The following is a 72,089-nucleotide window of genomic DNA, read 5'->3' on the forward strand; positions in this document are numbered from 1 at the left end:
TCTCTGATCTCACAGCCCCCGTTTCCATTGAAGAGCTGCCAGCTCCCCCGGCACCCAGGACCCACTGCGGCCATGAGGGCAGGAGCCCAAGGGACTCACCATCCCTGCCCTCCTGGCTGATCAGGGCTCTGCTGCCGCCATGTCCATGGTCCAGAATCTCCCGGTCACCCCAAGAGCCCCTCTCCTCTGTGCTCACCCACTCCCAAAGCAGTCCCACGTCACCCCCATGCTGCCCCCAGCCTCTGGCACGCATGCATCCACATGCCCACAGGCCCTCGCCCCGAGGATGGAGAGATGCCCACATGTCTGGGGACACGTTTCCAAGAGGTCATACGCTTTCTCCTGGAAGCTGAGCGGATAAGCCTGGAGCACGGATCCTGGGGTGAGGGTGGCTGCAGGAGCAGAGGCCGCACTCCCATTCTGCAGACGGAGCGGCGACACTCAAGGCTCGTGGGGAGACCTGGGCTGGAGGTGGGAGCTGTGCCCTGGGAGGGCCCTGGGGAAGGATCTGCCGGTGCCTCTCTGACAGCAGAGAGGGGAACAACCATAGCTCCAATGAGGAGAAGCTGTTGGCCCCTTTCCTCCTCCTCCCCCACCCCAGGTCCCAGCGCCCGAGCAGAACAGAAGAGCTGATGACAGACAGACCAGGGTCCCTTCCACCAGGCAGCGTTTCTCCAGCCCACAGTGGGACGTGGCTGCACTTCTAAATTGGACGAGGTAATGGACGAGGTAATCTGAAGGCCACCGGACACCTGTGTGGGAGCCCAGGGCCCTGGAACAGCCGGAGCACAAGATGTGGGCGGCTCTATATGGGCCACAGCTCGGGAGCTCACCCTCATCAAGGTCACCGGCGAGCCCTTTTGCTCGCACGTCTGGAAGCTTGGCTGCCGCAGTCCTGGGTACACAGAGCAGCCGGAGAAGGCAGAGCAGCTCCGAGTGGGGATGAGCTCAGAGCCAACGGGATGCAGCCTGCGCCCACCGAGGAGCTTCTGAGTCTGGGGGCGAAGAGGTGAACAAGAAGCGGGGGCGGAGGTGCCTCCAAAGCGTCCACTTTCCTGATGGAGCGCTGGTGCTGGGTACGTGAACACGTGAAAACCTCCCTGCTCTGGACCATGATCAAACACCTGTGGGCAGAGGGCACAGCCACGCGTTCACAGCTGCACTGCAGCCACTCGCCCAGCGGGCGGGCCTGTCCTGCACACACACAGAGACGACTAGAATCTGGGGAGAAACTCATGTCTGTGACCCAAGAGCCTGAAGTATGTGTTCTTCCTGGAAAGACACTTGGCAAATCACTGCTCAAGTCCAGCAACAGGGAAGGAAAGGGCATTATTCTGCACAGTTTGAGTCCACAATACATTTTCCTCTATGGTTTTAGAACAGACTGTGATGTCCCCAAATATACCCACATGTCCCTATTCACAGGTAATGCACCTGTACCCCGAACATTCAGATCAGCAATCCTGCCAAGAATATTGTGCAGAGGACTTGACAAGTGGGGTTAAAGGGGACGCCAGAAGGTCTGGGATGCGCTCACATCAGGGGCCCTCCTGTTCTGGGTCGCTCGGGTGGTACGTGCTGAGTCCAAAGGATGTTAGGAGAGATGCCAGCGAGAGTCTTGAGATCTCGTTCTGAGCAAAGGGAAGAAGGCAGTGGATGCCCATGTGTCAGGTGGCACTTTCCATCCACAGCTTTGAAAATATCAAGAGTGAAAGGCAGGGCCTCCCTGGTGGCGCAGTGGTTGAGAGTCCGCCTGCCGATGCAGGGGATACGGGTTCGTGCCCCGGTCTGGGAGGATCCCATATGCCGCGGAGCGGCTGGGCCCGTGAGCCATGGCCGCTGGGCCTGCGCGTCCGGAGCCTGTGCTCCGCAACGGGAGAGGCCACAACAGTGAGAGGCCCGCGTACCGAAAAAAAAAAAAAAAAAAAAAAAAAGAGTGAAAGGCAGAGAATGAACTTAGAAATAACAGAAGAGATGACTTCCCTTTACTTAAAATTGGCTTTTAACAGAAATCCATCTTGGTGATGGAGCGGGGCTATGGCCCTGCGTGGAGAACTGAGCCGGGTGTTCTGTGTCTCTGGGTTTAGTGTAGAAAAGCAAAGCCGTGAGGCAGTGAGCATGTTAGTTCATCCGCTCAGAGCCCGTGTTTTGAAGCTGCTTGAGGACACGAGGGGAGAGGAAGAGAGTAGGAGAGAGAAGTGGGGATGGGGTCGTCTGCAGGCGAGAGGCCCTGGAAGGCATTTCGGGGCTGGGCTGGGAGAGGTGGGCTTGCCCAGCACGGGGGCCTCTCCACCGTCTGTGTGCACAGGGGGCACGGTCTGGAGCAGACGCCTGGTTCTTAAAACACATCTACCAATGCCCGAGCCACAGGCACGGGCCAGACCCTGTGCTCAGACGGTGTCTCAGACCCAGAGCACACGGCTGACCTGCCTCATTTCACCTTTCCTCCTGCCCCACAGGACACAGCACCCTTACCCCAACTGGAACGGATAGGTTCCCTCTAAGGGAAACACTTGGGAAAGGGCCGAGGCAGAAATTTCAGATACTAAGGTTGGCTGCAGAGATGCACATACTTTACTTAAAGGCAATCTGAGACACTGCAGAAACAGAAGTATTGGTAGTAATCTTTGGTGGCATGACCTGGGCATCTGTGGAGTCCCTCTGATGCTAAAGAGAGCCTAAGCCCAGCCCTCAAGGCTGTATTTCCCAGCCCTGACCTAGGACTTAATCATGTTATAATCCTCAAAAGCAAACCCTCTTATTTCAGACACTGCACAGCTGAGAGTCCGTGGCACCAAGGTTGGGGGGCGGGGGCGGCCAGGATCAGGAGAATCAGTTAAAAACTGTATATTGTACCTGAGGCAGACGGTAAGTGTATGTCACATGCTCGTTTTTCTGCTCCCCTGAGCAGGGGTGAAGCCTCAACGTATTTGAGGTAAGATTATTTGTCTCCTTCAGAAGTATCTTTGGTTTAAAGTTAAGGCAATGGAATAAAACTTTTGTGTTTCTGTCTGAAATGTTTGTTTGCTTTTTGGTTTTGTTTTGGACACTGACACTTCCCAACAGAAAAGTTTAAGAAAGGAACAGATGGGAGGCACTTTTGAAAAGTGGTTACTCAATGAGGTCAAATGTTTGAGAAGGAATACGTTTTTAAAATATGAATTTAGGGCTTCCCTGGTGGCGCAGTGGTTGAGAGTCTGCCTGCCGATGCAGGGGACGCGGGTTCGTGCCCCGGTCCGGGAAGATCCCACGTGCCGCGGAGTGGCTGGGCCCGTGAGCCATGGCCGCTGAGCCTGTGCGTCCAGAGCCTGTGCTCCGCAACGGGAGAGGCCACAACAGTGAGAGGCCCGCGTACCACAAAAAAAAAAAAAAAAAAAAAAAAAGAATTTAAACTAAGCAAGCCCTTCATGAAAGACTCAACCTGCAATCAATAAACGCTCATGTTCTCTCCTTCAGAGTCACAGACCCTAAATGTCACTATAGCATTATCAGGAACTATGTTGAAAAATGTCTGTGATGAACATAAGATCCAACTGGGAACTAAAAACTCAAAATGTTTTGCACTGAATATTGATCTGAACCACAAGAGCAAAACCTCCACCTCTCTGGAATAATGTTAATTGAACTCCTTGGCAAATTCTTTTGTGCAAGCCAATATGCAGAGTTGTCCCCTGGGTTGATCTTTAGGAAGCCACTTTTAGTTTTATTATTTTCTACACATGTATATTGTTTCCTGGTGGTGTTATTCTTAGTTCTAACAGTTCTCTTATTTGTTTTTGTTTCCCTTAAGTATTTTATTTTATTTCATTTTGTGCAGTTTAATAGGTTATTTATCATAACACGGTTTAGGATGACTCAGACTTTTGATCAAAACAAAGTTTGTAACTTAAAACCTCATGCATTGTAAGTGGTGCCTTGTGGTTTGCTGAGAACCTGCTTTAAAACATTTTATCCTAAAGAACATGCATCCTGTAACTTTTATAATGTGATGTGAGTCTAAATCAAGTTGTGTTAGAGGTATCTTTCATAAACCTTTCCCACACATGCCCTCTGAACCCACCCGACGGGAATGTTGACACCACTCCGGCGGCTCCTACGTGAGGACATACCCGCATGGACAGGTGACCCTGACGTTACCTGACTCCTGCCAACAAGAAGTTGGGGGATGCAGGGGCAAGGATGGGCCGGGGCCCACAGTGTGTCCTGAGAACCATGGGGACACAAACTCCACCCAGGGAGACATCCAGAGACTCTAACTAAAGTGCTCCTAAGCCAGAGTCATCCCCATTTTAAAAACTGGGGCAAAACCATAAACATTTTGTTTTCAAAATCCTGGAAGGAACATGGATGGAAGGAAGGAGAATCTCAGAAAAGTTAAGTGATCTCAGATCATTCAACAGGCAAGCAGCAGAGCCTGGAGACGGAGGCCTGTCTTGGCACGGGAATGCCAGACGATATCCTGGGGTGGGGCAGCCACCTGTGTCTCCAGACTCCTCTCCCGTCCCTCCTCCCTCCCAGCCTTGGTCCTCAGGCTGCCTGATCTAAACTAAGCCATGTTGAGGGCACTGAATTGTAGCCCAGTGCCTAAAAGACTTACAGCTGTTCCTGTTTCAAACATGGTTATAAGCCCTCAGGGAAAATTTGAAATTGCACAGAGAATGTAGAAGAATCACATTTGTTTAAACTACCGACTACTACCTACGTTACTCCAGTTCTGCTGACATGGGCAGGATCCGGGTCAGCCTATGGTCAATGTTCAGAATATTTAATATTTGAACCCCTTTCACGTTTTGTTTTCTGACATGTTGGCACAATGCCTCCAGTGCAGGGATGCTGGGCCAAAGCTGTGGTTCCAGTGTCCCTCCCTATCAGCACCTTTCCCCCCAAACAGCCTCATGTGACTTCCCACCGAAGGACCAGGCCTTTCTGCTTCTCATTAGCCCCAGGCTGTGCTGATGCTGACAACCCAACACCCCGTGCTTCAATCTTTGCACCTCGGCCCCCTCAGTCCGAGGGTGTTGCTGATGATGTGAGTCTGTTCAGACTATAGGTCACAGCACTGCGATCGGCCCGTGTGGCCGAGAGGATCCCCCATGTGCACGGGCCCCACAAAGGCCAAAAGGAGGAGCTAGGGGTCACTCTGGTTTTACCTGGCGGAAGGAGGACATAAAGGTGCTGGCCTACAGGACGGTTACTCGTATCACAAGAGACTGGCCAAGGATGCCATTAAAGAGTGCACCTTATCAAGGTATTCAAAAGTTTGCCAAATCCTCCAAGCACGTCGTTGACAATTTTTAGGAACAGCTTTTCTGTAAAAGAATGTGCGGAGGTGTGCAGAGTGGGGGCGGGGCACATAGGTATGGGGGTCCCCTCCCACGGCCTCTGGAGGCCGGTCCCAGGCTACCTTCTCCAGCCACCAGACTCCACACTCGGAGCCCATGTGAGGGAGCAGTCTCCAGATGTGACCAGGGGATGAGCAAACGTTCTCTAATTGAGAGAGGAGATGTCAGCACTCTCACGAGCCTCAGAATAGCACCACCTAGTGTCTCCCATAGAAAACTTACATAAGAAAATATCTTTTTATTCTCTTATAATAGTAATAACTCCTGAGAAAATATGCGTTAGAGCTAATGAGAGAGGGAGGCAAGTCAGTGCAGCACTTTAAATTTCTGCCGATGCTAAATGTGGAAGAAATGAACTGCTTATGACTTATGAATTGAGTTTTAAAGTTTTTTTTTTTTTTTTTTGTTTTTTTTTTTTTTTTTTTTACCAAAAAAGAAATGTTCTTTTGCTTGTATCGGTTCAGCTGGAATCTCTTTCTTCCCTGCACGTCCGCTGGCACGAGTCAAATGCAATTGTTTCAGACGTCTCTTTTCTCAGGGTCTGAATTTCCCTCTCCTCCTTCAACCCTCCTCTTTGTGCCTCCAGAAATGTTAGCAGGTTTCTTTTCTACCCCTAGATGGACGGGGGGGAGGGGGGGCACCTTCGTTTCTATTTTAACATCACCTATTTCTAATGGAATCATTCAAAGAAGTTGTTTCTGCTGATGGTTATGTGAAAACGAAATGAAATGTCAGCAGCTGGAGATTCATGGGCCGCATTTAGCAGTGAAGTGAGCTGGGAATAAGTTTCCAAATCCTTCCTCAGACACGGGCCTCCCAAACTCGCAGGAGGGTGGTAAACAGGAGGGAAAGGCAGCAGGGTGGATGAGGGGCACGCTGCAGGGTCAGTGCGCTGTTTTTCCCACCTCTGCGAACCACTGACATTTTCCACTGTAAAAAACTTTAGACATAGATTTCCCCAGTTTTTCCTTTATTTAACAAGGCCCTCTTGATTATGACGATTCCATTTTCATGCAGTAGGTGGGGGCAGGGTGGGAGAGGGCACCAGATCAGTGACAAACCAACGTTCGCTCTAGGCAAAGGGGCCCTGGGGTGTTGGAGAGAGGGTGGGAGGGAGGTGGAGGGCTCACCCCCAGACGTCTCAGAGGCCCACACCTGTGGTCTGATCTCCAGAAAGACATTCCACACAACCACCAGGCACACAACAGGCGATAGTTCATCCGAAAATCTGCTCCAGCCACTTCCTGTCTTAGCCAGAACAGGCATCAGCCCCACAGCCGGGCTGGCTCTCCACTCTGGCTGCTGTGAGCATTTAGGGAGCCAGACCTCCTCAGGAGACCACATCCCAGCACCAGCGCTGACTGCCCAGCAATCTCTCCCCAGCAAGGAAAAGTTGGCTGGCTCTGGGGTTTGTTACAGGCCGCTCGCCCCACAGGCTGCAGTTCTGCTCAGGGCAGAAGCCGCTCCCTTTGGGCTCTGACCAAACACACTGGCCAGCAGGAGGGGACCCACAGATACACTGACCCAGGTGCTCGCCCCACGGCCTGAGCCTGATTATAACTGCAAATCGGAGCCACCTACCCCCAGCCCCTAAATCTGCCAAGCCCTCAGCCAGTGTCCGCTGCACCAGACCCGAACCCGGGAGGTGGTCCGGGAAGGCGCAGACAGGAGTCCGGCCAGGAGCCTGGCGGCGCCAGCGCATCTGACGCCGCAGAAGGGCTGCACGCACCTGAAGTCTGGGTGATAGGCGCCCACGCCCCTGCGTGCAAGGGGCACCCAAGGGGACGAAGGCGACGAGAAGACCCCTTTCTCTAGTCCTTCAGGAAAGCCAAGCGACCCCACTGGCAGCCTCCCCAAAGCAGGACTGTAGGCGCCCACTCCACTGGAGTCTCGCAGAAAACGCATCGCGATCAAAGCCCCTTCCCCCGGAAAAATGCCCCCATTCTGCCTGTAATCCAATTCCCTCTCCCCGCACCTGGAGAGCGCGCACGAAGAGGCAGAAATCATACCCAGGGAAACTGTGACCAGAACTTGAACCCCAAACGCATCCACTCATTCGCCGCTCCGCGCTGTGGCTGGCGGCTCCCAGGGCTGCGGGCTGTCGCGGCTGCCAGGGACCAGACAGCGCGCGGAACCGAGGGGCTCCCAGAGTCCCAGTCTCCGTCCCGGTCGTCGGTCAGGAGTCCTCATCCCCAGCGCGCTCGCACCCTCGCCTTCCTTTTTCCCTCCGCTCGGCAAATCGAAGCCCGCTTCCCTTCCCTGTCCCAGATGGACCTCGGACCCGAGCTCCGCGGCGGCCCCGCTCACCAGCCCCAGTCGGTCTCCTTTGGGTCGCTGGAGGGGGTCTCCCGGACCCTCAGAGCCAATGCCCGCCGCGCGCCTCCACCGCCCCGGGCAGCCCCGCTCCGCCGCGCTCCCTGGTTTTGGTCTCAGCAGCTCCCTCCGACTTTGCACAGCAGCGCCTCCGCGCCGCCGGGGCTCCTGGGGTGGCGAGGCGCCAAGCTGCAGCCCGGGCTGCCGGCGCCGGGCCCCTTCCTCCGCACCTTCCTCGTCCGCTCCGCTCTCCCTGGCGCCTGACGACCCCGCGCCTCCCCGGTCCCGCCGCCCTGACCACCCGAACTCACCCCGGAGCCGCCGGTCTGCGCGCTCCGAGGCGGAGCCAGGACTCCCTCCCGCGCGGGGGCCGCTTCCCTGCCGCCCGCCCGCCCGCCGCCCGCCCGCGGCCCCCGCCCCGCTCCCGCCGGCCCCTCCGCTGCCCGCGCTGCCGTGGCGGTCGGGACTCACCTCCCGGACAAGGTGACCCACTAGTGCGCCCGGTGGCGGCCCGCACGTCTCCGGAGGCAGCGAGCGCGCGGGGCGCGGGGTGTGCGGCGCCCGCCTCTGCTCCCGGCTACCTCCCACGCCGCCCGGCTTCTCCCCTTCCGCCCACTCCCTGCCGCTCGGCCTTGCGCTCGCCGCCCGCGCCCCCGGCTGCCCCGCGCGTACTGGAGCACCGGGCGCGGGGCAGCGGCGGCGGCCCGGGCTGCTGGAGCGAGCTAGCGGCGGCGGCGGGGCGGAGCCCGGCCCTCCTGCCACCCGGAGAGGAGGGTGAGAGGAGACTCCCGCGGCGCGCACCCGGCCGGCGGGTGGGCGAGGGGCGCCCGGGGCGCGCCGCTCGGCTCGGCTCCCGAGCCTGGAGACACGCGTGCCGGAGGCGGCGGCCACGGGCTCTGGGGATGGCAGGAAGGAGGAGGAGGAGGGAACGGCTCCGCGCGAAGGCGCCGCCAACTTTGCCCCAGGCCGCCGGGCCCCGCGGGGGATCGCGTCTGGCAGGTGGCCCGGGCCCTGTGTCTGGGAATGTGGGTGACAGAGGCTGGGGGAAGGGGGCATCCACTGGGGACTAGGAGGGCGGATTTGCCGCCTGGTTCGGAGAAGAGATGGCTCCCCTCGGTCCTAAAGGCCTCCCCAGGCTCTGGTTCGTTCTTTCTGAGGTTCCTAAGGACCCACTTTATAGGCCTGAATCTCCTCGGGTCCTGACCAGCCAATCAACCCCGTGAAACCAGGCGCGGGGCCCAGACTCCGGGACCTCGACCCAGTGTCAAACCGGTCTGATGTGCGTGCAGGGCTGGCCCTGGGCAGTGGGAATTGAGAGGAAAACTAGGTTGTCGGGAGAAGGGGGCTGGGCATAAGCCTGGTGAGGAGAGTGGGCAGTGGGCAGGGAGCGGGGGAGGGCACCTCCCAAGATAGTCTGCATTTCCAACGTTGAGGGAGGCGGGGGAAGTGGTGTTTTCAGCTGGGATTTCATAGAGAAAGAAGTGAGGAGGAAAGAAGTGCCAGAAGGGAGTCAAAAGTGATTTAGGAAAAGAATCTGTGAGCCCACTTCTGTCACAGGCACAGAAGTGCCCGGTGCCCCAGCCAGGCTGGCACGGGCTGCACCCTGGTGTTCACTGTCTGTTATGCCCCAGGAAACCCTCCTTGGTGCAGAGGCCTCTCCCTGCCTGGTCACCGACCCCCTGGCCCTGAGAAGGCACCCCTTCCTCTGCCAGGGCTCCTGCAGTGGAGTTTCCAGAGGGCTGGGGTCGGAGGTGGGGCCAGAACAGCAGGTCCCTCCCCGGGTTCCCTTTGTGGGACTGGCTCCTGTGGGTCCTCAGCAGCCCAGAGAGAAAGCTCAAGTCCCAGTGCACCTGTAAGGGGGCAGGTGGGTGGAGGTGCAGGTCAGTGGAACCGACACCATCTGTGCTCTGTCTTTATCCACCTGAATGCCATTCCCCCTCCATCTCTGTAGCGTGGCAAAGCACAGCCAGGCTTCTGGCTCCAGATCCCAGAGCAGCAAGGCTGTGGTCTGGAACACTCAGAAAAGGCCACCGTCCACTCCTCCCGGCTTGAAGAACTTCTCAGATGGGAGGAAGATGCCATCGTATCCTAGTAAACTTGCCACTGTCCCTGGATTCTTTCCGGATCAGAACATTACATTCTCTCATCTGAACCACTGAGCTGATCAGATATCATTGGACTCCTTTGAGGTGGAGAATCCTTACTCCTGTTGATCAGAAGCTGTTGCTTTTTGAAAAATATCACCTGGGGTTTTCGCAGCCACCAGAGTTCGGGAGAGGCCTGACCTGCGTTCTCACCTCTCAGAGCACTTGTGTATCTAGACTTTGGGTTCGCTTCGGGGCCAGTTTTGTTTTCTGCGTGAGAGAACACCAGCCTGGGGCACAGCTGGACCTGCCTGTGCCTCCAGGGCATGGTTTGCAGTTTCAGTTGGACCTTTCATGATATACCAGGCGGGCCCTCATGAGAGCAGCATAACACGTGACCCCGGGCTGTCACTGGCTACCCGTGCACTGTTCTCTCCAAAAGTGAGGGTTGAAGAGTGAAAGGAAGGGGATGCCCCCACGGTGGCCTCCTGTGTGGAGTTCTGTGGCCTGCCTCTGTGTCGTGGCCTTGGTACTCTGGAACATTCCAGGCTGTTGCTTTGGAACTTAGTACCCCAGCTCTTCCAGGTGAATTGTGGAGCGTGGGTACACGTGGGGGGTGGGGGAGGATACATTTCCTGACATTTTCTAAGGCTTTGTTTTCATAACACACCTCACTCAATCTAGCATTTAAACATTCCCAGGGTCTTCTGTTGTGGAATGAATATGGTGGGCCCCTTAAGTCACTGTGTTTTATTCTCATACAGCTCTTGGGCACATCCCAGGCACTGAACAAATAGAGACTGACTGCATTAGATGGGGGAAGGGGTGCAATTAAATGTCTTTGAGGAAAGAGGGTAATTTGGAGGAAAAGGGAAAAGTTTATGATGTGGAAGGTTGTTTATTATTATTTTATTTATTTATTTATTTATTTATTTTGCGGTACACGGGCTTCTCACTGCTGTGGCCTCTCCCGCTGCGGAGCACAGGCTCCGGACGCGCAGGCCCAGCGGCCATGGCTCACGGGCCCAGCCGCTCCGCGGCATGTGGGATCCTCCCGGACCGGGGCACAAACCCGTGTCCCCTGCATCGGCAGGCGGACTCTCAACCACTGCGCCACCAGGGAAGCCCATTGTTTATTATTATTATTATTAATTTCTCCCATACCACTCACATAGCTTCAAGGTCTCCAGAAGTATGTTGTCTTTTCTAGACCCTGACCCTGAACATGCACACACAACTTTTAGTGTTTCCGCAATCCCAGTGGGTGTTACCGATCGTTGCATGAGAAACTCGCCAGGGCCAGGAATCTCAGATGAAGAGAGGGGTGTCCCCTGCTCCTGACAGATGTGGCAGTTCAGGGAAGGCACCCACGGCTCCTGGTGGGCACCTGGCTGGTCTGGGATGGTAGGTAGCTGCGCGTATAGGGTGGTTTCTCTTGAGTCTGGATCCCTGGTTGTTGCTTGGAATGTTGCCATCACTGTTGTGCTGTGATGCCGCACTGAAATAGGAAAGCAAACAAGGGGCTGTCGCGTGCTGAGCAGAGGGAGACAGCAGAAGTCACCAAGTCTCCTGGGTATCGGGTAACCTTCTCGACAAGGCTTATCTCTTAGGAGAGATTACAGAACTGATAGAGCTAAGAGAGGTCTCTGGAGCCAATTCCTGTGCTGTGGACTGTCGCTCAGTCACCAGCCAGCTGTCAGGCTTCTGGACAACTTTCAAGAGAAGCTGTTAGTTCCCAGAGGCAGGTGACCAGATGAGAGGAAGCACGGACTGGAGGTCTTCAGGTAGGAGGCGTTCCTCAACACGTTGTGAACTGAAAGGTTCCAGACACCAGGCAGAGCTTACGAGGGGCCCTGCCGTGCCCTGCGTGGGTGCTTGCAGCTCAATGGGGCTCCTTGTAAACCAGCTTTAGATCAAACGTGTGAAATGCTCCGCCTTGTTAAGCGTTGATTGTAATACGAACAATGGAGAGGGTGTACCCAATTTTAAGGCAATGTCATTCATCCAGTTTTTTCTTGTCTCCTCCCCAGATCTGTTATTAAATTGTCTTGATTGATGACATCCAGGAATTGAAAAGCTGCAGTGTCTTATCACAGGATTCTCCTGTGGACTTAGAAGGACAGAAAGATGACCACTCAGATGCTCAGTGTAGACATGATAGGTGAGGCTCTAAGAAAAATGTGAATTGGTATCAGAAATAAAAGGAGAGAGATTCAAAACCTATACAAAATTTTGAGGCAATGTTGAAGTGAGAGTTTAGAACAGGAAAAGACACACCAGCGCCCAGAACGTCAGAGCCGGAGGAGTTCTCGGTGCTCTCCTGGTATGGCGCTCTGATTCTCAGGTGGCTCAAGTGGGGAGTGAAGCCCAGGTCTGGGCTGCAGACTTTGCAGTCTGGCTCTGCATCGGTCACACCACTTTGGAATGAATCAAGGAGGGCAGTACGTTAACAAATTGTAAGCCACCTCTGTGGTGCAGTGGACCAGTTACCCAGTGCTGCAAACAAGCCAGCCCAAACGTCGTGGCTGAAAATGGCAGCTGGCTCACAGTTCTGAGGGTGGCGATGAGGGCTGAGCCGCTGGATGGTGTCACCTGTGCTCCCTTGGGCATCCGTGGTCAGCTGCCCACCAAAGCCTTCCTCGTGTCCGGGGTGGTTGGCTGTGGACTGGGGGGATGGGCCGCTGCTCCCCCAGGGCTGGCCCAGGGCTCCTCACAGAGCTGGTGAGGCTCAGCGCTGTGGGCCCAGTGCACACGGATTTCCAAGCCCACATCACATGGCTGAGGTCTCCTTTACCAAAGCTGTCGCACGGCCCAAGTTCAGGACGTGGGAGACAGCCTCCGGCTTTTGATGGGTGGGGTCGTGAGGTCCTGCTGGAGACGGGATGCATGGGAGTGGGAGGCGTTTGGAGCTGTTTTTGCAATCAGCTGCTGCTGAGAGTAAGATTTGTTCTTAATGCACGTGACTTCACTGAATCTGGATCTGAGCTCAGTGGGGAGGCAGGGGTGACCCCAGGAGATGAAGAGGTTGAGTGTTTGGCCCGGTGGTCTCGCAGCCAGTGAGTGAGGACGGGGCTCAGATCTGGCTTGTCCTCAGCTCGGGGAGCAGCCAGCCTTCACAGAGGGTGTGCGTCAGGGGCGGGCTGAAGGCTTACCACAGGGAGGGGCTCAGCGAGCCTGGGAGTAGGGGTCTGCCACTCCTGTGGCCTGTCCTCACGCAGGGAGCCTGGTTTCCTCCTGTCTAATGAGCATGGTTATAGTATCTGCTGCCTGGCCGTGTACAGATAAAGACGTGCTCCACGTGCGCAGTGTGTTTCCTGAGCAGGGACGGTGGGTTATTGTTTTAAAGACAGTTGGCAAGACTGCGGGGCTGCTGGGGACCTTTTGCAGGGAAGTTGAGGGGAATGGCAAAATCTAGACTCTTGGCACAAAACATGCTGGTGCTGAAAGGCCTTCAGATGCCACACGAGAGGGGAGATTGATGTTTTCATTCATCCAAGTGCTTCTTGTTTCAAGGGGGCCGAGGCTGAGTGAGGCCAAGTCTGTTGTCAGATCCTCCAGGTCCTTCTGTCTGGTTCCCTCTGCCCCAGCTCCCATGGGCCTTACTGCTTAGGACCCACCCCTGCATGTTTCTTGGCTTCTCATCCTGGAACAGCCTTCATCTCTCCCATCAAAGCGTGAACACGTGGGCTCGTGCTCCACCCTGCCCCAGACTTTAAAGTCAGAGTCCGGAGAGATGGCTCAGCGAGTGTAGGACCACGGGACACACGTGGGACACATACAGGACACACTTGCGACAGTGAAGCGGGCAGGTGTGGTGATGCTGTCCAGCTGGGATCGATCCTACACCTTTCCCAGGAAACAGCCCACACACACCAGGCAGTCAGGGACCAACCAGGAAAGACATCAAGTGCAAGGACCCCCCTGTTCTCCATGCTATCGGGAACCCTTTCCGCTGGAGGTCTCCCACCCTCACCCATTCCCTCTCCTGATTTTGACAATTTATTTCTTCTTCCTCGACCTGAACACAGATTTGGCCTCACGTTCTCCTGGATACGTGATGTCAGGTGACCACACAGACTGTCACACCAGAGCCTCGAGCACCGGCCCCTCTGTTGCCAGCAGGGCTGGTCCTCTGTTCTCCCCCTGACCTGTCTCAGCAGGTGACTAATTTCCATGATCCAGTTAATGATCCATAACCCATATCTATTATCATGACAGAGGACAGTATCAGAATAATCAGTGTGTTTAAGAAATTGTATTTTAGCTGAAAGCAGGAAAATATGATTATTTCCAGGACTGTTGGAGAGAAAAATAATTAGGAAAAGCTTAGCTTTACAAAACCTTGCTTTCAGGATGGACTGTGAGGCCAGAATTTGCACCATGTGTTCAGAAACATTAGCCTCAAAAAATGGATTCATAGATCCACTTTGATCCATGCACCAAAGTGGACAGTGCACCTCCTTCACTCAAACGAAAGAAGACCGTGTTTTTCTTGCTGAACAAAAGAACTGTGTGTACCGGTGTGGCTCTAACATAATGAGAAACTGAGAGGTTGGGGTCCATGAAAACATTGCTGGTGCAACACTAAGCATTCAAACACCATCATTAACTATTAGCATGATTTCTGGCATTTTCCAAAAAGCCTACAAACTCATTTTTGGCTCAAGAAAATATATTTTTTTGCTACATGCACTTTTTTTCTGCAAAAAAAGAGAGAATTCTATGGCAAAAATAACCACTTCTGTAATTTTGCAGGATGTGGAACTGGAGGGAAAACCCCATGAAATTAAGCAGTTTCCTTTTTATGATTCCCAGTTTATCACTCACATTTCAAGAAAAGAATGACTTTGAATAAAGGAATTCCCATGGGCAAGTGCTGGAACCTGCCCTCTGTGCCCAGCTGTGCTCCCTGGGCGACTGTCATGCACATCAGCAGCTGGTCCTGCCCGGGGTGCCTTAGATATAGTTTGCTGGATGTCAGGACACCAGGGGACAGTATGATCTCCTCCTACAGCAGGGGCCGAGCATGGCCACGGCAATAACCCACTTTGGGGCTACAGCACAAGGAAAGAGTCCTCTCTGGAGCAGGTGCCATGACCCACTGGTTCAGGGCAGCATCTCAAGTTCCCGTGGCTTTTCCTGTGCTCTGGGTCAGGCGTGCGTCTCCACCTGCCCCTGGCCCGGCCCACGCGGGCTGCACTGTGTCTGCCCACAGGCAGGCCCGTCTCCAACATGCCCCCTCCCGGGACAGTACCTTGGGGGCCTATCCTCCCTTCGGCCTGGTGGTGGGAGCAGTGCCGGCCGGGCTACAGCTCCTTCTCTCCCCTCCCCGCGCTCTGCATTGTTGCGGGGTGCAGGTGAGCCCCGGCACTGAGCACATGGAGGAGCGGGTCTACTGTCCACGGTGGGAGAAGGCGCTGGGCTGCACTGGGTACTGGGCAGGTCTCTGGACTCCGGGGCTGCGCACTCAGGCCGGCTCCTTCACAGGCATCACAACCCGCGTGCAGAGACGCGGTTCCTGGGCTGTCGTGTGTGAGGGGAGATGAGGGGGCCTGGCTCTGGACCACACCCCCAGGCCCGGTGTTGCCCCGATTCATCTGGCTTTTCACCTTCCTGGCAACTCATCCACTACTTACCTCCCTTTGCCTTGGTCTTTGGGCTTGAGCCACGTTCCAGTTTCAGACCTCAGCCTTTCCCACCTGCAGGTCTGGGGCCAGGCCCCGACCGGCCTGCCCGCAAAGCCCTCTCAGCTGGGAGCACGGCCTTATTCCTAGAAGTGGGGATGGGCAGCCCTTGGAGCTCCCCATGGCCTTGAGAATCCCAAGGTCACATTTGCCAAGTCGCAGAATGGATGCTTGCATTCGGGTCTCCCGAGTCTGGGTTTTCTCCAGACCACGGCCTGCACCTGGGCTCGCTGACCTTGGAGGACTCCGTCTGAGGGGAAAAAATCAGAGCAGGGAGAGGAATGAAGTGCTTTGAAGGCTTTGCTCATAGAGCGGAAATGTGAGATGGGAGGCGAGGGCAGGCACAAAACCTGCTCGTGCTGCAGATTCAGGAAGAAGTGACTCCATCCTCTCTCGGTTTTTGTGTCTGTAAAGTGGGGCTGCTTGTCCCCAGATTGAGCCTCACACCCCGGGGCATTGGAAGACAGATGGACTCGAGTCCCACGCAGCCCTGATGCAATGCAAGGTGCCGCGTGAATGACTGGAAGAAATAGAAACAGTTGAGCTGATACCCAGGATGCTTCGGTGTCCCCTAATGCCACTGTGTTGACTCAACGTGAATTCTGCTCAAGCGGACGAGTGTTGAAATTCCTCTGAGCAGCAGCGAATGCCGCCTTCCCTGGGCACAGGTCTGTGCTTCTCATTTAGTCATCCCGGTGGATCCTCTGTTGCTTGCTCCTGGCTCTGACCGTGTCTGTGCCGCTGATGGCACACGGCAGGGCCTGGCGCCACTGCCACTGTTCCCACGGAGGGGAGGGGGGCCAAGTGATGCGCTGAGGGCCCTCCACTGAGACGGCCATAACAAGTTTCTAAAGCCAGCAACTGTACTTTCTTCAGAGGACTCAGGCCACAGGGGCTGCTTGCCCTGCAAACTCAGAGAGCTGGACGTGCCTGAGGGTGGTGTCCTTCCTGGAGGCTGGTGAGGACAGGACGAGACCTGAAAGTCCAGCGCCCCTCCAGAGCCTTGGGGGTCTGGCTCCCCTCTGTAGGACCCCCCTGAGATCCTGCCTCCCTTCCCGTCCCTTGTCCTGCTTCCTTCCTGACCCCCAACTAGGACTTGTTCTGTAATCAGCCACTTGCCTGTGGGTCCCCATCTCGGGGCCGATTCAGGGAGACCCTGCCCGAGACGCTGGGCTTCAGGACTTGCTCACGTTCCCGATAGTTTCTCTGGCAAACCTCCCCTGAGTGACCTCCAGTGCGCTGTCCACCAGCTCCTGGGCTTGATTTCTCACTTGAACTAGAGTTTCTACCAGTTTTAACTTTCCGAGACTCTGCAACCAAGATCATGAAAGGAGGCTGCTATGAGGGGGTATATGTGCATGTGCGTGTGTGTACCTGTGTGTATGTGTATACGTATGTGTATGCGTCTGTGTGTGCATGTGCATGTGCGTGTATATATGTGCATGTGTGTGTGTGTCTGCATGTCTGTGTGCACACGTGTGTGAAAGAGAAAGAAAGACAAACCCTGGGCAAGCACTTAACCTCTCCAGGCCTCAGGTCTAATCTGTAAAATGGAGGTGGCGACAGGGTCTCTTCACTGTGTTGGGAGGATTAAATGCCACATCATGTGACATGTCTGGCGTGGGACCTCCCAGTGGCATCCAACGCACTTTAACCCTCTGTCCTTCATACCCGTCCTGCCTAGGTCATAGCCCTGAGGGCACCTGTGTCTGGGAGGAGCACCCTCCCGCCGCCTGGGGCTGGGAGCAGGTGGAGAGACCCACCCATCAGGGGACACTGTCTGATGTTTTGCAAAGGGTCACCGGGAGCGGGAGACGCAGGGCCCCTTCCAGGCCCCCAACTCAGGGACTGTGGGCTGAGCGCAGGCACCAGGCGCCAGCCTGCAAAGGGTGGGGGAGGGAGGACTCTGCTCTGCAGGAATGAGAAGACTCATTCCTGGAGTCAATGGTAAAGCAAAAGTGGTATCATTTACTCTTCCTTTTGGCTCTCCGTGGTCCGGATTTTGCCAGGGAGGGAATGTCAGAAATGTATGACCAGTGCCTGCTCACTGGATGCCTGAATATAAGAGAGAAAAGGACAAGACACTTAGGGAAATTAGAAGCCATTTAGAAAATGAATCCCCAGGGGATCTGTTGAATTTCAATTGGCCGGGACAACTGCTCTTTTCTACTACATTCTCCTGTCTCTTCATCCCCAGCCAGGCCATCCTCCTGAAGGGCTGAGTCCTCAGCCTTGACCAGCAGGAGCTCCTGAGCGCCACCGTGACTGGAGGAGGTGGGTCTGAATCCACAGAACTGTCCCTCCTCCAGGTCAACGGGCAGAGGGTGGACGTCGTTCCCTGTGTGTTCCCTGAACACACAGTGGTTCAGGGCGTCTCCTTAGATGTCGCACAGGATACAGAGATGGTTCCAACGCAGCCTTTGCCTGGCGAGGGCTCATAATCTAGGAGGATGGGGGCAGGGAGACAGCCAAGAATGTGCAAAGAAAAGAAAGGCATTCTGTGAAGGAATGGCCGGGCAAGAGGACTGGGGGCCGAGAGAGGGATGCTGTCTGATGCTCCTCCCACCGGTGGGGTGGCCCCAGGCCCAGTCAGCCCTTTCAGGCCCCTGGGGTCAGACGATGGTCTCCCCACAAGAACTATTTTATTAAACATTTGGTCTAAAATGATTGAAAACTAAGCATACCTGCAGACACTATGTTTTATTTTATTCCCATGTAGCTTTGTGATCAATGTAAATATTTTCATGATATAAAAGTTTTTCCCAGAAAGAAGATTCTATTTTATTACATCACAAATATGCAGAGTAAGGGACTGAATCAAGACTTGATTTGGTGCCCAGACTCAGTGAGGAGGTTAGTTCGCTGTCGTTGTGGCTGGATTTGGAGAAAGCATTTACTAAAATCTTCCCAGGCAGCCTCGGAGCTGTGGCATCACAGCTGAGCTTTCTGGTGGCGGCACAGGCGATGCCTACAGGTGATGCCCACATGTGATGCCCAGAGGTGAGGCCCACCACCGCCTCAGGTTCACCTCTGCTGCTTCTGCTCCCTTGGCAAAGCACTATTGTGAACAGTCAGTGTGTATTCTCCTAGCCCACCACCTTCTACATATTTAACAAAATCGACATACTTTTATGATTGTCTCTAATCAGGTTCCCGATTTTAATTTCTAATTAGATGCACCACCGACATGTTGCATTATTTAGAACAAGTCATTTGATTCACTAATACATTCATATTCTTAATATGTCTCACTTGTTGCAAAAATATCCAATTGATTCATTAAACTGTGCTGAATAGATTGAGTTAATTATAAATCATGCAATGGTTTAACATTAAAATAAAAATTAGCAGCCAACCCAGAGGGGCAAGGACGCTTCTTCCGCCTGATCCCTTCTTTCATCGTGAGCATACGGGTTGTCATGTACCCCTCCCAAGCAGACAGACTTCCTTTTGCATGGATTCAAGCTTGCCTTCCTTCTGATTAATACAGAGCGCTGAAACCAACAGGATTTCCTGTCCCCGCGTTACATGGTGCTGGGACCGAGCACACAAACCAGCAGACAAAACGACAGCCAGGTTGCCTTGCTCCTGGGGCCCTGGTCCCGGAGGATGAGCTGCAGCAGAGACTCTGCTTTTGGGACTCCTTCGAGACCCTCCCTTTGCTGCACCCACCAATCCAAGGCTACTTCATCATACACTCTGCCCAATTCCAGCAACTCTTCACTTTTCAAGACTTGCCAAGAATCTCTGCACTCAGGCCCCATCACCAATGAGCACTGTCCGCTGACTTTGCCCTCTGAGCACCGACGCCAGCCAGCTAGGTGTCCCTTCCCGCTGTGGGTCTCTGTCTACGTTCTTAACCGTGGGTTCCGGGTGGGGGTGGGGCAGGGGGTGAACAGAGCACGGGCTCTATGGAAACCAGGGCATCTCCTGAGAGCCGCTGGGGCTCGCCCTATATAACAGCAATTACTCCCTCCTAGACCTGCCCTTGGAAAGTGGGTTACGTGTTGGACATTTTTCAAGATAAATCTGAGTGGGGCTGGCAGAGGACCTGGAACGGCAGGCAGAGCAGGGGTGGCCGAGAGGGTTGAGGGGCAGGGGCGCCGAGGGGGGGCAGCCGGTGGGGGGACGGCGCCGCGAGTGGTGTGGATATGTGTGTGTGAGCGCGAGTGTGCAAGCAGCGGGGGGGACGGCCCGGGTGGCGGGAGGGTCTTAGTCCTTGTGCCGCAGGTTCGTTCCTCGCTCTGCTGAGTCCACTGTCTCCACTGACACCTGGCCCGACGCAAATGTATATTTAGACACAAACACACATTCTGGGTGTGGAAGGACAGAAATGCACGGCTGATTTTCTGTACGAACTAGCAGGATTCAAATGGCCTTGAAAAGCCAGAAGTTGGCCCCAAATTGAGAAGAATACATTTAGCAGGATGGCCCTGGCTGACACAGTTTGAAAGGGACACTGAGAAGTGAGACTGGGCAGGCGAGGGTTGTCAAGACGGGCGGGATGCGTACGTGTGCGCTCTGGGGAAGGGGTGTGACCGGGGGTGTTCAGCTCAATAGAAGCTGACAGAGAGGAGGACAGCAAGTCCACACGGCACGTCTGTCTGTCTCCAGCAGGGTCAGAAGTGCCCCCGAGTGAGGGGAGAATTGCTCCTGAGGGAGACACCTCTGGTCTGGAAGTGCCCTGGGCAAGGCAGAGAGAGGGCCCTGTCTGCTGCTTCCCTTTCAGGCAGAGGCTTTACTTCGCCCAAACACAGGGAGAAAGCCAGAATTCTGGAAAGGGAACCTGTGAAAGCACCCTCAGCCACAGGCAGTAGGGGACTTTGGTTCAAATCCAAGCTGTGTGACTCTGGACAAGTCGCTTAACCTCTCTGTGCCTCCATTTCTTCATCCTAGGATGTGGCTATGATTTCCAGTACTTTTGCCAGGGAAGATCGGCCAGTCGGCGGACACGGTTGGTGACTGAGAGAAGGAAAACCTCGGTGGCAGCAAGCCTGTGAAGAGTCCAGATGGGGTCTCTGCTCCCCGCCTGGCACAATAGTAAGCAAGCGAAAGGGGGTAGTCAGACTTTCTCCTCTCGGCAGATAAGGCTTCCTTGCTGGGCTTGCAGCCTGTCCAACGACCCTGATTCACACTGCTGGTTGGAAGACCCAGTCTTCTGGTTTCTGGACCATTTTGACAAATATCCCCAAAGGGCAGGTGGATAGCATCTCAGTGTTTTGTGGGTAAAAGCGGACCCAGAGAACGGGGCTGAGTTGAGGACTCATATTTTTGCCCAGTGAAGGGAACTGATCCGGCCAGTTAGAGAGACCTGGTAATAGCCCTGGGCCTCAGCTCCCTTTTAGGAGAAATAACTAACCCTCCTCTTCCCTTCTGAAATGAAGCTTATAGATGGTAAAACTCACATGCATACATTGTTTCAAATAATTCAAATTTCAAATCAATTTAATGCCCTAATCATAGTATGAAGGAGAGGTAACAGGTGTTAAGTTATGATGATCACATGCATATTCCAATACGTAAATTCTTGGGCCTGAACACACTGTAGGGAAATAAAGACCCAAGAGGTGATAGGCTCCGGAATGAAAACCAGCCTCTGAGAAAAGTAATGAGGCCAGAATTGTTTGCATTTCCTGGGGGGATAAGGGGCTCACCTTCCCTGAGGTGGAGACCACAGGCTGAGAGGACACAGGTGTCCAGCATGGAGGAAGTGATGCTGTGTGGCCCCGTGGACGTGCTGGTCTGTGCACACGTGAGGGTCAGTGGAAGCCCCCTCGTCATGGTTGTTGAGACCCAGGATGGGTGCGAGAGTGACATGGGCCAAGGGCATGGATTTCTCATCTGAAAACCCCACATGTCTGTGCATTTATTTAGCCTCCAGTAGTTAAAGGGAACTTGGATGCCATATCCTTTGACAGGTGATGAAAAAGAAAATGTAGGTAACCTTTCTGGTAGACCCCTGAGGAAATAACTGGCCCCCAAAGAAAGAAATATATTTAGTATCTTATTCTCACAACCTAGATTTTCTTGCTGTGGTTGAGTGCATGTGTACACACACACACACACACACACACACACATCTTATGGCAATTATATAAAATGTTTTTTAAAACTACTCCTTGGTGAAATCAGGTGAGATCCCTGCATTTCCTGTGTCTCTGCCAACGTGGCAGCACCTGCTTCTAGGGCTGCTAAAGGGTCCTCCGTCTCCTCCTTACAGGGTGGCTGCCAAGGTCAGGAGGTCCTATGCAGAGTCATAGCCTGCAGGGCAGGGGGAGGGGCAGGGGGAGGAGGAATGGAGGAGCGGGCTGTGTTCTTATAACAAACATTTTCTGTTTCTAATGTAAAAACTGTGCCTAACCATTCAAAATTTCTCTAGAAACATGGAAAATTATAAGAAAATAAAATTCACTTAAAATTCCAATACAGTTAAGTCCCGTACATATGAACGAGATCCATTCTGAGATCGCATTTGTAAGTCTAATTTGTTCCTAAGTCCAACAAAGTTAGCCTAGGTACCCACCTAACACAATTGGCTCTATAGTACTGTACTGTAATAGGTTTATAATACTTTTCACACAAAAATACATAAAAAACAAACAAGAAATAAAGAAAACATTTTTAATCTTACAGTACAGTACCTTGAAAAGTACAGTAGTCCGGTACAACTGCTGACACACAGGGGCTGGCATCGAGTGAACAGGCAAGAAGAGTTACTGACTGGAGGAGGGAGAGGAGGTGGGAGATGGTAGAGCTGAAGGATCGTCAGCAATAGGAGACGGAGGGCAAGCTGCAATGTCACTCACGCCTGCCGTTGATGGCACAGGTTCTGGTTCCTGGCTGGATTCAATTCTATCTACCCCCTTGAAAAAAAGATCCAGTGATGTCTGGGTAGTAGCTCTTTTCACCTCATCATAGATGACATGGTAGAACTGGATTGAATTCTGAACGGCTGCTGCAAGCTTCCTGTACCATTCTAGGTTTGGGTCCTGTGCCTCAAAAACTAACAGTGCCTCCTCGGATAAAGAAAATCTCCTTGCCATTTCCTGCGTCATGAATCACTTTGGTTCTTCAGTTACTTCTTCTTCCTCTTGTCTCTCTTTGTCCTTTCTCTGGGCCTCCAATTCCATCAGGTCTTCATTAGTAAGCTCCTCGTGTTGCATAGCAAGGAGTTCAATGAAGTCGTCCTGTTGCAGATCTAGCTCCAGCTTCTCACTGAGGGTCACTACGTTGCTGAAGACCTCTTTGGACTCCTCATCCAACTTCTCAAATCCATGAAAATCATGAACAAACTGTGGGCAAAGTTTCTTCCAAACCCCATTCATGGTGACGGCCATACCCTCACACCAAGCAAAGTCGATGTTTTTTATGGCCTTGTAGGTGTTATAGTCCTTCCAAAATTGTCTCAAGGTTGTTTCTGATTCGTTACTCACCTTTACTGCCTGGCAAAAAGTGTGATGTAAATAATATCTCTTGAAAATCGCTGTAACTCCCTGGTCCATAGGTTGGATTTGCGATGTAATATTCAGTGGCAGATGCACTACTTTGACGTTGGGATGAAAGTCGTCCATGAACGGGAGGTGGCCCGGAGCATTGTCGAGCAGCAAAAGAATGTTGAATGGCGTGTCCTTCTCCAAGAAATATCTCTCTCTCTGGGATAAAGTGGTGGAAAAACCAGTCCTGGAAAATGGCCCGTGTAACTCAGGCTTCGGGGTTACTCTTCCACACAACAGGAAGAGAGCCTTTGGCTATGTTTTTAAGGGCTCTTGGGTTCTCTGAAAAATAAACTAAGAGAGGCTTCAGCTTCGTATCACCAGAAGCATTGCCACCAAACAACAGAGTTAGCCTATCCTTTGCTGCTTTATAGCCTGGCATCAACTTTTCCTCCTTACTGATGTAACTTCGGTCTGGCATCCTCTTGCAGTACAGTCCTGTCTCATCCACATTAAAAACCTGCTCGGGTGAATACATGCCTTCATCAATAATTTCTCGAAACATTTCAGGAAATTCCAGGGCAGCTACTGGTCTGCACTTGCTGCCTCGCCACTTACTTTTAGGTTGTGAAGCTTGGCTCTAGCCTTGAACCAATGAAATCAGTCATGGCTAGCATTAAAAGACGTGCCCTCTGATTCTTCGCCATGTTTCTCCTTCAAGTCGTCTTAAGGGCTTTTAGCTTTCTCTTCAATCACCATTAAGCTGAGTGGGACTCAACACTGATGCTAATCCTGCACCCACACACTGAGGAGTTTCTCCATCTCCTCCATCACTTTTCCACGTTTCTTCGATATTATTGCCTGCATCATCCTCACAGCAGACTTCACATGTTCCATGATCTTGTCCTTGTTCTTTAGACTCGTGCCGATGATTGAACAAGTCATGTTATAAGATCGAGCGACGTCTACCATGGAGCCTCCAGGCGCCAAAACCGCCGTTATTAAACGTTGATCCATTCCACTCTTTTACCTCCTTGCCGAGTGTTTTCTAAGGGCATTGTGTGCATATTTATTTTATCCCACGACTTTTTTATTCAACATTTGAACCAAAGCATTTTTTCAAGATGTAAAGTAAGAATAATAATTCTTATTATTAAAGAATAATTTGCCTGAAATTACTACAGAGTTTGTTTGGTTTCGCACACCATGAGGTGCTGATTCCAAATCTCTTCTCTGTTTGGGGTTGAGGCCACTGATTTGGAACAAGCTTAAGGGGAGGCTTAGACCTTCCATGTGGATGCACGGCTCCCCTGTTTTGTCAGTCGAGGCTTCCAATCTTCTGAGATGGGATGTAAAGCCACACCTTGAAAAATCACTGTCCTAGATTATTCAATTAGCCATTTTTCTGTTTATTTTTTATCTTGAAAACTTTCCTTTATTTTGAATAATCAGTATCTAATGATTTGTTGGTGAAGTGATGCCAGCAGAATACAGTAACACAGATGCTCTTTAGTCATCCCGGTTTGGACAGGAAGCAGGCAGGACAGAACTTATCAGGAAGTGTTGCCCGCATACAGGAAGAAACACTGTCTGGGAAGCCAATTCCTAGAGAGAAAAATTCTGAGCCCGACCACATTTGGAATGAAATTAAGGTAAAAACTAGAGTCTTGCTGTATTCCGTGATCCAAAAGAAACTACATCTGCCTGAGAGCAGAAGCCTCTGCTTTTCCAGGGGCAACTGTATCACAAGAGCTGCGGAAGCAAAACTCCGTCTTGCACATGTCAGGCAGGTGAGCGTGATAGGAGGAACTGCCTGCTGAGGGGAAGTGGGGCCCCGGCCTCAGGGTTTCCTTTCATGAGCCGATGTCACCTCTGCAATACAGGACTTCCTGGCTCTGAAATTTCCTCCAGCTCTGACGACTGCACAAGCCTGTTGCTACTTGAGAAATCTTGCAGCAGGAGTTTGGCCAAAAGTAATAAAGCCTCACTTACAGAAGAGACCGATGCTCAGAGGGAAGGGGAAACATTTGTCCACCGCAATTCCGAGGAGATGCCGGGCTTGGTGAGAAGACAGAGCACCGTGGCTTCCTGCTGGGGCCCCATCGTGGGAGAGGAGTCCCATCATCCCAGGGGACAGAGAGGAAACGCCAGGGCTGGGGCACAAAGCACAGCCAAGAGCTCCCATCCCTGAGCACCCGGACGGACCATCACGGTTGTCTGCACTTCTGGAAAACCACCATTGAAAGTGCTCCTTGCCAATAACTGCACGTGGACGACACAGGGGAGTGGAGGGCAAGGACCCACCCAGAGGAGGGTTAGCGGGCTCGTAGCCCAGGATGTGTGTCTACCTGCACAGCGATGTCGAGTCACAGCCCAGCCTCCCAGCAGACATGGACCAACCTCTTCTCATTTGCTCAGAGAGGCATCTGTACCTCCCTACACCCAGATGGTCATCCAAATTCAAATACCTGTCTAAATAGGTAAATCCTTGTCTAAATAGGCAAGTACCTGTCTCAACCCAGACACCCAGTTCCAGCATCCTTGACAGCCAGGAGGAATCAGGTGACCTGGTTCTGACCAGTGAGAGGTAAGGTGAAAAGCTGCTGCAGGATTTCTGGGGAAGGAGACTTCTTGCTGCCACTTCCCTCCTCCCACCCCTGCCCTATTTCCTGCTTTGGACATGGGTGTCCTGAGCTGACTGTGAGGCACAAAGGTATTTGGGTGACAACCCAAAGTCCCGAGGGTGGCAGAGCTGAAGGATGAAAAGAGCTGGGACCACTGATGATGAAACTGAGAAGGACCCTGGGGCCCTCCCAGGCCCCAAAGCCCCTCCAGGTCCCCAGTTTCTTGTTTGTAGGAGAAAGGTTTCAGCCTCCTCAACCTTCCCTGAGTTCCAAAGGGCAGATTCAAACAGTGACTAGTTAGGGGAGTGAGAGAATACAGAAAGAAAGAGTAGTGCAGCATGGGGCCTGGTCCTGTTTCCTCCTCCAGGTACATACGTAACAGTTTGATACATCTCTCTGAGTTCATCTACAGGAGCCGATCAGAGGATGGTCACACACCCTGCAGCCCTCCCCCCAAATGTTGCCTAGAAAAACTTTTGTCCCCAAACCATCGGGGAGTTTGTACTTTTTGAGCACGAGCTGCCCGTTCTCCTTGTATGGCCCTACAGTAACCCTTTCTCTGCTCCAGACTCCGACATTTTGGTTTGTTTGGCCACACTGTGTGTGAACTTGGGTTTGATAACAGTGATACCAGAGAACCCCTGGACACGCGGACAGCCCTGACCCCTGGGCATCCTAGGTTGTGAGGTGAATCAGCTCCATATCCTTAAAGCACTTTGAGTTCTGTGCTCTGTTCCTTGCAGCCAAGCATTTGCTACTTGACAAGATGTGCTTTAACTAAAGCTGCCTTTTTGAGACTATATTGAAAGAGTTTACAGTCTTCTTTCAATAAAAGATGCAGGAAATTTAACACATAAGGAAATTCAGCTTGTTATCGTATATAGACAAGCTCTAGGAAAATGACTTAGACAAAGGTAAAGTATAATTACCAATAAAATTATGAAGAAGGCCCTTATTCATAAGTGGACACTTCTCATTAGTAACAATATTTTCATACACATGCCATCAATTTGTGATACTCATGTGAAGAAAGACAGGGAGATGGCAAAAACATCTGATAGTCCAGGGACTTTTGCTTAGAGCCAGAAGTGCATATTTTTGGCTTGTGTTTGTGGGCCAAACATTTTTTTGAAACTTTAAATTTATTTTCTTTTATGAGTAGGTAATATATGACTCACAATCAAAAAACGCAAAGGGATATTCAGGTAAAAATCTCTCTCCATGGTCCCCAACCAGCCAATTCTCCTCCCTGGAAGCAAACAGCATCACTAATTTCTCTTAGATCTTTCCAGACACAGGGGCAGATTTTAAGAAGTGGTGGGCCAGCCCGTCGATGGAAGAATGGATAAAGAAGATGTGATATATCTATACAATGGAATATTACTCAGCCATAAAAAAGAATGAAATAATGCCATTTGCAGTGACATGGATGGACCTGGATATAAGGATATAAGTAAGTCAGACAGAGAAAGATAAATATCATATGATATCGTTTATATGTGGAGTCTAAAAATATGGTACAAATGAGCCTATTTACACAACAGAAATGGAGTCACAGATGTAGAAAACAAACTTATGGTTACCAAGGGGGAAAGGTGGGGATAAACTGGGAGATTGGGATTCACATATACACACCACTATGTATAAAACAGATAATAAGAACCTACTGTATAGCACAGGGAACTCTACTCAATACTCTGTAATGACATATATGGGAATAGAATCTAAAAAAGAGTGGATATAGGTATATGTATACCTGAGTCACTTTGCTGTACTGCAGAAACTAACACAGCATTGTAAATCAACTATACTCCAATAAAAATTAATTAAAAAAAGAAGTGGTGGGCCAGACGTTCTCTGATGTGAGCTCTCAGCTCTGCCCTTGTAGTTCAAAAATAGCCACAGACAACACCTAACAAGGGGATTTACTGTGTTCCAATGAAATATTTACAGAAACTGGTGGCAGGTGGGGTTTGGCCCATGGCTGACTCCAGAGATAGACTCCAGGATAGAAAAAGCAAGAGGCATTTGTCTAGTATCCTGCACCATCGATTTTTCACATATATTTACCTACTTTAGTCCTCGTAGCACTTCTGTAAAACAGACAGCCAGCTAAGAGAATAAAATACATCGTCCAATGCTGCCAGCTTAGCGAATGACAGAGCCACGGTTCAAACCCAAAGCTTGAAGCTTCACACCATGTTTATACTCATTTTGGAGAATTCCTGTTCCCCACCCTTGGAAGTGACAGAATGCTGCGGACACCTTCACGGTTTGTTGTAAGAGGGACTCTGCTGTCCGCCCTTCCCACACACCTGCTGACACACTGCATTGCCTGAGGAAGAAGGAGCACCGCAGGTGAGGGGTCCCTAGGCCACCACCTGCCAAAGCACCTGGCATCTGCCCTGAGTGTGTTTAAAGGCTGTGGTGGAGGCCGCCTCCCTCAGTCCCCACACAGTGGACGGGTGGCCCATGGAAGGAAGCCAAGGTGCACGCACACGAAGGAAGCCTAGGTGCACGCACACAACATAGTATCTAACAGTGAAGTATCATTTATTCAGCCATAATGGCATCCGTGATTGTCTGGCTTATTTCCCATTCCCTCCTTCTTAGTATAAGCCAAGCTGCAGTGACATCTTTATTCTCCTTCAGGAGCAGCTAGGGCCCCATCACTCTCCCAACTGCCGCACCAAATTCACACTGCCAAGAGGAGTCCGATTTCTCCCTCTTTTGGGTGTGTGTGGGGGGTAGAGCCTGGGCTCTCATGTTTTACTTTGAGTCCTTTTATTAGACTCAGACACTGTGCCCTGGTCAGAGAATCTCACAAGAAATGTCTAATAAACTTCAAGTTGTATTTTCTCCCACCTAATGAAGTCCCTTCAAAGCTCCCTCAAGAAGGGAAAAGGGCAAAAGCAAAATGTTACCACCAGCGGCTGGAAGAACCCACCAGCCACAAGGAAAGGGCAGGAGAGGCAGCAAGAATCAAAGCAGGTCTCCCCTCCGATGTGGTCCGGGGTCTGTCCAGGGGGCAGTTTATACAACTTTACAGAAATGGCAGAATTAAGCCACCGCATCTGACTACTTATCACCTCTGGGATTTTAGCTCTTTCAGACTCAGACTCAGTTGCCGTGACCCTTGTGTGTGTGCCTGTGCATGTGTGCCAGAGCATGTGTGTGTGTGTGTGTGGACATGCATGTGTGTGCACACGTGTGTTTGGGTTGACTCAAGCATAGCGTAAGCTAGACACAAAAATGTTTTACTTTATTTTATTTCATTTTCATATATTTCAAATATTTACACATGATAGAAAAAAGAAAAATCTTTACATAATGTTCAATCAATAACTGCTATCAATATTTGAAAGTTTTGTCAATCTGATGGTTATCATCATTAGTTTCTTTACGATTTCCTCCTTTTCTATACATTTACTAGCCATATGAATTGCTTATTCTGGGAATTACCTAGTCTCATATTATATAATTTTTTCCCCATCCAGTTACTATTATTTTTCTTGAATATTGTAGTGTCTTTTTTTCCTACAATAAAGAAACTATCCCTTTGCCAATTACATGTGCTAGAAATCACTTTGCCAATTATATATGCCAGGCTGCTTTTGTTAATTTTGTTTTATTTTGTCCATGAGCACATTTTAATTTTTTTGAAGTCAAATTTATCCATCTCTTTTTTTCTTGCTTCTGGACTTTCTGTGTTGCTAAGAGGGTTTTCCTGCACCTCAAGGGTGTACACACATTCTACTGAAGCTGCTTCCATTCTCTGCCAGCCCCGCCACGCACATCTCACTGACCTGTGTGTTTGTAACTCTCGAACCAGATGTTTTGTTGTATTTGGCTCATTAATCAATCCAAAATTTATTTTTATATGTAGAATGGTAGAAATCTTACTTTTTCAAGTTGTATTAGTTTACTGTTGCTGCTGTGATAAGTTACCAAAGACTTACATCACCAGAGTTACTGTGTTCCAACTCTGTAGACCAGAAGTCCAATGAGGCTCATGGACAAAGACCAGGATGTGGGTGGGCCCTTTCTTTCCTGGAGGCTTGGGGAGGATAGGCTCTCACCTTTTCAGCCCCTGGAGGTGCCCATGTTCCTCCATCTCAGACCTTTCCTCCGTCTTCAAAGCAGCACCGCCTCATCCTCGACCCTCGACACCAGCCAGGACAGCTCAGCTTTCAAAGGCTCTCAGGATTGGTTTGGGCACCCCAGGTGGTCCGGGGTCAGTTCCCCATTTCAAGGTCCATGAACTTAAGTCTGTTAAGGTCCTTCTGCCATGGTAAGTCATAGAGTCTAGGAGGTAGGTTGGGGGCTTTGGGGGTTATTATTCTGTTTACCACAAAATGGAGTGGATTTGCCAAAATTCAGTGTATTGAATGATCCATCTTTTCCCCACTGTTGCACATCCTGCGTGTATCACATACGGATCTCTTCCTGGATTATCTGTTCTCTACGGCTCATCTGTTTGCTTAGCCCTGTGTCAATACCACACAGATTTCACTACTCTGACTGCCTAGGCTGTTTTCATATTTGGTAGGGCAAGTATCTCATTAATATTGATATTTTTAAAAATTCTTACTATTCTTTTATATTCTCTTTTCCATATGAATTTTATAGACACCTTGCCCAGGTTCATTAAAAATTACCACAGGATTTTGATAGCGATTTTTAAGTTTACTGATAGATTTAAGCGTATTTCCATTTTTACAGCACAGGGCATATCGGCATCTCTTTCTCATTTTTACATCCTCCCATAAACGTAGACCAAGTCACGTGGGTATGGATTTTTTTAACCTGCTGTGTATGCATTTCTTAATTGGCTTATTCCTGGTATTTTATTATGTTTTCACTCTTTTGAATGCCATCTCTTCTTCTCCTGACCATTGCCAGTGAGCAGCTCGGCTGGCTTTTCTACAGAGTTGTTACCAAGCCACCTTCGTTACCCTTACTAGTTCCACTACTCGGTCGATTGATTCTCTCGGAGTTCTTAAGTAGACAAATATTTGGAGTTAGAATTTCAGAAACACAAATTAAGGTTGTTAATCATTTCCTTTCCATTGTTTTGCCCTAAGGCTTTTCCACAGTCAAGAAAAAAGGCAGAGTTAAATAATTTCTTTAAGAGAATGTGCATTCACCCCACTCTCAATTTATTCAGGAGAAAAACAGAATGAAAGCCAGGAAGAGGAGAGAGTGTTTTGGCTGGAAGGCCAGGGACTTCCAGTGGGGAGGTGAGTTTGGTGAGTGAGCACAGAGGGAAGTGGACGGAAGGGACACTCCTCCCTCTGCTCAGGGATCCCAGCCCCCTTTGCCACTCCACTATCCCGCTGCCTCCTAGGGGAATTGCTCATGGCTGTCACCCCTCCAGTTCCTAATACTCCTGTTAGGAGCTCAGGGCTCCTGGGGAAGGGTTCTGACCTCCCCTGGGTCTGGGCTCTCCCCATGTGTCCTAGATGTGATTAGCAAAAGCATGGGATGCCTTGTTCTGCTGTAGATCATAATAGACTATCAAGAACCCATGTGTTCTGAGTTCCTCAGTGTTTTTGGAAGAGGTACAATTTCACCTTTATGCTCTTCTTTCTAGAAGAATGCTTCCTGGTTGTGTTTGTGTGACTCTGTTTATTACTGTCCGTTCTGCTTTTCATACGTACACACACAGTACATATACATAAATTATTAGCAATAGTGGTTTAAATTTTCCTGCCCTCTATCTTGTTTTCCAAATGCATCTTTTTTATAGCAGCCTGTTCTTGTTTTATGAATGCAATGTTTTTATGGTTCTCACTACTGATCACCAATGAGAGGTTTTTTAGGTTGCTTTTTTCCTACATTTAACATAGTTCCAGTGGGTCCATTTGATGAAGCTTGATTCCTCTCTTTGAGTGACAAAGTCTTATATTTCATAAATTCTCTTATGTATAACACACATTATATTTATATATAAGTATATATGTATATATAAATATGGTATATGCTACTATATTCATATAAATACATAACATATTTATATATAAGTATATATGTATATATAAATATGGTATATGCTACTATATTCATATAAATACATAACATATTTATAACTATAAATATATATTATACTTATCCACCATAAACAATTTTACTAATTGGTCCATTTTACCATTGGTTCCTCAATCTTTATTTCTCTCTTCTTTCCTAGGCAGCTTCTTTTGAGCTAATCAAATTATTAGTATTTAATTTTCTTGTCTACTATAATTTTATTTTATTTTTTAGTGGTTGTTCTAGGAATTTCAGTATGCACTTTCATTTGGCACAGTATACATATAATTAACATTGCATCATTTCATGTAAAATATTCAAATATTACAGCAGAATAATTCCACTTACCCCACATAATTCATACTTTTTATCATATAGTTCCTTGTAAATATGTTATAGCCCCTAGCATCATGTTATTATATTTTCTTTAAACATTCACGTATCTTTTTTTTAGTCGAAATACAGTTGATGTGCAATATTATGTTAGTTTCAGGGGCACTACAGTTGTGTGACATTTGCATACCTTATGAAATCATCACCACTGTAAGTTTAGTAATCATCTGTTCTCATACAAAGTTATTATCATTTTCTTGACCTTATTCCTTAGGCTGTATATTACATTCCCATGGATTTATTTATTTTAAAATTGGAAGTTTGCACTTCTTCTTCATCTATTTTGTACCCCCCACTTTCAAGTATCTTTTAAGAAAATTATAAGAAGAAAAAGTATGTAATCTTTATATTAATCCTTTAATTTAATATTTCCAATGCTTTCATTCCTTCCTCTGGATTCATTTATCCATCTGGTATATTTCCCTTCAACCTGAATAATTCCTTTACTATTTATTATTGTGAAAGTCTGTTGGTAACAACTTTCCTCAGATTTTAATTGTGTGCATATGTGTTTATTTCACTGTCATATTTAAGGATATTTTTGCTATACATAGACTATAGATTGATGTGTTTTTTTCTAGCACCCTAAAGCCGTCATTGCTCTGTCTTGATCCATGGTTCTAATAAGAAGTCATGATTATTTGCATCACCAGTACTGCATAAATAATACATCTTTTTCCTCTGGATACTTTTAAGATGTACCTCAGGTCTGGTGGTTTTCCTTGTATTCATTCTGATTGGGATTTGCCAAGATTCATTCATCTGTAAATTGAGGTTTTTCTCCATTTTGGGGGAAATATTTGGTCATTATTTTTTCAAATATTTTTCTACCCCATGCTCATTATTCTCTCCTTCTGGAATTCCAATTACCCAAATGATATTATGGCAAAGATCATAATATATTTTGATCTGTTTATATTTTTTCAAACTTTTTTTTCTCTCTATTCTTCAGACTGCACAATTTCTATTGATCCGTACTTGAGGTCAATGACCCCTTTCTTTTGCAGTCTATAATCTGCTTCTATAACCCATGGGAATTTATAATTTTTTTTTTTTCGGTCCGCGGGCCTCTCACTGCTGTGGCCTCTCCCGTTGCAGAGCCCAGGCTCCGGATGCGCAGGCCCAGCAGCCATGGCTCATGGGCCCAGCCGCTCTGCGGCATGTGGAATCTTCCCGGACCCGGGCACGAACCCGTGTCCCCTGCATCAGCAGGCGGACTCCCAACAACTGTGCCACCAGGGAAGCCCGGAATATATAATTTGTATGTTGTAATGATCAGTTCTAGAATTTCCATTTGGTTCTTTTTTTTTACCATTTCTATTTCTACTGAGATTCTCTGTTCAATCACTACTATTCAACTTTTCCTTTAAATCTATCAATGCATTTATAAGCATTGCTTCAATGCTTTTATTGCTAATTTTTACATCTGTGTTAGCTTTAGGTGTGTTTCTACTGACTGCTTTTTTTTTTCTAGATTACAGATCATGGTTTCCTGCTTCTTTGTGTGTCTAGTAATTTTACATTGTATGCTAGGCCATTGTCTTCAGCTCTCTCAGCTGCTGGAGGGGAAGCCAGGCCTCCCTTGGGGGGCTGGCAGCCCTCCAGTCCCTCCTGTGACGTCCCCACTGCTCGTGCTCAGGTGCTGTTTGTTGTCTATAAGGAGCTCTTCCAAGGAAGAAGAGTCAGAGTGCGGCTCCAGGGTCAGAAACGGCCCGGGTCTGCCTGCTGCTCCCCTGTCAACGTCCGTCCTCACCCTCCACTTGGCATGAAGCTCCGGAAAGTGCCTCCCTCTGGCTGCCCCTGGAGAGAGCATTCTTGCTTCTCCCTCGAGGAGGTGGGATTTACTGGGCCAGTGAAGTGCTGTCTGCCACCCCCAACCCAGAAAGCCCAGGATGCTGGGGTCAGTGGTCTGGTTGCTGGCAGCATTATCCGGCTGTGCCTTAAACTCTCAAAAGGACCATCAGGATTGAGGACTGGTCACTTATGCCAGGGGTCCCTCAAGTGGGAGGGAGCAACAGAGTGTTCCCCAAGGACACTGCGGCTGCAGGCTTGGGGTCACCCAGAGTAGTCACTGTCCCTGTGATCACTCTGATCAAGCGTGGGCTCCATCCAGCTACTGGAATCACTTCCGGAAGATCTGGGGACAATCCGTGATTACTGAAGTCAGGAGAATTGGGGGCAAAACTTGCAGACTTGGCCTGGGAATTCCAGAGAAAGGGAAGAGACCCTTCTCTGAATCCTAGGATGGGTGCCTAGTTTAGGAGCCCAAGGAAAAGCAAACAGTGACTCTGTTACCATTCACTTAAATGGAGAGCTCAGAAGTCCATTTCTGTAGCTTGCAAAGCCTAAAGTGCAGGCGTCAGATATTTGAGAGGTGGTGTTCTGTCTGCTCTGATTCCCGCAGGCAGGCAGCAGGCATCGTGGTACCAACAGCTGCAGGAAGGCTGAGAAGGTTCACAGGTTCCCACAAGAGCGGAGTCAGAAAAGGGGCTGGTGGGAGCCCAGGGCCCAGCCTCCTGCACACTCTCTGCTTCTGTGGGACCATTTCCAGCCAATCTCCACGCTGTACACTGCAGGGAAGAGGCAGGATGCTTTTTCAATCTAAAATTAAAGATTCTATTAAAAAAAATATATATATATATATAGACTTGACAGGGTGTTTTCTAGGATGCTTTCCAGCTCTGACAGCCTATGATTTTATCTGATCAAATGAAATAAAATTCATTAAATGCTAATAAACTAAACTAAACTAAAATTCAAGATTCTTAGCTCTGTAACAGGCATCAGGTCAAGCCTATTTTAAATATCAATGCTCTCCTCCAGATCAGCGATGCTTCCACTTAAGCCACACCAGTATCACCAGGAGAGCGGGTAGGGATGCAGCATCCTTGGCCCCATCCCGACATTGGCTGAGGGAAGGCCCACTTGCAGATGAGTGTTTGTGAGGAACAGAGCTGCACTGCCATCTCTGGGGCATGGACCAGCGCAGAGTGCTGCTCTGGAAACACTCGGCACGGCCGCGCTGGGTCTGAAGGTTAATAAATGTGCTTGGGCTCCAACACCTGAGAGGAAAACAAAAGACCGAAGCCCTTAGTACTCTGGTTTCCGATCATTCTGAGTTGGCCAAAGACATCAGTGTTTTATGGGTGGAAACCCCCCAGCCGCACAGTGGTCCCATCTGCACGTGTGTTAATGAATGAGCACCTGCTTTGTGGACCTGACCTCCAGGGGCGGATGAAAGTCTCAACTTTGCTCTCTGCGCTCAGCACACTTGAATTATTTGAGGGCTGGACTGTTCTGAGGTTTACACGCAGCAGCATCATTTTAATTTTTCTGTTAATATAAGAAGGCGTGGTGAGCAATGGATACTTGAAAATAGGACCCATTTTGATGCATAACCAGCGTCCCCCCTAAAGACCCAATGGTGAAAACGGAGGCTGTAAATCACGTGGTGAGCCAAATTCAAGTTCCAGCTCTGACACGTGCTAGTTGCAGGAGTTTGAGAAAATTACCTCATTTGCAGTAATAATGGGCACCTTATGTACTTGCATGCGTTTCACTGTCATGATGAAGGGAGGTCTTCCAGTAAAGTGTTTTAGAGTCATCTGAGGTCAGTTCCCTAGAAGCAGAGCATGAGCACGTGATTTATGGAGGGCGGGCTCTAAGGAGAAGCCTGCAGGGGAGTGAGGGAAGCAGGGCGGTGGGGGGCTGGGGGTGGCAGTGGACTCTGGGCAAAGATATGGTTCAGGAGGCTTGCGAGTTCAGCCCGGTCCTGCAGGGCACGGGGCTGTGAGTGGTTCCAGGGCGGCTGTCCACCCAGAAGCAAGGGGCTGAGCTGCTAACCTGGCGTCGCCGGTTGGGGACTGTGAGCCCTCCTTGGGGGGTGAGGGCAGCCTCCCAGTATCCCCAGGTGAAGGTGTGGCTGAGCCCAGGGCAGCCCCACAGAGAAGCTCACGCAGCTGGGGCCTGGCTGCCCCAGCCCAGTTAAAGGTCACCAGCAGCCTCTGCTAACGGTGTTTAGTGACCGTTAGCTTGAGAATGAAAACAACAGCAACAAAAGAATTATTCACCCTAGGATGCTGAGATAATCCCCGGTCCTAAATCAACTATATCAGCAAGAACATGTGTACATTTTTCCGAATGTGTTTCAATCTGAGTTACCTGCTGATGAATACAAATTGTCTGGGTTACATGCAGGTAAATAAAAATAGCTCCACTTTCCATTTGCATCATATTTTCAAGTTTTTGAAGTACTTTCACACCTCATTTATTATAAAAGCAAAGCACAACGAGTCACCATTTTATTTTCTGAGAAATATGAACCCTGGAAGGCTGGAGAACAGAACTCAGACCTGAAAGACAGATGGAGTGTAATGTGCTGTGTCCTCTTCTCTGGCAGAATCCCCCCATCCTTCACCCCCTCACTTGTAAAGTCCTCCCCATGTCCTGGTCCTGGTGGGTTTAGCCACCTCATGCCTGAGCCTCCAAGGAGCCTTGTGCAGAGCTCCACTTGACCTCTGACCTCTGACCCTGTCCTGCCAATGCAACTGTTGATGCATTTTCTTAGTGGAGAGGCCTTTCCTGGCCCTGCTTCCCTGGCTAAGCAGACAAGCACCATCCAGAGACACAGTGGAGAAATCCACGGCTCCCTCTAGACGGACGCTCCCCTCCCAAGCCCGACCTGGGTCTCTGCTACGAGATTCCCAGGGCCCCGGGCCGGCAGGGTCTGCAGTAAATCCTGAGGGTCTGGGTCACTCTGAGGGCCAGATGCCTCTCCAATTGGTCTTTATTTCTGAGCTGACCTCCAAATTCAGCTAAGGTTTTAGAAATACTCTTACCCCTCAAGTTTGTAGTGTCTTCCCGGGATCTTGCGTCCAGGGACTTCCCAGTTAAGTCCTCACCATAAATAGGGCCTCACCTGTGTTGGATCTTGGGGTCCTGGAACACTGCTAGTCACAGTGTGGTCTCCAGACCTGCCTTGGGGGCAACATCTGGGGGCTTATTGGGAAAGCAGACCCTCAGCTCCACCCTGGACCTACATCTGAAGCAGAACCTACACTTTAACAAGACTCCCTTCCCCTGTGAGTCACGTGCACATCACCTCAGAAGCACTGCCCTGTGTCAGACCTCTTCCGTTTTATTTATTAATTAACACATTTGGGTGAGAACCACTTTCTTCTGTGTGGAAGAACATGACCCTGCCTCCCTGAGGCCCCATGCCTGCTCAGCAGGATGCTTTGGGTTCCAAGAGGACTTGGTTTTCTTTCCCTGGAATCCCTGGAGCACCTGCTGTCCAGGCTACAGCCCGGCAGGTGGGACCCAGGGTTAGAGGGGGCGGAGTCCTCTTCTCTGGAGCTGGTCATCCACCCGACAGAGAACAGAAGTGGGCTTGGCTCGTCCTCCTGAGGTCAGCCTAGCCCAGGAGGGCCAGCTAAACGATGGCAGCTAAATGACATGGCCGGGCCACCTGGCCCTCTCCTTGATGGCCAGGGTCCCAGCAAGCAGCCCTGGGCTGTGAAGATGGCAGGAGCAGACCCCAAGCCTGGTGGCTGCTTGGGACAAATATGATGACGCTGCAGATGTGCCTGGGCCTCTGTCACCAGCCTTCCAGGCTGCCTTCCATCGAATCCTCACAACAGCTCATAGACGTAAATCCTATTGTCCCCTCCATTTGCCGATGAGGACACTGCGGCTTGGAGAGGACTGGTCACCTGCCTGGGGTCGTGCCGCCGCTGGCTGGTGCCGGGTCAGCCTTTGCACTTAGGGCCGAGCCCAGAGCCATCTTCCACATGAGCTGTTTTAGGTGTAGTTACAGCCAAAGATCTGTCTGTTTCAATAGGCGGTTTAAGGGTAGACCCTCCATCCTTGGGCTGTGATGGCACAGAGCTGGAGGAGTTCCAGACCCGCACTGGCTGGAAACAGACAATGAAAGAGCCTCAGAACCCAGCCCCCTTCATGACGCCTGCAAGTCAACAGGGAGGGGTGTTCTCTGGGCAGGGGGGTGGGCCGGCCTTGAGGGCAATGACCTGAGCTCCCCAGGTGGCAGGGCAGTGGGGCAGGAGCTCGGCCAGGGCCTGGGCATCTCCGCTGTCCTTCATCCTCTGTCAGCGAACACAGGTCTAGTTTCTCCTATCACTTCCTTCCGACTTCAAGGTCCCTGTCGGCCAGTTGAGCCTGAAGTGGATTTAGCAGACACATTTATCCCCCAAAACAGACAGCTAATGTCTCGGTTTTAAAAATTAGAAAAGCAGCCAAGGAAAGCTGCCCCAAACCGTGAATAATCTGGTTCTAAGACTAGTGGGAAAATCCCACTCTGCACAGAAAGGGACTCAGATGGATCATTTTGGCATAAACATCACTTTTCAGCTCAGGGCGGAATTCTTCCTGTCCCCTGTCTCCTGTAAACCAAGGAAGGGGCTGGCTTCCTAGCGCAGAGCTGAAGGCTCACGTTCTTCTGGGTGTGATGTTTAATGCTGATAACTGGGTAGACTCGGTGAGTCGGGGGCCCAGATGTTTTCCGAGCAAACGCACACATGATGCGTAAAGCTTGGGGACGGGTCTGCCCTCTAGCGTTATTTGTTCCCGCGTAATTGGCTCGTTCAGTGGGATGTCTGAGGCGACTGCCATATGCCTTCTGCAGCCCCAACGGTGCTTTCTACTCCAGGCCGAGCACGTGGGTGGGTGTGGACATGGACGTGGATGTCACATGGGCTGCGCTCAGCTGAGGAGCTGTGGCCGATGTGTCCAGGGCCCACCTGTACCCCGAGTTCACCTGGCACTGTGGTGGTCGGTTCCACGTGTCCTGAGCACCTCGCCTTGCGCACCTGCGGGGGTCTGTGTCCCTGCCTGTGGCTCCCTGCAGCTTTAGGGCAGCTGGCTGGGCACTTGCAGGGCATCCTGGAAGGGCCAACCAGGGACAACCCTTGGCCAATGAAGCAAAGGAGTCATTGGATAGATACCCAGGTTCCCTGTTCCCCAGAAAGAAAATTCCGAGGGTTTCATAGCAGCTGCCCCGGAGGATGCAGGCCAAAGGCAAGAGATCTCACAGTTCAGTTTAAGAATATCCTTCTTCCATTGAGTTCAGTCTCCCACATGATATAATAGAAAAAGAGCCGGAGGATGCTTATAGGATTAACACGGTACTTTATTCCCAAACCTGCTGTGTGTTCCAGGCTGCTGGTCCCAAGGTGAGGGGTGTTTGTGCCATTTGTCCCCAAAGAGCCTCCCACCAGGAGTTTGCCTGATCGTCTCCATTGGTCATTGTTGTTACATCGCAGACACTGTTAGGGGGACTCAGAAATTCACCATAATATGGCCCTTTTGATGACTTTTCCCACATGAAGTGGATGGAGGAAAGAAAGGGTTATGCTTCTAAGGCCAAACAAAACAACAAAATCAAATTCAGGCAAAGAAAAAATAGGACAAAAATCGAGAAATAAAAATGAAAGCAGAAGCTGTGATTTGGGAGCAATTGTGATCTTTAAAATCACCATAATTTGGGAATTTCCTGGTGGTCCAGTGGTTAGGACTCGGTGCTTTCACTGATGAGGCCTGGGTTCAATCCCTGGCCTGGGAACTAAGATCCCGCAAGCCGTGTGGCTAGGTAAAAAATAAATACATAAATAGATAGATAGATAAAATCATTGTAATTTATAAAGTTCCAAATAATTGGCTGTTGTGCCTGTCTTTGCCCATGCATGTGTGAGGACCAGGATGGGCAGGGGGGTGGTGAGCTGCCTGCTTCGTGAGCTGCAGCATCACACCCTCTGGGCTTTCTAGGACAGTTAGTTTACCTTAAAAAAAATATATTTTTAAACTCATGGTTAAGGACTTCTCTGGTGGCTCAGTGGTTAAGAATCCGCCTGCCAATGCAGGGGACACGGATTCGATCCCCGGTCCGGGAAGATCCCACGTGCCATGGAACAGCTATGCCTGTGTGCCACAATGACTGAGCCTGTGCTCTAGAGCCCGTGAGCCACAACTACTGAGCCCATTTGTCACAACTACTGAACCTGTATGCCACGACTACTGAAGCCCTCGCGCCTAGAGCCTGTGCTCCGCAAAAGAAAATCCACCACAATGAGAAGCTCGGGCACCGCAATGAAGAGTAGCCCCTGCTCACCACAATAAGAGAAAGCCTGCGCGCAGCAATGGAGACCCAACACAGCCAAAAATAAATATAAAAAAAAATAATAAAACAAAGAAACAAAAACTCATGGTTAAATAGGATTTAATTGATATAATTTCACAAATATTTTACTAATACACATATTTAATGCATTACTAATACTAATATAAAAATATCCCTACTAATTACAAATGATCAAATCACACATCCTTTTTCAACGTTTTATTGATATGTAATGTATATATAGAAAGTGCACAGATTGTAAATGTAAGGCTTGATGAATCTTCACAAGCAGGACACAGATGAGTGACCAGCACCCAAATCAAGAAACAGAACGTCAGCAGCACCCAGGAGCCCTTTGTGCCCTCCCTCCCCCAGCTACTTCCCTGCATCCTGGAGGGGGCCACTGCCTTGACTGCATAATGTAGATTAGTTTTTATATAAATGGAATCATACAGCACATCCTCTGGAATCTTACCCTGTGTACTCGTGTTCATTTAACTTTTGCTTAACAGGTATTATTTTTTGGTTTAGAAAGTGTGTTTACTGCCCCTACATCTTGCTGCTTCTCACCAAGTTTGGTCTGATTTCTTCCCTCTGTAACCTGCCACTGGGGTCTCCTCTGGGTCAGCAGCAATGTCGAGGGGGCCTGAGGAGAGTCTTGAGCTTGTAACGAGGGAAGGAGCAAAGCCCCTGCAGCTTTGGAGGAGAGTCGCTGTGCAGATACCCTCTGGGCCTCCAGTGGCAGAGCCCAAGCTGGTCTGGGGGCATTTATCAAGCACTTCCCATAAACCCTGTTGGGTGTGGGACCCCAGAACTACGTGACCATCAAGACTCATAATTATGGCTCTACTAAGGACCTGTTTGTCATAAACCTTTAACAGCAATGCTATTAATAAAAATAACAATAATAAAATAAATCATCAAATAACCACCATGCCCTGAGCACATGCAGGACGCTGTGCTAAGAACTTGCCAAGGTTTGCCTTATTCAGTCTTGATAAGAGCTCTGTGAGCAAAGGGTTCTCATACACATTGCAGTAATCAGGCCACTTGGGCTGCTATGACAAACAGCCCCACCCTCGGGGCATGCGTTATACTCGAATGCAGTCAGCAGGAAGGCCTGTGACGCTGCCCTCTTCAATGCTTGCTCCGCAGAGCTGTGGTAGATTGCAGAAACGGACGTGGTTCTTCCCAACTTGCCCATTAGCAGCTGGACACTACTCCCTACTCCCCACTCCTCGAATCCGGGTTGGCCTTGGGACGTACTTTGGCCACTGAGTTTGGGGTGATTTATTATTCAGTGAAAGCTGACAGATGCAGTTGTTATGGGGGTTGGGAGAGAGTGCCGAGATCTTGGAGGGGGATGTATGGCCAGGGAGCAGCATACACAGCTTCCCAGGACCCAGTCCCGAGGCCCCAACATCATGGCAAGGGAGGCTGGGAATGAAGCTTTGTCTTGAGTCTAAGTTTGCTGAATTACAGCCTTGTCACCACCACACCCATTTTATAGATGAATAAATTGAGGATCAGGTAAGTCAAACAACTTTGCAAGATCACACACCCAGAAGTGGCAGATTTAGGATATGAACCATCTTATGACCCCGGAACCTAAGCCCTTTGTCGTGGTGCATGTGCTCATTGCTGCGTGGAGAGAGACACGTGTTCCTTGCAGAACTAGCTTCTACAGATGAGATGAGAAGACTTGATACAGACCGTGATGAAGCACAGGCCTCCAGTGCCCTTTGTCTACAATGTAACAGGGGACCTAACAATGCCCACTTTCGTGTTTCACACTGTAGCTTCTACAGATCTTTTACAGGCATCATCTTCTCTGATCTTAACAATAATCCTGTGAAGTTTTTATAGTTTTCTAATCCAACGGATGAGAAAACTGAAGCCCAGAAAAGCTGCCAGCCAGTAAGGGTGGAAGTGGGCTTGAGACACAGGTCTTTCAAGTAAAAGTTCAGCCTTCTTCCCTGTAAAAGTGAACTATTAATGAAATGAGAGCTTTGAGAGGAAAGAGGAAACTGTCCAAAATGTTTTATGTAGAAGACACAGTGGATGACATTGGCATGAGGATCTTTCGATCCACTGTCTGTGGGTGGGGAGAGGATATTGTGGAATCATGTCGTTGTTGTTTTCTTTTGCTTTTTTAGCCTGTAAATGTTATACAAGTTGAGCTCGAAATTCCAGAGAAGCTGCGGAGTAGACTTCCTGGGCAAGAGGCGCTTGAGGTGTGTCTTATGGAAGGCGTCAGATCAGAAGGTAGGGGATCAAGCCGGAGTCATAGGCAGGAGCTGAAGGACGAGCACGAGGGGCAGGTGTGCAGGTCACAGGTCGAGTGGGGGCCTAGCGAGTGGCCCCCCCGAGACGCCCTCTTGTCCCACCACAGACCCTGGCTCACCTGTGAGCAGTGGGAGGCCTCACCACTGTCGCTACATTTTATCACAGTGAGAACCGATGTGATAAAAAGCAACTCAGTTCAACCACCAGACAGAAGTAATATGGAAAATAAGCAGGGAATTCCTTGGCGGTTCAGTGGATAGGACTCTGCGCTTTCACTGCCGTGGCCCGGATCTGATCCCTGGTCAGGGAACTAAGATCCTGCAAGTCGCATAGCGTGGCCAAAACAAAAAACAAAAAACAAATCAGACCCGTAAATGTGATAAATGAACAATGGATGTGCTTAATAAACCTCCAGTTGCCTGTTGTTGAAACTTCAAAGGTGTCATAAAATGAATGATTTTTTCCACCGAAGCTTGGTTACAGAATTATGTTCGTGATATATTTCCATATGTCAGTGGACATATTTCACAAAGGAAAAGAAAGCAAACCCGCCACAAACAGAATGAGGTACCAATACTAAGAAAGAGGCATTAATCAAAGAAATTTTGCAATAATCTGGAGAATTCTTACACACACACCCTGTGGTGAGCTCATCTATCTGCACAAGAGCCCAAGGAAGCAGTGGCTGTTTTGATAAAAGTTTGAAAGGAAAAAATTATCATGTTTCCCATGAACCATAACATCAATCTCATGCTGTCCCTGAGAGTGTAACCTTCCAAAAGTCAATTTACGACTGGGAATTTAATTACTTTTTGACACCGTTCCCTGGACATTTGGTTGAAGCTTATTGCTTTGAATTGATAGAGATTCCAGGTACCTTGTCCTGTTGTCCTTTTTTTTTTTTTTTTTTTTTTTTTTTTTTTCTGTACGCGGGCCTCTCACTGTTGTGGCCTCTCCCGTTGCGGAGCACAGGCTCCGGACGCACAGGCTCAGCGGCCATGGCTCACGGGCCCAGCCGCTCCGCGGCATATGGGATCCTCCCAGACCGGGGCACGAACCCGTATCCCCTGCATCGGCAGGCGGACTCTCAACCACTGCGCCACCAGGGAGGCCCCTGTTGTCCTTTTTTATGGCACAGGGTTTTTAAATGTTTTGCCATGCTGTCACCTTGCAGTTAATTGAGATTAAATTATCTCATAGGAGATCCACAGGAAGAGGACAGAAAGAATGGAGGGGAGAGAATGTTCGAAAATAAACATTTTCAGAGCTGGACAAGGTAGGACTTAGATCAAAATGGCCCACTGAGTGCTGTGTGTGGGACATGAAATAAGATACAGTGGAGAGGCTTTTAGAAAACTAAAAATAGAGAGATACCCTAAGTGCTCTGGGTGGTGGTGGCCGTCATGGTAAGATAGAGAGACAAGTGGGAATCTGATCGCCATTGCCGTCAGGATTCTTCTCATTGACAAGCAACAATGGAGAAATACACCCAAACGATCTCTGAGGTGGAAAAAAAAGAAGACCACGAACCTGAAATTCTATAGCTCAATGTGGTCTTATTCCAATGGAAGGGTTAATAAAGGTTGTCTAAAATAAAAAAATTCAGTAAATTTACCACCTCTTTAAAAGATCTCTTTTAAAAAAGATTCATTCTTTAAAATGATTACAGGAAGTATTCCAGAAAGAGGAAAATTAAACTCAACACTTTTAAAAGGGATATAAGAGGCAAATAAGAAGCATAGAAACCTCAATTTTTGGGGGTACAATTAAAGTTAATTTTTTTTTTTTTTTTTGCGGTACGCGGGCCTCTCCCTGTTGTGGCCTCTCCCGTTGCAGAGCACAGGCTCCGGACGTGCAGGCTCAGTGGCCATGGCTCACAAGCCCAGCCTCTCCACGGCATGTGGGATCTTCCCAGACCGGGGCACGAACCCATGTCCCCTGCATCGGCAGGTGGACTCTCAACCACTGCACCACCAGGGAAGCCCTAAAGTTAATTTTTTAATAAAGAAAATAAAGGAAAGCAAACAATAAATCTATGATTAAAATCAACAGGCAAAACATAGAGAGAATTTTCTCAATTTGATAGAGGAAACAAATAAAAACCTACAGTTGGCATCGTGTTTAATGGTGAGACTGAGAACTTTCTCCTCTGAGTTGTTTCTACTCCCAATACTTCTGACACCAAATGTGTGAATTTTTCCCCACAAAGACCAATTTACCAACTCTCTGGACATCAATTAAGTGTCCTACCATCCAATTCAATTCTGCCAGCAACTACCCAGAGTCTGTGTAGACCCCAAAGGGCCAGGGCTCAGACCCACTTCAGACCACAGCTTCAGGTCAGGTTCTGTAATTTGCTAGAACAGATCCCAGAACTTGGAAGCCAGAAGGAGAGGTACACCCTCGTGACACATGAATGCCTTCACTAACCTGGAACTTTTCTGAAACCCGGTTGTTTAAGGGTTTTTATGGAGATGACATTTGATGATTGATTAAATCATTAGCCATTGGTGATTGAACTCAATCTTTAGGCTCCCTCCCCTGGAGTTGAGTGGGGATGAAAGTTCTAGCCTTCTCATCATGCCTTCTGTTTCTGGTGACCCTATCCTGAAGCTGTCAAGGGGACTGCCAAGGGTCACCTAGAACGAGAGCCATTCCTGTTACTCTAATTACTCCAGAAATTCCAAGGGGTTTAGGAGCTCTGTGTCAGGAAACAGGGACAAAGACCACACATATATTTCTTATTGTATCACCCCTAAGATCAGGAATGAGGCAAAGGGGTCCACTCTTACTACTTTTTTCAACATTATATTGGGGAGTTTAGGTAGTGCAATCAGAGAAGAAAACGACATAGAAGACCCACAGAATAGAAAAGAAGGAAAACCATCTTCATTCACACAGACAGGATCATCACATGATCCTCTGTATAGCAAGTCCTCAGGAATTCACACACATTTAAAAATCTAGAACTGATAAGTGAGTTTAGCAAATTTGTAGGATACAAGATCAATATACAAAACTAGATTGTATTTCCATGGACAATCCACAATGAAGTTAAGTGAACAATTCCATTGACAATAACATCAAAAAGAATAAAATACTTAGAGATAAATTTAGCACAAAGCACAAGTCTTGTATACTGGGAACTATAAAATATATATAAAAATTTTAAGAAAAAATTAAGAACCGCTAAGTAAATGGAGATACAATTCATGTTCATGGATAGGATGACTCAATATTGTTACAATGGCAAATTTCATCCAATTGATCCATAGATTCAATATAATTGCTATCAAAATACCAGCAGACTTTTGTAGCAACTGACAAACTGATCCTAAAATGTATATGGAAATGTAAAGCATCTGGAATAGCCAAACGTTTTTTAAAAAATGAATAAAATTGGAGGACTTAAGTTTCTTAATTTCAAAACTTCCTGTAAAGCTGAAGTCTTTAAGACAGTAGAAGCTGGCATAAAGATAGATATATAAATCGATGGAACAGACTGAAAGTCTACAGATTCACTCTTACGTTCACAATCAACTGATTCTAACTAACATATCAAGGCAATTCAACGGGGAAAAGGATAGTCTTCAACAAATCATGTTGGAAATATCTTAAAAAGATCAATTTGGATCCTTTTATTTTTCCATACAAAAAACTTAAGACAGATCATAGACAAAAAATGAGTTAAAACTATAGAGCTCTTAGAAGAAAAGATAGAAAAAGTCCTTAGGACATTTTATTTGGCAATAAATTCTTAGCTATGACACAAAAGACTGATTCATAAATAAAACTTTGATGAATTGAACTTCTACAAAATTGAAAACTGTTTCACTTCAAAAGACATTATTAAGAAAACAAAAAAGACAAGACCAGATCGTTTTTCTGGCAAATCGTGATAGACAAAATAGAGATGACCCATATGCTCATTAACCGGTGACTAGATAAAAATGTTGGATATCCATAACTGGAATATTCTTTGACAATGAAAAGGGATGAAATACTGACACGTTCTACAACACAGATAAACCTGGACACATTTTGCTGCGTGAAAGGAGTCAGACTTCAAAGACTGCATGTTGAATGACTCCATCATATGAAATGTCCAGAAGAGGCGGGTTAGCGTTTTGCTGGGGCAGGGGGTGGGGTGGGATGGATAGAAACAGTTGTGTGGGTTCTTCTCATGGTGATGGACATGTTCGTGACTGGATGGTGATAAGGGTTGCACATCCCTGTAAATTTATTAAAAATCATTGACTTTTAATTTTACCAAGGGAACATTTTATGGTGTGTAAATTATACCTCCAGAAATCTGTTAAAAATAGAGACAAAATGCCATGTGAAAAAAGTATTTGCAGTACCTACAGTAGGCAATAATATTCATAAAATATAAGTATCTAAAAATTGGTAAGAGAAAAAAATCAACACAATGAAACATGTGCAAAGAGTGTCAACAGGAGAAACAAAGAACGATAAACACCAAGAGGCTGAGAATCAGGTGGAAACATCCTCAAATTCACAGTCACCGGAAAATGATGGCAGCCATGAGGTGTCATGAGATTGGTAAAAAAAAAAAAAAAAAAAAAGAGTAATGAGGATTTATGTTGGCAAATGGTTCTGAGAATTAGGTGCCCTTATTCACTGCCAGTGGGACTGTGCTTAAGTTCACACACACACACACATGATATAAGAGGGGGCATTTCAGAGGGAAGCAGGCACCAGAAGACAGATGGGAGGAAACCCCCTGCCCCAGGTGTCCCGTCCCTGTTACTGTGTTCCCACAGAGTGTGACCCTGAGCATCTGCAGCGCCCCCATGCCTCGGCTCTGAGCTCAAAGCAAACCTGCTGCGACTGTGTGTGGAGCCCAAGCGTGCAGGCTGTCAGCACAATCATGTTTATACTTTTGTAACAGATGTTGAAACAGGACTCTTCCTGCACCAGAGCTGACTGAGGGGCCAAGTCGATGGATAGGAATAGAAAACTGCTGGTTAATTGGCTCACTGAATTATGATTGTTAGAGAATCCTATATATGAGTAAAGGTGCTCATGCAGGAAGTGCACTGCCCACCCCACTCCCTCGGGAGGGAGTTTGTCTAAGAGCCCCAGGGCAAATGTATTTGTTGTATTTGTATTGTTCTACTTATTATAGGAACTGCACATTTTTTCCCTTCACCACTGTGAATTACTTTATTGTTAAAAACAATCTAATAGAAAAAAATATTAAAAGACAATATAATAAAAAGATTGCATTCATAAGAGTAGCAAAATTATAAAATGCTAGTACGAAAGCTAGAAACCATGTGCAATTATTATATCTCTGGAATTACTAAACTTTTGGACAATCTCCAAGAAGGCCTGAAAACAATGAAGTTATTTACCATGTACTTGAAAAAAAAGACTCAATATTTTCACAAGGTCATTTCTCCCAAGATTAGTTTATAGATTCACTGCCATCCTAATTAAAACCACAACAGTAATTATCATGACCTGGACAAGCTAATTCTAGAATTCATATGGAATTCTAGAATAATCAGAATAGATTTCAAATCATATACAATGAATGTGGACTTGACCTACTAAACTACATAATGGTTGTGGACTTGACCTAATAAATTATATAATGATTGTGGGCTTGACCTACCATCTATCATGAAAACCATGTTGGGATATTTGGGTTCTGTTTTGTTAGAATCCTACTTAATACCACTCATAAACACAAATTCAAGGTGTATTAAATATGAAAACTAATAAATCCATCACTATCTCTAAATAAAAAAAATTAGTAAATACAAAGTAAGAGAACATATATATCACTGGGGATAAAGAAAGCTTTCTTTAAAAGTGCATTTAACATAATTGTGATAAAAGAAAATTAATACATTTGACAAGATCAAAATTAATGTCTTCTCCATACCTAAAATCAACATAAAATATCCTAAAAGGTGAGACAGAAAATACTTGTGGTGTATATAACAGAGTGTTAATGTCCAGAAGGTACAGTAAAATTCTAATTAGATTCATATAAAAATAATTCAATAGAGAAAGATACTAACAGGCAATTCAGGGTAAAGAAAATGGGAAACAAATCAATCTCTTGTGTCCCTGTAAATTGACGTATAGTTATTCTAGGAAGGAATAGGCAATACTTTAAAAGGATGTGGTCGATCTTTATATAATGATGTGGACAGTACCTCTATGATAAATAGTTAAATAAACAGTTAAATGAAAAAGACACAATGGAAAATAGTAAGTTGGTTATAATACCAATTACCAAAACCCAATAAACAAAACCCCCAGATGAACACACCCTCCAAGTCCCCCAAAGAATCTGTGTAAACGCATACAAAAGTCTAGCAGATGCTCAACAAATTGGTTACAATAATGAATTCCCAGTGTTTCCTTCTGTAATTTTACAAACTTGAAAACACTGCTGTTTTGGGCTCCTGGGTGTGATGAGCGGCCGCCGGAGGTCAGCCACCCGCCCGTCTTCCCACCTGTTCTAGGCGGGACCACACTTGGTCCTCATCAGGGAAGTGGTCGGGAAGCAACGTTGCTGGGGAGGCAGTTCCCGTGATCGTCGCGGCAGCAGGTACAGAGTCCGTGAGCGCTTCGTTCACCTGTCAGGAAAGAGAAACCAAAGCGCCGCCCACCTTCCCCGGGTGGAGCAGCTTTGCTGCGATGCTGAACATCTTATCCACCCCACAGCCTCTTTGTTCCCATTTCTAGCTCGTCTCGGTTGTCAAAAATACAAGGAGGTTCACAGCATGTCCTCCTCACAGGCTGCTGGGTGTGTTCCCAGCAGGAACTGGCTGGATGTGCAGAGAACAGCTTCCCCTGAACAAGAGTCATTGTTTCCACTATTCCTGAACCCACGAGAGCATAAACGACAACACAGTTTAACCCCCTGACTCACAGCAAATAAAACACCTCCTCAGATGTCAGGAATCACCAGGCTCCTGACCACACCAACACACAAAAGATAACCGTGCACTTTGGCCCAAATTGAATGAAGACATTCTTCCAGATTTTAGTAAGGCATTTGCTTTATGGAGGTAGAAAACCTGCTTTTTCTTTTCAGTTACCTTCCATCAACTCAAACAAAGCAGTAGAAACAGGCTTGGGCTCAGGGCACAAACTCACCTCCCTTTGTAAAGCCCTGAAGAATTCACTAGGCACGTGTGCCATGCACCTCGCCTTCGGACCTGAACACGTTCCCGAGAGGTGGAAAGCTCTAGAGGAAGAAACTACAATTTACAAACCTCTGGCGATTTGCCCAATCACAAACCTTGGAAGCACCACATCAGGAGCCTAAACCCTGGTCCGTGGCATCACTCCCTTGCAGGGCCCTCCTGTTGCACTTGAACTGTCGTTCACTCACTCCTTTCGGGTGACGGCAGGAAAACGATGAGCCATCAGCCTGGTCACACCTGCTCTGTACCTCCCCGGGCCTCACGCACGACTTCCCGGGCTCCCAGGCGGCATGAAGTCGAGGGGCTGAGACCTGGCAGGGCAGGGGCTGCAACGCCCCATCCACGTCCCCTCCGCCACCTCTCTGCACCCCTGAAAGGACATGGGCATCCCTGGTACCCAACAGGTTCCATCCAGGCACCAGGTTCTTTGCTTTCTCTGGCACCAAAGAAGTTTGTGCAGCGTCCTGCAGGGATCAGTGCCCCAGGCAGCCTCCGACTAATGAGGGTTCAGGGTCAAAGAACAAAAGCCTCACTGCCCCACCCCCGCCCCTCGTGCACAGTCCTGCGGGGGGTGGGGGGCTCCACGTGCTCCTCAGAGGGTCCCAGGGGAAGCGAGCCCCATGGCCCATCACAGTGGCTGCCCTCTGAAGCATCCTTTGTCTGGCTTTTATCCTTTCTCTGTCTCACTCCTGCTGCCTGTGTGGTCATTTTCCAAATAACGTATCAGCACCCAAATCCTGTCTCTGCTTTGGAAGAACTAAAACAATACGATGCACGTGCTTTTATCTTGTTCATGTTTGTTCTCCAAGGGCCCGGAGTACAGTGGATGTTTGTCGAATGACTTTTATCTTTATTTTTTAAAATTTATTTATTATTTATTTTTGGCCGCGTTGGGTGTTTGTTGCTGCACGTGGACTTTCTCTAGTTGCGATGAGTGGGGGGCTACTCTTCATTGCAGTCCATGGGCTTCTCATTGCGGTGGCTTCTCTTGTTGCGGAGCACGGGCTCTAGGCGCACGGGCTTCAGTAGTTGTGGCACGTGGGCTCAGTAGTTGTGGCTCGCGGGTTCTAGAGTGCAGGCTCAGTAATTGTGGTGCACGGGCTTAGTCGCTCTGCAGCATGTGGGATCTTCCCGGACCAGGGCTTGAACCCGTGTCCCCTGAATTGGCAGGTGGATTCTTAACCACTGTGCCACCAGGGAAGTCCCTCGAATGACTTTTAGTTACAGCAACTCCCCTTGAATCGTGTGTTTCTAAGCAGTGGGTGAAGTCAAGTTAAATGACGGCAACAATAAAAACAAAAATTAATGATAAATCCACCTATTTCCCCTCTTGTGGGCTGGCTGCACGAGAGTACGGGAGAGTCAGATCCTGACACTTTTGTTTTAATTTCTGTGGTTAAGTATCTAAGCCACATCCATACCTGTGCCCAAAAGCAGTACGTGAAAATTGGCGCCTAGGCTGTGATTTCTTTTTCACAGATTGTTGGGGGTGGGGGGTGGGGGGTAGGTTTGACCTCCTGAGGCATCATCATAAAGATGGTTGTTGTCCAATAGTCGGGTCCTTCCCCGGGGGACAGCCCAGGTCCCATGGCTGCAGGGTCCTGTCCAGGGTGCAGGGAAGCCAGGGGCCAAAGCCAGGAGCTGCTTAGCTTCCCGTCTCCCTCTCCTCCCCCTCCTGTGGTCCCTCCTTCTTTCCCCCTCCCTCTCCCCTGGCCTTCCCCTCATGCCCATGGGGGTGTCTGGGGAGCTCTGGTTTTCAGCCTCGAGCTGCTAGCCGAGGACAAGAAGATCTTGAGTGACTGGGGTTTGGCCTCAGGTAGAGCCTGAGCGCCGGCTGTGTGTGAGACTGGGCTTGAGGTCTGGGGCACGAGCTCGGCCTGACAAGAGAGGGACACTCTGTCTCCAAATGCCATTGGCCTTGCACATCCGTCCCCCGGACCTTACTGCAGGTGTGGCCTGGGGCTGCGCTCAGGACAGAATGCAGCCTCAGGGATGCCTCTCTCCCATCAGAGCTGGACGGTCTCCAACGTGGGGCTTCAGGAGGAAATGAGAGCACAGCTGAAAATTGCTCCCTGATTTACCCTGAGCCCCAGTGCAAGAGGGTCTCTAATGAGGTGGGGTCCAGGCGGCCAGAAGGGCTCCTGTCTTCCCTGGGATCTGGGATGCTGTGGGCACTGGGGGGTTTCCTGGGATCCAGGGGTGACCAGCCCTGAGCTTACTGCACGCGGTGGAGGGTTTGTTGCTTCCAGGTCTCTGTCCCTGGGCAGGGACGCTGGGCACACTTGGGTCCCTGTCACACCCACCACACTGGCGTCTGGCCCGGAGGGACCTTCCCGGGAAGAAAGCCGGGTGTGAGCCGTGGCTAAGAGACCCTCGCGGGCCAGGACCATCTGAGACTCGCAAAGCCCACTGAGACGGGCCGTAAAGCCATAGCTGCAGGACAGGTCCTCTTCCTCGTGTTTCCTCCACACTTGGTAGGTCAGTGAGAGAGACGACATTGATCAGAAAAGAGCATTAAAACCAGCCACCAAATCGATGACTAATGAGAAAGCAGCTAAGGGCAAAATTCCATCAGCAATGGCCCTGCTGCACATCCCCTTTTCCCCGGTCCCCGTGGAGAAGGAGGAGAAAGCAGAGATGCTCGAGCATCCTGGCAGATGCTCTGCACTTCTGGGCAGGGCGCGGGCACCCTTCTGCTAATGGGAGGTGCTTGTCTGGGTGGAAATGCTCTGCACTTCTTGTTCTTTTCCTCAAAACACACAATGAAGTAGAAGTTAGAGGCTGGGTATCTGAGTGCTGAGGTTGATTGGAAGCCCCACAGCTCATATCAACCACTTCAGCCACAAGCAAGGCCCAGAGAACAAAGGAGAGTCCCTGGGGTGGCCCCCCACTGGCTGCCCTGTTCAGAGAACTTGGCTCTCCAGGGTGAGACTCAGTCTTGATTCTGGGTTAAGGGAACAGTGACAGTGATGTACTTGTCACCCCTCAACTGTGAGACACATCTTTTTTTTTTTTTCGGTACGCGGGCCTCTCACTGTTGTGGCCTCTCCTGTTGCGTAGCACAGACTCCGGACGCACAGGCTCAGCGGCCATGGCTCACAGGCCCAGCCGCTCCGAGGCATGTGGCATCTTCCTGGACCGGGGCACGAACCCGTGCCCCCTGAATCGGCAGGCGGACTCTCAACCACTGCACCACCTGGGAAGCCCGAGACACATCTTAAGAGGTGTGAGGAGATGGGCAACCTGCCAGACCCCGCTTGCCCAGTTCCACTCTGGCTCCTCCCCGCACCGGTCCTGCAGGGGCTGCACTTCCCACAGCCCTTTGCCAGCTTGTCCTGGCTGGTCTGGGCAGTGGAAGTTCTGGTGGGTGAGGGGAGGGCAGGAAGGAGGGAGAAGCAGGGGTTTCTCATCTCTCTTTGTTTCCTGTGTGACCCCTGGCAGTGACCCTACACCCTAAGAACCTCGCTACCCCTCTGGGTGCTCCCTCCAGCAGGCAGCAGTTGTGCTCTGACTGGGGACCCTCAGCTGCATACCGGCAGCATCACCACCTCTCTGGGTCTCTGGGTCCCGGGGCCCCAAGGGTGTCCTCATGTGGCCAGTCTCTGGGGCTCTGCACTGCTTGGCTTCCCAGCTTGACCACGTTCATGCAAACACACCCCACCCTGCAGCACTGACGGAGCCCTCTTTCCATGGCTGTCCCCACACACAGGCAATGGGGATATGTCTCTGGTTTCTACTTTGCAGCCGCTGGTCTCTCGAGGGTAAGGTACTCACACGGGTTTTTGAGATGATGAAAGCCAAAGCCATTTCTTCACAGCACACAATGCCCATGAAGGTGATCTTATTTCAAGTGCCTTGCTTGAGTGGTGTCACTCTGGCTATATATTCTGTTTCTTGAGTAGCTGGAAACCAATGCTTTACGGTTGAATGATGCAGAATTTTAGGATTAAGGATAAGAATTTCTTAAGCGTGCATGGCTTAATCACCAAGACTTTTTAACTCTTTCCCAACATCAGAAAATTTCTTCATTTAGTGAAGAAATCAACTGATGTGTAAAAACATTGAAAAAGAACATAAAGGGATGCTTCCCCACACTAAATATGATCAAAGAGTAGATTAGAAACATCTGCTGCTCTTCTTCCAAAGTGAAACACTCTTGTGTCCAGCTTTAAAGGTGAAATGTTTTTTTTATCTTCAAGTCTAGCTGAGTCAAAGGAGACAGTACAGAATCTTTCCAAATTTCTGGTCCATATTTTTCCTGAAAGACCTAGAAATGTCTTCTAATTTAATAAAAAGAAAGTAACAATTTGATTTGGGACTTGACCTTTGACTCAAATTATCCATCGTTAAAACTGGATATTTATGCCTTGGTTAAATAATACAAGCAGCATCATCCTGTTCGTGCAATTATTGCTTTTCTTGATTATAAGCTAATACACTTTGTTTTTTAAATTCATCTTAGAACTTTAAAGTTTATTTATTCATTTATGTCCTTGTGGAGGCGCCTGGGGAGATGGAATGCCTGGGGAAGGGTTGGGGTGGAGAAGAGAGAAATGCCAACCTCAAACACTGTTGTGGGCATGCGTGTCTCCTGGGGGGGACAGTGAGGAAACTTTCTACATGTTTTCCATAAGAGAAGTAAGATTTTCGTCTGAGAGTCAATGGATCAAACCAGCTCAAAATGGATGACACTGGAAAGACGTATGCAACATCTCTAGAGAGCTGGCAAGGCAGATTGGCTGCATGTCAGATATTAATACAGATTTTTTTTTTAATGTGTTAATTGGTAAAGAGAGGGACAGGTAGTCAGCAGAAAATATGTGAACATTGAATGAAGAGTTACAGAACTAAATTTTGAAAGTGTCTGTCTATGAACTGCCTGAAGACTGCACGAGGACTGCAGCTTTGGACTCTTCTTGAATGATCCAAGCAACACTTTCTTCTGACTTCATAGCCTCGGAGTAGCCATCATATGGTGATTTTGTTTTCTCTTGTCTGTAGAAACAGAATGTGCCAGAGATGCCAAAGTGAGCCATCTGGTCAACCTGAGGAGTACATTTTCCATTAGTTTCCTCAGTAGTATCCTTGTTATACATCTGTACCTTGTGAGTTGTGCCAGTGTGGGTGTACCCTGATGGGCAGGTTTACATTTCAAGAGCTGATGATTTGTGATCTCACAAAGCTGTTGAATGCCAGGCACAGTGAAATGCCATTTGACAGACAGCCTGTGGGGTGGGGAAGGCAAAATTGGCCCCAGTTTCATTCAAATTGCAGGTCAAGATAGAGGCTCCTCACAGACACTCAAACCATGCCCTGGGACCCTTATCAAAAACCTACAATAAATGATTCCTCTGCTTCGTCACACAGGGAAGAGTCTTCACTCAGTGTATGAACCAGACTATCTTTCACACCCTGTCTTACTCCAGCCCCACCCAAGGACCACAGCATCTGCAAGAAAACAGCAAAGTAATCTTCCTTAAGAATAAATTAAAAGCTCTTGGTCTATAAATCACTTGGAAATCTGGCAGGGCCGAGCACACCCCAACCAGAAGTGAGAACACAAATCACCCTCTTGGAGGCAGAGTGTTTCTATTCCTGCTGGCCAGCGTCCTGTGCTGTCAGATATACATTTCTCTCTGTTCCACATGGCACTATGTCATTGCTGAGCCCAAGCCAGCAGCTGGCTGGGGCTGAGGCTTTTCAGTGTGGGGAGCAGGCTTCTGAGCCCTGGCCAGTGGGTGGCAGGAGCCCGAGTCTGGTCCGTCCATCAGGAGGGAGTAGGTGGGTTCTGCCCACGGAGGAGGTGGAGGAGGTGCCCGGCGTGGGGGATGGAGAGATCCACGGTAAAGATGGGCCCCTCATCTTTAAGAAAAAAATACTTATGTAGGTGTCTGAAAATGTTTTCAAAAGAAGGTGCCTGAGACTATTGTGTAATTCTTTTCCCAGGTGCTTTCTTGGCCAGATGTTCACTCAGAAGGTCCAGGTTTAGGGAAAGCAGACAAACGGCCCAGTGGAGGCGGACGTGGGACAGCTAAAGCGGGTCTCTCTTGGTCCTTTTCCAAGAACAAGGACCGCCCGGCAATCATGGTTTCTGTTTCAGGGGGCTCTGGGATCTCCTGAGGTGTTCACTCCAAAGATTGTCCCCTCTTGAAGGTACCGTTTCCCTTCTGCCCCCACCAGCACCACTGGGCTCTGGTTCTGCATCTCTGTGGGGACGGGGGGTGGTGGTTAGGGTTCCTGGCTTTTGTGTCCACAGCGCTGAGACCTGGGGGATTTCTCAGGGCTGCTGGAGGACTTAGAAGAGGGAAATGTGATGCTGGAAGCAACCAGGAGGAGACAGACGCTCTCCCGAAGTAGGGGAGAGGTTTTCCTGGACTGACGGGGCGGGTGAGGGTCTAGGAGGCAGTGGCCAAGCAGAGTGGGAGGGGCCTGGCCTCAGGAAGGTACGTCCAGGTGGGTGCGAGGCTCCTCTCCCTCTTGTGGCAATGGGCCCGGGAGCCGAAGTGGACACGGAGCAGGTAGGTAATTGATGCCGAAGAACCTCTCCCCACACCTGGACCCTTCCAGGCAGGTCAGACTCCAGACCATAGAAACACATCACTTTCTTGTTGGAGGCACCCTGAGATTAAATGAGGTGTGTTTCCTGCCAAACCAGTGGAATGGGATCCACAGTCCAACTAAGTTGGAGGTCACAGACCCATAGCCCCCTTACTTAAAGCTACCAAGAATTTGAATTTTGGGGGTCAAGAAGAGAACAGCTCTTTCTGGCTCCTTTCTCTGACGTGGGGGAGGGACTGGGGTGAATGCAAAGGGGAACTGACTGGAGTGGATCCCAGGGGCTACAGCCAGATGGCATCTGGGCGGGGGTCCACCTTCAGAGAGCAATGGGGTGTGTAGCCGGGGGCCTAGAGAGGTTTGGGAGTGATGCCATACCTGAGTTCATCCTGGAAGGTTCAGATGAAGAGGCGTCAACGGAAGGCCCATGAGAGGTGAGGAACCGGACCATGGACCAGACCAGGGGTGGGGAAGGCCCGGGAGCCTGCAGCAGCGGTGTGCGTTATTGTCCCTAAGGCCACGTGGACAGGAGGGTGAAGAATGTCAGACGTCGGCTGTGGAGAAAGGTCATTGGGTGATGTTGTCATTGCAGGCGGCCCAGTTACTGCCAGAGCAAGGTGCTGAATGAGAGCAGTAAAATCCTAAAACACGGAGAGACGTGGCGGTCCGGAGTGCCCTTCCCACCTCAAAATACACACCCAGTTCCTGGGACAGGGATGCTTGCCCAGTGGCCCGGAGCTGGCTTCTGCAGCAGTGCAGGCATCTGCGGGTGATGGAGGGCCCGTCAATACGAGCTGTGGGTCCGCAGAGGAGATGAACGGAGGGTTAACCAGACCTGCTCTCCCACCATTGTTCCTCCACCTCATCACTCGCCTTGGACGACTGGCCAGAGCCGTGGTGGGGCGGGGCCCTGGAGAAGGGGTCTGTGGGCATCTTGGCAAAGTGTGGGTTCAACGACCAGCCTCCTCCCAGGAAGCCAGGGTGCTGGTCTAAGAAAGAAAGTGGGTGTGGGAAGAGTAGCCAGGAAGGGGTGTGTGTGTGTGTGTGTGTGTGTGTGTGTGTGTGTGTTTCTCTTACAGGGAGTTGAAATTTGAAGGGAACAAGCAGGAAAACTGTGCTGGGACGGAGATAAGTGTTCCCATTAGGATGCCAGGAGGTGGTTGGCAGTGAGCCCAGTGTCTGCGGGAGGGAGAATTCAGTGGGGTGTGAGCGTGGCTTGTCTTCCTCAGGTACCACAGGGACTTGCTCCCTCACCCCCGCACGGGCCTGGGGAAGCCACTTACACATCTCCCACAGCAGCTCCCCTCAGGTCTGCTCAGTTTCATCAGCTGTCAGCTCTCACCCAGCAGCTCTTTTCTTGCCCCAGAAGAGGAGGCTTTGACCCGAACGTGGTCCACAAGAATGTGATGTCTCTGAGCACCTAGAGAGGACTGGACTGGCCCATCTGGGTCTGAGTCAGCAGCATGTCACTTCCCACGCTCAGGAGGCAAGGGACAGAGTTGAAGAAGCAGGCAGAGAGGCCAGAAGAAGGCAAAGCCTGCGGCTGGGCATCAGGAACCCAGGGCTTGATTCTGGCTTCATCCTTCTGACCCAGGTCACGTCACAGCCTTTCTGAGACTCGAAGGTCGACATCTGTAAAATGGGAGTGAGGCTACATTACAGCAACGGGAGTGATCACACGGACAACTGTTGAGGGCCTGAGTCACACCAGACACTGCTCTGGCTGCGGGATGTGGCAGAGGGCAGGGCCGCCTGGGTCCCTGCCTCGTGGTCCTTTCCACACTGTACGTTTCCTAAGTTTTCAGAGCAGGTGGAAAAGTGAGAACATGCAGGACAGTTTCTGGCATAAAGCACCCAAACTGTGGTTGGATCTGGGGTCACCGGCAGACCGAGGGCCTTGGCCAGGGGTGTGCTCAGGTCAAGAGCTTCAGGATGGTCCAGCCCGGGAGCTGGCTGGTGGCCAGTGTACACAGGGATGTGGGAGGGGCTTTGTGGCTCAGCATCCTTGTCCCAGGAATTGCTCAGATACTGTCAGCAAAAGCAGCTCCCTCCCCAGCGTCCTCAGAGCAGTCTCGGGGCCGCCATCATCCTAATTCTCAGCCCCGTTTTGGCACTAACCCTGACCCTGGCCCACTTCTGAAGATAACCAGAAGGGGGCTTGGCTACTCTGTCAGTGCATCAAAGGCCCCAAATAACAAAGCAGCTGGATGGGTTTGTGTTGGTTGGATCCTATATCCTCGTGTGATGGAGCCTGAGTCCCAGAGACCTGAGGCCTGGAGCTGTCTGCGGGTAAGAACACTCAGTGTCCACACCTGGGGGTGATGATGTGCTGACTCAGTGTGGACCACCTGCCAGAGGAGAACTGAGAAGGAGCTGGGGTCCTTCCAGGAGCAAGCGTTCATGGACCCCACGGCCATGCTGCCTAACCTGGGTCTCCTCCCTTGACCTCTCAGGACTTGGTGGCCGCTGCACGACAGTTCTCATTTGCCTATTTTGCTCCCAAGGGCTTTGTGTCAGGGAGGTCATCAAGGCAGCAGAAATCCGGGCGCAGACCCTACACCGATACGACCATGTTCTCTTGCCTGCTGTGCTGTAACAAACGACTCACACTTAGTGGCTTAAGAAACCAATGCCTTTGCTACCTCTGGATGTTTTGGGTCAGGAATCCAGGCAGGGCTTGGGCAGGTGAGTCTTCTGTGCCCCGTGGAGTCGGGGCTCATGGGTGGCACTCAGCTGATGGCAGGGCTGGATGGTCCTAGAGGGCTCCATCCACAAGCCTGGTGTTGGGTGGCCATGCCTGGAAGTTGTGGCCTGGCTGTCCCCCTCCATCTGCATGTGGTCCCGGAGCCTCTCCCTGTGTCTCTCCAGCAGGGTCGTTGGCCTTCTTACTCCAGGACTAAGTGTTCCAAGGTGCAAGGGCTCAGGTGGAATCTGCAGGGCTTCTTAGGACCCTGCCCCAAAGTCCCAGAATGTCATTTCCACCACTTTCTGTTGGTCGAATAAGCTGCTAGGGTCGCCCGGGTTCAAGGAGAAGGGAGGAGATGCATCTCTCAAAAGGAGAAAGACCTGCAGGCATTGTGGGGTTGTGGGGGGAATGGCTTGGACCAGCTTGGAGGCAAGCCACCATTGCAGAGTTCTAGAATGTGGGGTACAACCCTCATGAGACAGTTTCATCATCGGTAAACTGAGAGTGAGGGTTCTACATCCTGCAAGGGGTTGCTGACAAGGCTTCTCGGCTGAACTGCTGGATGTTTGCAGCTCTGACTCACGGGGTCCCAGGATGGTCCTTTGAGGGGGTAGGGGAGCAGTCCTGGGACAGGCGCTGGGCTCCACCCTGGCTCCACTGCCTTCATTGCTCTGTGCCTCAGTTTTCTCAGCTGTAAAATGTACATAATGGTGTTGGCTTCATAGGAACATTGTGAGGTATGAGATAAATGAGATAAAGTCTAAGTACTTTCGCATTGCTGGAATATCATGGCTGCTCAATCGATGTTAGTAGCCATTATTATCCACATGAATCATCTGTAACCCACACAATAGAAATGGAGGCGTTTTCTCCTCCTTTTATGCATAAAGAAGCTGAGGCTCAGCGGAAAATAAAAGTGTCTTCCCCAAGGTCCCAATGCTTATAATTTGAGAACTTAAACTCAGGTCAAGATGACAAGAGAGAGTGAGAGAGAATGATTTGGGGGCAGAAAATAGACTAAGAATCTATCGGTGAAAGAAAGAAAGCAGAGAGTTTGGAAAGAGATGGAAGGGAAGCTGGTAAGTTTGGGGGAAGGTTGGTGGACAGTGCAGAGGTCCTGAGGGAGCTGTGGGCAGAGGGGAGGGAGGTGGCCACACAGCCCAGAGAGGTTCATGAGAGAGGAAACGGGTACAAAGCTGAAAGTGAGATCACAGGAGGAAGAGTGTGGAAAGAACGCTAGACGATGGGTGGAAATGGTTAAAATGGGGAGAAGTATTCGTGATTCAACTTTTCCGTAGAAAAGATACTTGGCCTCGGCTCCTTGGGGATGTGTATCCTGTTGTAACTCACATAGATTAAGTTAATATTCATTCATTTCCAAATGTTACAGTTTGTGGATGAATATAATTTCTTTGTAGGACTCAAGCAGTAAAGAGTTGGACTCTCCAGGAAATAATTAGGACAATAATAAAAATTTTAAAAAGGTCACGCACCAAAATTGACTCAGAATTAGAATCATGATGCAGCATCAGATGGCGCCACAGTTGGGACACGACTTCAGTCTCATCTGTTTATCTGTTGTCCTGAAGCAGCTGACGGCACCTGGGGCTCGGAGCTCAGGGCACTCGCCTGAGGAGGAGCTCAGCTCAGGGGAGATTGGTCCATACACAACTGAGTGTGGGTGAGGGGGGGTGATCTTCTGATGCCCAGAAAGGTAGATAAGATAGATTGCCTTGCTACTGGGCCAGAGAGTTGCCAACTCAAACATGCACATGCGCGTGCACACACACACACACATTTGATATATATCTTATGTCCAAATTATGGACTAAAAATTATTAAGATAAACACAGGTTTCATCAAAATTAAAACCTTTTGCTCTACAAAAGAACTTGTTAAGAGGATTAAAATACAAGCTAAAGACCGGGAGAAAATATTTGAAAACCACATATCTGACAAAGGTCTCATATCTAGAATATATGATGCTCTTTCAAAGCTCAACATTAATTTATTGGGAAAATGGGCAAAAGACACAAAGAGACATTTCAACAAAGATGGCATACAGGTGTGAAGTAAGCACATGAAAAGGTGCTCAGCATCGCTAGCTATTAGAGACAGACAAATTAGGGCCACGGTGAGCCATCACTACGCACCCATTAGAACGAGTTTAAAAAAAAAAAAGACAATACTAAATGCTGTTGCAGATGTAGAGAAACTGGGTCGTCCATATATTGTTTGTGGAAATGTAAAGTGGTCCAAACACTCTGGGAAATAGTTTGGCAGTTTCTTAAAAACAAACTAACTAACTAACTAACTAATTAAGCTAAACATACACTTATCACGTAACCTATTAATTTCATTCCTGAGTGTTTATCCCAGCGACATGAAAACTTAGGTCAACATAAATTCTGTCACGATTGTTCACAGCAGTCTTATTTGTAGTAGCTAAAAGCTGAAAATACCAAAACTATCCCTAATAGATGGTGGTTAAATAAATGATGGTACATCCATACTGAAGAATAAAACTCAGCAATAAAAAGGAATGAGTATGGTACACGGGCCATCTTGAATCAATCTGCAGAGAATTATACTGAATAAGAAGAGTGTTCCTCTTCTGATTTTGATTTTGTTTTATAACTATATAAGATGTAACCCTTGGGTATAGCTGGGTAAATGGTACATGGGACCTCTCTGTACCAGCTTTGCAACTTCCTGTAAATCTATAGTTATTTCAAATAAAAAGTGTTTTTTAAAAAAAGATAAAGACAGGCAACTGAATAAAAAATATAGAAACCTTGAAAAATTACCTCAAAAATGAGAATATTTTAGTGGCTAATAAACATATGAAAAGATAAACTGCCACTGTAGTCATCAAGGAAATATATATATATATATAATATATATATAACATTTCTATATATATATCACATTTCTATATATACACATTTCTATATATACATTACATGTCATATATATTTGCATTTCCTTGAGAACCAGTGTGGTGGTATCTCAGCCAGTTGTTGAAAAGGATGTGAAGGAAATCGAATTCTGACACCTTCCTAACGTGAATTTTAATTTGTGAAACGACTTGGAAAGGTGTTTGGGAGTCTTCACCAGGACGGAACATACCCATCAGAAATCCATTCCAGAATTATGCCGTATTTACACCAAAGACATGTATGAGAATGTTTATAGCGGCACTTTTGTAACAGCAAAGTCAATAGCAGAATGGGTAAATGCACTGTTACCTCCCGGGTTGTCTTTCCTGCTGGACTCAGTCTGGGACTTGGGCTCACTCTGCATGTTGATACTGACTCAGAGGCCTTCCCAGATGGTTCTTTTTTTTTTTTTTTTTTTTTTTTTTGCGGTACGCGGGCCTCTCACTGCTGCGGCCTCTCCCGTTGCGGAGCACAGGCTCCGGATGCGCAGGCTCAGCAGCCATGGCTCACGGGCCCAGCCGCTCCGTGGCATGTGGGATCCTCCCAGACCGGGGCACGAACTCGTGTCCCCTGCATCGGCAGGCGGACTCTCAACCGCCGTGCCACCAGGGAAGCCCCCAGGTGGTTCTTATTTGATGCTCTCATCACCACAGCCTGGAGGAGCTGATGCAGAGTGTGTGTCTCTGGATTATTCTCTGCTCCTTCCTTCCAAGTGCCTTCTCGGTTCGCTAATCCTCTAGATGAAAACGGACAAGGAAGCCACACCCCAGCCACTCTCTGCACCCCCTTCCTCCACAGAGGTAATCAATTTCCCGACTTCCTTCACCTTAGACCGGTGTTTGTCAACTTCCTGTAAATGGAGTCATTTGAAGTGTGTTCTTTTGAGTCCAGCTTCACTGTGTCTGTGAAGTTGATCTCGCTGTCACGTAGAGCAGTGGTGTATTTTTTCTACGTGCTGGGCCAGCTTCCCACTGTATGAATAGACCATACTTTTCATCCATTCTAGTGTCGATGATGTACATGTGGGTTTTTCCCATTTTCTTGCAATTATAACAGGGCTATTATGAACATTCTTGTACATGCCATAAATGCCTGGAAAATAAGCTGCTATATCATGAGGTCTATGCATGTTTAGATTAATAAACACTGTTCAACAGTTTTCCAAAACGTTCACCAACGTACAGAGATGGCGGTGTGAGTTTGAGTCTCCACCTGCTCACAAACACTGGTCTTACAGGACTTGCTGTGTTCTGTTTTGGCCATTCTGACGCGTGTCTAATGGCCCCTCTCCTCTGTGATCGTCTCCACCTCCCTGAAGACTAAGCTATCAAGCCCTTTCATGCCTGATGAGCCCTCTGGCTGATCCCTTTCACCCACTGCCTGTTCAGCCTTCCACTCACTTTCCTTCCGCTTGCCTCTCTTTCATTGACTTGTAGACGTTAACAGTCCACTCCACTGGCCTTATTCTCTGTCTCTATCGTCTGCCTTTTACTGATTCAATGATGTTTTCTGATGAACGAACTGCTAAGGGGGCAGTCTGACTCAGCAGTCTTTTCCTTTATTGCTGGACATGCTTTTGTTCACGTTCAAGAAATCCTTCCCTCACTTGAAAGTGATCAAAATACTCCCCTACATTATTTTCCAGAAGCTTGCTGTCTTTCAAGGTTATGTTTTTAAGGAGAGGGGATGTTACTTTTTTTCCTTTCTGTAAATACGTACACACATCTTGAAACACAGAAGGCAGAAGAATGAAAAGAAATGTCTGTGCTCTACACACACTGGGCACCAACGGTGAAGATCAGAGTGTGGTCGAAGCTATTGCATAAGCTGCGGTTCAGGAACATTTGAAAAGCAAAGTGGAATTATGTGAAAAAGTAGAGCGCTCACATTATTTTACAAAAAGAGCAGCAGAATAAGTTCCTTTAGAAATAGAAAAACCAGTCAGCGTATCACCAAGATAATCTCTAGGCAACCAAAATCTTGTCAACTTAAAGCTTGCCTTACTTTAGAAAAGCTGAGGGCTTTGCTTATCAAAATTGAACAGAGCCCTGACAAGTGTGCCTGTGCTTGTGGGAAAAAATGCTTTTCAAAACATATGTATATGTGTATATATAGATATATATATTTATGTATACATACACACACACACACACACACTTCGGTCTATTATCAAAGCTTCTACTAAGATTTTTTTGCCCTTGTTATACAAAAGAGGGAGGTGGACCAGACAGAGAAGCTGGCACTGATTCCCGTGATTTCTGTCGACATCCACATCCACATTGTGTCTAAAGGCGTCCAAGTTGGCTTCGTCCTCATGTGGACCCTGAGGCAAGGATTTATTTGCAAACAGGTCACTTGGTCGAGAATCCCAAGAAGTTCCTGAAGGGAGGAGCAGATGTGAGATGGGACAGGGGATCCAGCTGATAAGAGGGTGCCTTATCCAGAAAGTCGGATGGGCCACTGGAGCTGCTTCCCCAGGGATTTGGGAATCGGTGTGGGACATGCATCTCGGGGTCACCTGCTCCAAGGGACAGGGGGGCTGGGGCATCCACTCACCAGGCCCGTCGTCCTGCGGGGAGGGCTGCAGGGGAGGCGTGATCCTCCCGCACTTTCTGCTTCCTGGGACAGCACTGACTCTGCTGCCAGGGAACGTCCTCCGACGCTGGCATCCTTGGTGGGGATGGTGGCTCCTGAGTGTCTACTAGAGGAAAGGCTCTGTGGGAGGACTCTCCATCCCCTGGATCTCCTCTGTGGTGGACAGATAGGGGCAGGTCAGAAACTTCCCCACCAAGAGAGGATAACGGGTGCTGTGCTTTTCAGAGAGATTTCTGCTGGGCTGTAACTTTTGTCGGATCTCGTGAGACAAAGGACCGCTCAGAGCAGCCTCCAGACAGACTCCCCAGCTGGGCTTCTGTGGTCTCAGCTGGGTGATCACAGGTAAAACCCAAGAGATCCAGGGCCTCCCCTGGGTGTGCGTCTTCAGCAGAACCCTACATGATGACAACAACAAAACAAACTACCGTCCACGTGCCAACGGGATTAATGTGAGAGACAGAATGTTTGAGTGGAAGAAAAGGGACGGTAAATGACTCAGTTTCTATTAGGTTCATAGACCCCAGTCTATGGGGATGGAAGTCAGAATCACTTTAAGAGGGAAGGGTTGTGGAGAGGACCTTGGCCCTTCATTGGTTTGTTGAATACATATATTTAGCAAGAAAAAAAAAAGAGTAAGAATAAAGCAAAAAACCCAAGTGTTTCTGTAGCAAGGTCACGCCTTTCCGCTCCCCACCCCAACCCAGCGCCTGCTGCTGTTCCACGAAAACCAAGAAAAAGCTGCCAGCGGGGAGGGCACGACCCAGGGACCCAGCCCCAAGGACCCCACGGCTCTGTACTCCTAGAGCAGGACCACTCATGCCCCGGGAGTCCGCTGTGAACCAGGTAAAATGAGAGGATCCCACCAGCGACTCCCCACGGCTCAGTGCATCTCCTGGATGCAGCTGCTACGAATCCCCTCGGTCCTCTCCATCTGCAGGAGGAACCCTTTCACCCCAGAATTGAGGCCGGCCTTGCCATTTGCTTTGACCAACAGAGTCTCTGGGCATCAGTCTTAGGCCTGGCAGCAATCACACCCACACTCTGTGGGGAACCCAACCCCCGTGCCGTCAGGAAGCCTTGACTGGATGACTGGACCACGGGGCCTTTGGAGAAACAGACCCGGGAAAGACAGGGAAGGGGGAGGCATGGAGTCTTCTCGGGCCTTCAGCCAACTGAATGCAGCCAAGGGAGTGGTCCCAGCCTGTGCCGCAAGGAGGGGGCACCACCCTGCCCCGCTCGAATCCCTGACCCACAGAATTGGGAGAAATAACCAGCCTTTGCCGTGTTGAGCCACTGAGTTCTGTAGTAGATGGTGGTACAGACCCAGGTAAGGGAAACACGGGCAAAACCTAGAGGCAGAGTACATGCCCGCGTGCTTCATCACACACGTCACCGTGGTTTGTACTCTTCCCAGTTTGCTCTTGGTGCCAAGAACCCCTGCCAGGCCCGCCCTTTCCCGGCACTGTCCCTCTGGCTCTCAGCTAACTCACCCCGGGTTCTGCCTCAGCTCTGAATAGGACAGACTGTGCCTGGTGGGTTGTCGGCCAGTGTCCTCAGGTTTTCTCTGCTATGTGCGTCTGGCCCTCCACGACTGCCCCCCACCACCCTGAAAGGAGGGCCCGGGGAGGGCAGGCTGAAGCCCTGTTTCCTTACCCCCTGCCTCTCTAGGGCCACACGCTGCTAGCCCGGTGACGCCAGTGCAGGCTCATAGTGGGTGTGGTGGGCTAGACGTCTGTCCAACTAAAACCTAGATGCTGTTTCAACAAAGACACACAGAAGAGTTCCTCGCATATAGTTTTTGGTATATAAACATGGAAAGCGTCAAAATTAAACTTTTCCCTCACTACACCAAATAATCCACCCTGATCTGCCTGGCTCTCTCTATGAAGCTATGTTTATGCTTCCAGAATTTGCATCCTCCTCATGGGCCGTTCCCGTGACGCTTGCAGACGCAGTACTCACGGGGTCGGCAGGCCAGTAGTTGCCGCTGGTGGTCGGAGGATCGTCCCTACGACCTTCCCTCTCAGCGGGGCCTGGAGCCTCTGACAGTCCCTGGCCTTGGTTTTCATTGACATATTGACTTTCGTATTTTCTTCTTGCTGCCTTTAATTTCTCTCTCTTTAGATCATATCTAGACCCAGTGCACAGTTGCTTGGAGACGGTATTTCATAATGTTGACTTGCTTACTGGATGGAGACACCCCGCCGCTGGGATTGACTTCATGGCTGTTTGTGGCATGCGGGGTGTGGGGTGAGAAGTGACTGGACCCTCTGCATCTGTGCTTTGTCATCGGTAAGATGTGGGATGTGACAGTACCTGTGTTTTCAGGGTTAAATGAGCTAATGGGATGAGGTGCCTCACACAGAATGAGATCACACCGATTATTCTGCATCATGACCAATACCACCATAGCTTCCATTTCTGTCTACACGTTACGACTCAGCATATGGCGGTGAGGGTCCACCCACCGAGCTTTTATCCGCGGGGACAGAGGGGACCACGATATTGGAAATGTCAGCTACTTTTTTTCAGGAAGAGAGAAAGATAGTGTTCAGGAGGGTTTAATCAAAATCAGGACCTTTCAGAGCTCCTGACTCCCCCATCCCTAGGATGAAGCGATGTTCAGAGTTGCTCTTCTGTGGTGGGGGCTTCTGGCACTGGGAGATGCTGTGATTGATACCCACGGAGGCCGCAGGAACTATGGTTGTTTCTGTGGAAGAGGCAGTGATGTCCTGGGGACAATGTGGGCTCCTGTCCCCCTTGGCGTCAAGACTGCAGCCTTGGACGTACCACGAGGAGGTGTGATTGGTGGGCATCTGAGGTCTTGAGTCACAGGAAAATGCCCTGTGCCATTGCATACCTCCCTCTGGTCGATCCTAAGCACTTTAGCTGGAAATCTACCCAGAGACACCACAGGCTAAACCTGACCCACATTTGAGCCGTGTGACCTGAGCCATGGTCACCTTGCACAAGTCATAGCTACCCAGGAAAATCAGGCTGTTGAACCAAATTATGTTCAGTCTCCAAACAGTTGTTTAACTATTAGAATCAAGTGTTCACACGTTGGTAACAAAGATTTGGAAACAAGGGACTGTAATTTCATCTCTTCCTCAAGCGTGATTCATGAGGATGTTTTTTAGAATAAGATACCCCCCTTGACTCCTGCAAAACAAATTAGAAGACAAACACCACATCAGCCTCATCACACTTGATCTAAACTCTGCTGCTTCTCTGAGTGGATGTTTGCAGATTAATGAGGTGATGTTCTTTAAAGAACACAAAGTCCCGTGCATTAAAGATGCGACCAAAATGTAGATTTTTTCCAATCAATCTTGGAGGATACGCTGTAGGGCCAGCATATTAGAGCAGTGCTGTACAGTAGAAATCTAAAACAAGCTACATACGTAACTTAAAATTTTCCAGCAGCTACATTAAAAGAAGTAAAAAAAAAAAGTGAAATTAATTTTAATAATATTAACACAACATATCCCAAACCTTTTTATTCCAGCCTGTAACAGATGTACAAATGTTAGCAAGCTATTGTGCATCCTTTTTTCATAATAAGTCCAGTGTGTGTCTACATGGCAGACCCTCTAATTGTGGACTCTCCACGTTCTGGGAGCTCAGTAATCATGTGTGGCTCGTGGCTGTGCGGTAGGCATAGCAGATTCACAGGAGGAAAGTGAGGGGGGGATCTGAGCCCCTCCCCAGTGACTTCTAGGGGTGCTGTGCCCTCAGCTTCTCCAGCCACTGCATCTCTGCTCCCCTTTCTGGAACATTCTGCCTTCCCCTCGCACCCCCAGTCCCCTGACAAGCCTCTCTTCTCCCCACAAGTCCTAATCAAGGGTCAGCAGCCCTGGGTAGAGCTTCACACCCTGGCCTCCTCTAGACAGTTAATTCAGCGTTCTGTTTGTGCACTCAGCACTCCTTTTATATTAATTTGTCTTCAGGGTTTTCCCCTCCCGTGCAGTGCATGTCCTGAAGTCTGGGCTGTGTATTCTGTGAGTAGAAACACTGACGTAGCCCAGGTGCTGAATCAATGGCTCCAGATCTCAGTTTTAAGCTCAGGCCTCGGGAGGCTCCCAGGGCTGCCCTCTGCCCTCCTGCTCTCTGTCTGCAAAGGCGCTGGAAGGGCCGCGTGAGATGCCCGTGGTCTCCGATGTGACATAACCGTGTCGATAAATCCTAATGATTAGCGATAAAATATTAATACACCTTTGCTTTCTTATGTATTATCCTTTCCCACCTTAGAAATGACCTGCTAATGAGAGCCCAATGGCCAATTAACTAGGAAACAGCATGAATTTGTCTGAAAACAAATGCATCTTTCAGAAAGCATGAGTAGATTCTGTCCAAAAAGAAGAAAAGACAGGATGTCCATAGAAGGTTGTCTTATTTTGAATACGGGAGAGTCAAGGAGGTAGAACACGATGGAGTTGGTACAGGATATTATCAGGGTTCTAGCGCTCATGTCCGGCAGTAGGTTCCCAGGATTTATTATGTTACTTAGAATAAGTAACAAATGGTTCATTGAATAAATAAACATAAAACAGCCTGTATCCAAATCCACTCACCACGGAACTCACAGTGCTGGGCTGTTGGGTTGGACGCTTTTCCGCACTGACACCCTGTTGGTGGACCATCTCGTCCTTGTGTTGAATTAGTTGTGCCTGTGCCCTGCTGCTTTTCTTCTCAACGCAAGTATTTTTTCTCTTTATTCATTGTTTTCCTTCTGTGTCCTAGCTTCCCAGTACCATTCCTTCTCCAGTTTTCACAATTCTTAAACCCTCCACCCTTCTTGAGTTCTTGTGGCTGGACTAATAATAAAATTGACACAAGACTAATGTGTCCCATTAATATGGGGGAAAAAAGAAGCAAAATTTTTTATTGGAGTATAATTGCTTTACAATGTTGTGTTAATTTCTGCTGTACAGTGAAGTGAATCAGCTCTATGTATACCTATACCTCCCTCTTGGACCTCCCTCCCACCCCTCTAGGCGGTCACAGAGCCCCGAGCTGAGCTCCCTGTGCTATACAGCAGGTTCCCACTAGCTATCTATTTTATGCATGGTAGTGTGTTTATGTCAAACCTAATCTCCCAATTCGTGCCACCCCCCCTCCCCCCCCGCCCGAGTCCACATGTCCGTTCTCTACGTCTACGTCTCTATTCCTGCCCTGCAAATAGGCTTATCTGTACCATTTTTCTAGATTCCACATATATGCATTAACATACAATGTTTGTTTTTCTCTTTCTGGCTTACTTCACTCTGTATGACAGACTATAGGTCCATCCACATCTCTACAAGTGGCCCAATTTCATTCCTTTTTATGTCTGAGTAATATTCCATTCTATACACGTACCATTCATGTGCAGGAAGCTCTCATAGAAATGGGACCTAAGAAGTGGCCAAAGCAGGCAGCTTTTATAATTTTTAGGCAAAGAAACAATACATTTGTGAGGAATTGACAGGACAGACACAGGTTTTGGTGTCCGAATAGTGAAGAATTGAAACAGAGTTTGGGTTTGGGGCAGTGAATGAACAAGGTTATTTATACAGCTTCTCTGCCTGGGGTCCCTGTCTCTGGGGATAAGGGTGTCCTTTTGCCTCCTGGTAGAGGGAGGATACCTTTCACAGGAGAGATCCATTTCCTGCTTCAAGGGGACAGAGAAGAGGTCAACGTGTCCCTCTTGTATTGGCCGTTTCTTAAATAACTTTAATTTAAAATATTCAATATGCCGTCGAGGCATAGTTGGGGGTGACCTGTCCAGGGCCCCACCCGCATCAATGGGCCCATTTCACTGTCTGGGGATCTGAGGCCCAGACCTGCAGTGGGCGAGGGCCACGGACTGAGCACCGGGCACTGGGAGCCCTCAGTCCCACCCGGTCACCTCCCTGAGAGGCTGAGGCTGGGTTGGGTTGCAGGCAGCGGTGGCCGCCCAGCATCATCGGCGTCATCGGCGGGCATCGTGGCCCAGCTGTTGGAGGGAGCCTGCACTGCTGACACCGCACATGCCATCCTGGAGTAATGAAGGGGTGGGTGACATCTCAGGGCAGAGGTCACAGCCCAAGAAGAGGGGAGTTTCCCGCCCAGGCAGAAAGAAAAGGCCCTAGCTTTGCATCTGCTTTCAGTTTTCCCCAGAAGAAACAGTTGCTTTATTTTTAAAATGTATCCCCTGTGCATTAAAACTTTCTCTTCGGGGGTCAAGTTCTTCCCATTAATCTTCTTCTGTGATTTGTGGCTTTTAGCTGTATGAAGGCTCTGCAGCTCATGGTGGGGGCATCCTGCAGCCTGGCCCATGGCCCCGCTCCTGAACCACATCCTGCCCCCTCCTGAGACCAAGGGCCTGAGACCCGACTGGCCCCGGGCAGTACTGCTGGGAGGTCTGCTCAGAACCTCACCACCCCCAGGAGCCTGCCTCTCCCCGGGGCTCCCTGGGAGACATGGGCTCTGAGCAGAAAGATCGTTTGCTTTCAACTGAGAGAGTAAGCACTGGTCAGAAACAATCTCATCACCTCTTTAAAACCAAGGACGCAACACTGAAGCTATTTGCCATGTGCACAAAACTAACCCAGAACGCTCCTACTCCCAGGGGTCCACTTGGAAAGCACCTTTTCTAAACTGCTTTAATGGGAAAAAGTACACCAGTTCCAAGACTACTTAGAACTTTCACTTAAATAATGATTTACAGAGCTTTTAAGTTAACCTTACAAAATTCTTCTAAGGTTCGGGGAACTTTTTTCCTTTCAAGATAGCTTTTGGTACCCATGGGGTTCAGGGCAGGCCACCCTTACATATGCCACATTGGCATGTTGATTATTTTGAATTAAAGTTACTTTAGAAGCAGCCGGTACAGGAAGGGCACACTGACCCTCCTCTGTCCCCCTGAAAGTGGGAAATAAATCTCCCAGGTGAAAGGTGGTCTCCCTGTACCAGAGAAACATCTTTGTCACCAGAGACGGGGAACACGGGGCTGAAAAGGGTACATAAACAAACCAGTTACTTCTTCATTCATCTACTGTCCCAGCCCAAACTTCTTTGTCTTGTCAATCCCTCACAAATATATTGTTTCTTGGTCTAAAAGGTATTAAAAGTGTCTGCTTTGGTCATGTCTTTGAGTCTCATATTTTTATGAATTCCCATACATACAAAATTAAAATTTGATCCTTTCCTGCTTATCTGTCTCATGTCAATTTAGTTATTAGAGCAGCCAGAAGAGCCTAGAAGGGTAGAAGAAAAAAGGTCCCCCCCCCCACACACAGTACCTTATGTCTTGAAAGTTCCATTAGTCCTCACTTTATGTAGCCCTTCAATATTAATCCCCCACTTTTCTAACATCTTTATTGGAGTATAATTGCTTTACAATGTTGTATTAGTTTCTGCTGTATAACAAAGTGAATCAGCTGTATGTATACATATATCCCCATATCCTCTCCCTCTTGCGTCTCCCTCACACCCTCCCTATCCCACCCCTCTAGGTGGTCACAAAGCACCGAGCTGATCTCACCGTGCGATGCAGCTGCTTCCCACTAGCTATCGATTTTACAATAGCCAGGACATGGAAGCAACTTAAGTGTCCATCGACAGATGAATGGATAAAGAAGATGTGGCACATATATACTCAGTCATAAAAAGAAACAAAATTGAGTTACTCGTAGAGAGGTGGATGGACCTAGAGTCTGTCATACAGAGTGAAGTAAGTCAGAAAAAGAAAAACAAATAACATATGCTAACACATATATATGGAATCCCCCTTTTAAATTAATAAACTCTTAATTTTGAACTAGTTATAGATGTACAAAAAAAT

This window comes from Mesoplodon mirus, assembly GCF_964341445.2.
Source record: "Mesoplodon mirus genome assembly, chromosome: 15".
NCBI classification, from domain to species: Eukaryota; Metazoa; Chordata; class Mammalia; order Artiodactyla; family Ziphiidae; genus Mesoplodon; species Mesoplodon mirus.